The sequence below is a fragment of the Neltuma alba genome, unplaced genomic scaffold (genome assembly GCF_004799145.2).
Source record: "Neltuma alba isolate B1F8T4 unplaced genomic scaffold, ASM479914v2 tig00004040_pilon, whole genome shotgun sequence".
Taxonomy (NCBI): Eukaryota; Viridiplantae; Streptophyta; class Magnoliopsida; order Fabales; family Fabaceae; genus Neltuma; species Neltuma alba.
This window is the reverse complement of record NW_021633538.1, coordinates 155-72,243: the sequence shown is the minus strand read 5'-3', so window position 1 is coordinate 72,243 and position 72,089 is coordinate 155. Positions and strand designations below refer to the sequence as shown.

The window sequence follows — 72,089 nt, the reverse complement described above, 5'->3', positions numbered from 1 at the left end:
GTCTGTATAGATAGTCACTTTGGTGCCCACAATATAAGACCGGAATTTCTCACAAGCAAACACCACTGCAAGCAATTCTTTCTCTGTAGTAGTGTAGTTAAGTTGGGCATCATCCAAAGTTTTACTAGCATAGTAGATGGGATGGAAGACCTTTTCTACTTTTTGTCCTAGAACTGCTCCAACGGCAAAATCACTAGCATCTGCCATAATGATGAAGGGTAGCTCCCAATTAGGTGCCACTAAAATTGGTGCTGAGGTGAGCTTCTTCTTTAATTCTTCAAAAGAGTTCATACAAGTGTCATCAAACTTGAACTCCCTATCTTTCTCCAACAAATTGCACAAAGGCTTAGTGATTTTAGAGAAATCTTTAATGAAACGACGGTAGAATCCCGCGTGACCCAAGAAACTTCTAATACCCTTAACACTTGTTGGTGGAGGCAATTGCTCAATAACAGATACCTTTGCCTTGTCAACTTCTAGGCCTTGTTTGGATACTCGATGACCAAGGACAATGCCCTCTTGCACCATGAAGTGACATTTTTCCCAATTCAGAACCAAATTAGTTTCTTCACATCTTTGCAAAACAGCCGCCAAATTATCTAAGCAACAATCAAAAGAATCTCCAAAAACAGAGAAGTCATCCATGAACACTTCAATTGTTTTCTCAATCATGTCAGCAAAGATGGCCATCATGCATCTTTGGAATGTTGCTGGAGCATTGCAAAGACCAAATGGCATTCTTTTGAAAGCAAACGTGCCATATGGACAAGTAAAGGTTGTTTTCTCTTGATCTTCTGGGGCTATTACAATTTGGTTGTATCCTGAATACCCATCCAAGAAACAAAAGAATTCTTGCCCAGCAAGTTTATCCAACATCTGATCAATAAATGGCAGCGGGAAATGGTCTTTTCTGGTTGCTGTATTTAACTTTCGATAATCCATGCAAATTCTCCACCCAGTCACAGTACGAGTTGGAACTAGCTCATTTTGGGTGTTAGCCACTACAGTTATACCGCCTTTTTTAGGGACGCATTGAACTGGGCTCACCCATGAACTATCAGAAATAGGGTAGACTATGCCAGCAGAAAGCCATTTCAGGATCTCTTTCTTGACTACTTCTTTCATAACCGGGTTTAATCTCCTTTGATGCTCAATGGAAGGTTTGTGACCATCCTCTAATAAAATCTTGTGCATACAAATAGAAGGGCTGATCCCTTTGATGTCAGCTATGGACCACCCAATAGCTTTCTTGTGGTGTCTCAAGACCCTTAACAATTTCTCTTCTTGCAACGTGGACAACTGAGAAGAAACAATCACAGGTAATGTAGTAGAATTACCCAAGTAGGCATACTTGAGATGTGATGGTAAAGTCTTCAACTCCAACACCGGCGGTTCATCCACAGAAGGCTTTAGAGGAGAGCTTAAAGCACTAGTCACATCCAGAGGCTCAAAAGTCTTAGCTTTTCGATACGAAATGCTTCAATACTCATCATTTCTGCATAAGCTTCAACCTTGCCATCAATACTACTTGTTTCTCCAATCAACAATGCTTCTAATGGGTCTTTGGTCAAAGAGTTAATCAACTCCTCTTGCACTGTAGAATCAATCACATCGATACAATTACAGTGAGCAGAATCATCTGGAAACTTCAAGGCTTGATTCATGTTGAATATCACCTTCTCATCATTTACTCGCATGGTGATCTCACCCTTTTCTACGTCAATGAGGGTTCTTGCAGTAGCTAAGAATGGCCGTCCCAAAATAATGGGGATATTCCAATCTACCTCACAGTCTAACACAATGAAATCAGCTGGGAATATGAATTTGTCTACCTTCACCAAGACATCTTCTACAATCCCTTTTGGATATGAGATACTTCTGTCAGCAAAGAGCAATGTAACAGTTGTTGGCCTTGCTTCACCCAAATTTAATCGATTAAATACAGCTAGAGGCATCAAGTTAACACTTGCTCCCAAATCGCATAGGGCTTTTCCATTGAAGTGTTTGCCTATGTTACAAGGAATATAAAAGCTGCCTGGATCTCTCAATTTGGGTGGGAGTTTTCGCTGCAAGATGGCACTACAATCTTCAGTCAGAGCCACCGTTTCAAATTCACCAAATCTCTTCTTTTTGGAGAGAACATCCTTAAGAAACTTAGCATACTTAGGCATCTGCTCTAATGCTTCAGCAAACGGGATGTTGATGTGTAATTGCTTAAACATGTCCACAAATTTCTTGAACTGGACATCTTCATCTTTCTTCTTGAACCTTTGAGGAAATGGAAGCGGCGGCATCTGTGTAGCAAGAGGGGGAGTTGTCTTCCTCTTTTTATCATCAACCATTTCACCCTCTACATTCTTTCCTCGAACCACATCAGTGAGATTTTCTTCTGTTTGTTTCCTTTTCTTGGTTTCTTCCTCTTCTACTATACCACCTTCTTCTGAAAGCTCATTTGTATCAAGGTCAGTCGCCATACTGTTAGTGATGTCCTTGCCGGTCTGACTAGGCCTCTGAATGTCAGGTAATTGCTTTCCACTTCTCAAACTGATCGCTTTGCACTCTTCATTACCATCCCTTTTTGGATTGGGAATGGTATCACTTGGTAAGCTGCTTCTTGTGAGTACATTCATTTGTGAAGCCAGTTGACCCATTTGCACCTCGAGATTCTTGATGGCAGTTTCATGGAGAGAAAATGTTGCCTTATTCTCAGCCCTTGCAGATTCTTGATTTGCTAATAGTTGAGCAAACATCTTCTCAATTTTGGATTCTTCCTTTTGAGGATGCTGCTGTTGCAATTGATGTTGCTGTGGTTGACCATGAAAACCAGGAGGCCCCATTTGTTTAGCACCAGATGGTAATATTTGTGGAGGATTCAAACTTGGCCCATTTCGCCAAGAGAAATTTGGGTGATTTCTCAAATTTGGATTGTAAGTTTGAGAATAAGGGCTTCCTTGTGGTCTTCGCTGCGCATTATTCATATAATTGACTGTCTCCAAGGTGTATGGGCATTGATCAGAATGATGTTCCTCATTACAATGGTCACAAGTGTATCCCGGAGCCTGAAGTGCATGAACTCCTGCAGCATTTCCTTTCTTAATCTGCAATTCCAGATTGTCAAATCTCTTAGATATTGCTTCAAGTTGCGATGCAATATCCCTTGATGATGAAGAACTAGGCTCCTTATATCTCCCAGAACTTTGCCTTCTCTTGTTATACTGTTGCATAGTGCTAGATGCCACCTCTTCATACAGTTCATATAGCTCATTTACCTTCATCTTTCCGATTCCTCCGTTTGAAGCGGTATTCAGCATTGTCACTGTCTGATCATTCAACCCATTCCAGAAGGCTTCCATTAGAACATATTTCTTTTGCTCATGATTTGGACAATTTCTCCACATATCCTTGAATCTTTCCCAAGCCTCGTAGAATAACTCATCCGGATGCTGCTCGAAAGAAAGCAATTCACCCCTTAATGTAGCACGTTTGCCCCTTGGAATAAATCTGCCCTTGAACTTAGACAAGATCATCCCAAGTCTTAATGGAGTGTTCTGGTAAAGAATTCAACCACGTTTTCGCCTTGTGAGATAATGACATGGGGAACAATCTCAATCGCAGTGCATCTTTAGTAACCCCAGTTTGTTTGAAGTTCTCACAAACCTCTATAAACTTGGTCAAATGCTCATTCGGATCATCCTTAAAATTTCCTTCAAAAGTACCCATCATCCCCAGTAGTTGAATCATAACAGGCTTGATTTCAAAATTCCTGGCTTGAATGTCTGGTAACCGGATACTTGAGTGAAAAGTCTGCCCTTCTTTATCCAAATAGTCATCCAGGGTGTACACATCGTTTCATCTTCCTCCGCCATGTTTTCTTCTGATTCTGATTCAGGTGGTGGTGGTGGCGGCGGCGGCGGTGGAAGTAACTGAGGTTGTTGTTGAATCTCCGGTGTGTTTTCAGTTTCTCCCGACCTGGATACTTCTTCAGTAACTTCTTCCACAATAACTTCCAGTCTTCCTTGCATGCGTCAGGGGTTACCTGCACATTCAAATCAAAAACAAAAGTATCAAACTTATCAAGAGAAATGAACAAAATAAACTACTACTACTACCTATAATCACTACAAATGCTAACTGAAACTTAAGCGTAACCAATCACACAATAAGGACAATCAACCTCAAACACTCTAGCCGTTAGTCCCCGGCAACGGCGCCAAAAACTTGTTCACCAAATAACTTGACCGCAAGTGGACGGGTCGCAAGTAATATAAAAAGTATCGTTCCCTCAGAGACTAAGGCTAGATGAGTTGAAAAATCATAATTGTGTATTTGATTAGGTTAAGTGAAATAATTGTTGTAAAAGAGTTTGTGAAATGAAAGTTAAGAAAACAATGGTTTAAAGCAGTATAAAATCAAATCGACCTTGAAACAATTAAGAGACTAGGGTTATTCTTCACTAAAGTACTTCATGAAACTGGATTAATTACTTCTCAAGTAGTGCTTTACAATAAGTTCAGTTAGCCTGGGTTTATAGAATTGATTAAGCTTTCTCAAGTCAAAACCAAATGTTGCAAACACAATTAAAACACAGCAATCTCTTGCATTTGTTTGAAAAGGTTGCTCTTTAAAAACCAAAACCCATTTAGTCTATGCTAGGTCAACAGATACATCTCTGATCAATCGACAAACCATCTATTCACTCAAATAAATTTCTGGACTAGCATGTTTTTACCAAAGTTCACGAATTAGTTTAACTTTCTCAAGTTAAACTAATCAATCAATCAATCCAAATGATGGCCAGACAAAAGGAAGCATTAAGCTCAAAGTAAAAACAACTGAATATTATCATTAACACTCAAGAGATAGTAAAACCAAGTCTCAATCCATACAATAGATCAAAATAACCCTAGAAAAACGGATTTAGCTATACATATCGAGTAAAGAACTACAACTATAAGAGTATCTAGTAGTCATAGCAGAAACAAGAAGGGAAGAAGAAGAAACCCAGAAAATTCAAGATACAAGCTTTGAATCTCTTCTAGCTTCAAGCCCAAAGGTTCCAAGCCTCCAAAACTCCAAACCCTAGCAGAGCCAGCCTCCAAAATTGCTCCAAAAGTCAAACTCCCCCCAGAAAACCGAGTATCCACCTCTATATGCCCTAATTTTTTAAGTTAGCAAGTAAAACGCATAGCTGCGAGGGGTCAGGCGCCGCGGCGGATTCCTTCAGGCACTGCGGCGCCTATTACAGAATGACATTGTGGCTCAGGCGCCGCGGCGCACGTGATAATCAGCCGCGGCGGATTTCACCGAATAGGTTTCCTCCGAGATAGCTTGGGCGCCGTAGCGGATTTCACAGAGGCGCACTCCTCCCTTTCTGTTTAATCCGCCACGACGTTTTCATCCAAAGGCAGCGGCGGATGACTTCTTTTCAGCTTTTCTCCATTCTTTACTCTCCTCAGGCTTTGTTTCCTGCAAAATTGACTTATAAACCCAATAAAAGAGCATTAAATCAGCTTAATTCAATAGGAATTTTGAGAGGTTATCAATAATTACCAAACACCATGACTGTCAATATATCCATTTACCATTTCCATCCACCATTTGGAAACCTCAAACAAACCTCAACAATAAATTTCAAATCAATTTCTAGCTTAAATTATTTGATCCCCAAAGCAGCCACCAAGTTTAATTCTAATCACAATCACTAAATCTTCAAACCTTTCTGCTGTTTTCATTCAATAACTATTAGTCGATTCCTCACTTTTCTGTTAATCCTTTCTTAAAACCTTTATATAGTACCTCCAAAATACCTTTGAACCATAACTTTGAAATCTTATATCAAGCTAGTTTCAATTAAGGCATCTAACTAAAATTTAGAACTTTATACTGGAATTTCGATCAATCTCAGCTATCTTTTATAGTCAGAAAATTATTCCTAACTTCAAGTCATCAGTTCAAGCCTATCCTTTAAAATTCAAAATCATAACTTAGCAATTTAAAGAACTTTTCTTTTAAAGTTTCTAAACTCAATTTAATAACTTAGAATACCTGTTCATCATCTAAAGCTACTAAACAGTAACTATATATTTAGTATTCCTGGCATTCCATGCCTATACACACATATATTTATATCTCCAATGGTTCAAACAACCTTACACTTAATCTGGAAATATTACCAGATTTACCAGCATACTTGAACATTCACAAGTCAACCCTTAGTGATCTCCATCACCTTTAAACAATGACTCATAGTTCATAATCATGAATCATCAAAACCAAATCAACTTCCAGCTTCCATTCACTTTCCTACCTATTGCTTAATACCCCATATAATGCTTCAACTAGTCCTACTCTCAATCCGAAATTATTTTCCCACATTCATGTATTATTTAAATCATTATTCCATTGCTTTCAAACCTGATTTAACAAAGTAGAATAGTTATTTAACATAGAGAAGTCCCAAATCAGTGAGTTATCATCACTTTTACAGCCCCACATTCATTACATTAAATATATATGCTTAAATCTATGTATTTATCTTATTCATAACTCTCTAAGGAACCTTTTATCTCTTCTTAATTGTTCAATCAGTTGCCTCATTAAATCTAGAAAATTTAGCTTTACATCACCATATACACACTTACTTTAAATCTTTTACCCATTTCGGTTTGCACAAAATGGGTCCCTTTAAGATTGTAACTCTTATAACTAGTCTTAATCCATCATTTCACAACTTGAAACATAATTTAGATAGCTAACAATTAATTAATCAAAGAGAATTACTAGTTTTGACAAACATAATTCTCTTTTCTGAAATCTTCACTGTTGTACAATTTTCCAGCATCAATATCAAGACTCAGTCATCATTCTATTGCTTCTAAACATGACTTATACCTCCTTTATCTGTAATTTAATCATTTTAAGTTCTTCCCTAGCATTCACAAATATCAAACAGCCACTGCTCCTTTATTTTATAGCACACAGCTTTCTCATCAAACTCTACACTTCACAACCAAGAACAGGGAGATTAGTTTAGAAAATCACAGAACAACTCCATCTCCTAACAGCATCGTATTAACGTTTCTATAACACAAGGACGGAGATTTATTAGCTTGTTACCTAGGGATAGCGAAGCCACAACCATAAATATAAAAATCTCTATTTCGGCTATCACAAAACAGAGCCACCCTTCACTTGCAGCAACAAAAATCGACTTGCAAACTAAAAGTAATACTCCGTTATCATCAACAAGAATTACTCTTTAATCATCATCAAGTTTCAGCCTTGATTGGGAGTTTCTCTTACTAGAACTCCTCTCATCATCAACACTCCAGCCGGTCACCAATCCCAGAAAACAAAAATAGGAGGAGGTTTAGGAGGCTCACCTTGTTCAGAATCCAAGCTTGCATGGACGAAAACGGCCCCCGATTATCAGCTTCTCCTTCCCCGTTTCTCCTCTTTTCCTCACGTCTCTCTCTCTTTCTATTCTCTCAAGTTTCAGACGCAAATGAAGAAGAAAGATGGAGCTGCTGCTTTTAATCAAATAGGAGAAGCGGAAATGACCATTAGGCCCTTCATTTCTTTCCTTTCTTCCATTCCACCCTTTCTCCTATTTTTCCTAAAATATAAATATATTCAGAAATTATTGCACAGTAGTTTATATGGATTTTTCTCATCTATTAGCTTCTTTAACCTATAAAATAATTTCTCTAAAGATTTCACGTCAAAAGTGTCCTAACTATTTTCTTGAATTTTCTAGAAAATAGTCCTTAATTCTAGAAATTAATTGCTAATCCATTTTACAGATTTTATACCTCAATTACCTTCTTTGCTATCTCAAATGATTATCCTAAAATTTTCAAATTAAATATAAATCTCTAAGTATTTTTTCATAAATTTTTGATAAAATAAGTCATTTTTCTCTTAAAATTATTTAAACTAATTTTGGAGAAATAAATTTTTCAAAATATTTATAAACTCTAAAGATCAATATTCTATAATTTTTTTCAATTTTATTTAGCCATTAATAATTTTAATGAATTTTTTTTTAGTACTCATCTTGAGTTAGAAAATTCAAGGTGTTACAAGAGCGGAAGCTGCGACTTGAAGATTATGATTATCGTGGAGATAGAATAAGATCGCTGGTGGTTGTGAAGGTCGAAGGTTGAAGATGATGGTGATGAAGGTTGGAAGAGAAGTGGCAGTGGTGAATGAAGAAGTGAAGGTCGCGGGGGGCGGAATGGGAGGAAGACGAAATCGTCGGTGGTGATGAAAGAAAAGGAAAGTCGACAATGCTTGATGGGTTGTAGGAGGATGGAGGTCGTCTATTGCAGTGGAGATGAAGATGGAGGATGCGATGGGTAATGGTGAGGATGAAAGGGAACGAGGTGAAGGTTGCTGTCCCTGTCTCCAATCTATCCAAGAAGAGGAAGGAGAGAGCCCTAAACCGAATGGTGAGTTTAATCCTCTTGGTCCTCCTTTGTAAATTTTGAAATCTGTTGGTTCTTCTCTGCAATTCATTAAGTCACTCAGTTGTTCTTTTTCACTTTCAGCTTTAAGTTTAATTTTCCCACAGTGAAATTCAAGATAACGTAATATCGTATTTTTGAAAAATCAGTCAACTAAAATAAATCATAAATATGTGATATTTTTGTTCTTTTTATCTCCATTTTCATGCAATAAATTTAATTCTAATTAATCATAATTAATATATTTGAGCCCAATAAATATGATAAAATCCTCAAATAAGATATAAAAAATAATGATAAAATAAGCTTTTATCAATGTACATATATATAGTATAGAACTTATGACGAAAGAGACAAAGTCAATGCTTTATTAAAACACTTACATACAAGATAGATACATCTTATTCGAACACACAGAATCATTATTTTGGTTTACAACATAAATAAATTCCATAATTGGAAGCAACAATACACGCATTGTTGGTATTTTATTCAAACACTTGTCAGAAACACAACAAGCCACGTTTTATTTAGTCACCTTGACAAATCGTTAGAAGTCATCCTCCTCATGATCCATCAGCTCCCAAGAACCATCTAATCGTTGAACCATTCCCTTGTTCTTCTCAACCCACCATGACTCAGGAACAAGATTTTCATCTTTCAAAGCATCAGCACCCTTGTTCGCCAGTGCAACATCACGATTCACTTCCAATTCAAAATTTCCAGTGACTCCATGTGTCCCTGCAACGCCGTGCAAGCAACATTCCAAGTTATGCCAAGTAAGGATATTCCCTGGACTCTTCAAGTACGGTGATTGCTGAGTATTCATTATCAGTTCTTCACCCACATCCAGATAGGGCAAAGTTGGATAATTTGGAACAATATCAAGAATATTCTTAATTCTTAAAGCTCTCAGATCTTCCAAGCCAGTGAAAATCCTATTGAAGTTCAGTTCTCCAACTCGAGGGCATGCATATAGAAAGGCTGTGACAGGACATGCTTTTTCTGGTGTGTCTGTCGGCTTGTTATAGCCATTTTGAGCTATGTCCACTGCATTTAGGGTTGCGAGTGCACCTCCTAAACTGTGTCCAACTACAGTTATGCTGATTTCTTCATCCTTGTATAGATCTACAAGCCTTCTTATCTCACTTAAGACCTGCACATAAAGCATTCAAAAAAAAAAATAGCATTCATTAATCACCATCTCAATCTCAAGATGTCCAGCTACAGTTATGCTGAATTTGAATTAATTTTACTAAATTTTGGTAAACTTCATCCATTTCACTAAAGCTATCTTTATTGTTGGACCTAAGTCTGAAATTTAATCAATTGACAAAGTAATTTGAACTAAGGCTAACATTAAAGTTCACAATTCAAAACATAAACTAAATATCACCAATAAGCGCTTGGTTTGGCTTAAGTACAATGGCCTGCGTTCGAGCCTCTATGCATATAAAATGTTATAGTTGAAAATATGAGTTGGGTTTGCAGGCTCAACTCACAAAAAATGGCAGGTTTGAGTAGGTGAGATGAAACACCGCTTTTATGCAGGCCTTTTTTAGCCCATATACTCGTGGAGGTCAACCCCCCAACCTATAGGCTAATCCATATTTTTTTAAAATTTTATTAATTATTATAATTATATTATTATATGCCACATTGCCATCTCTCATGAAAAATTAGAGAAAAGCACCTAGATCATTTATTTGGTGCTTTCAACAGAATATTTGAAGGAGAAACAAGGATTTTGTTACATTTCTTTGAATATTGTATGAGAAAAAAATATGAAAAATTAGTTTTTTTTTTTTTTTTTGAAAAGGTATAGGTAGGCCAACCCATGTGTAAGTGGCCTCGGGTTGGCTGAGAGGGTTAATCCGCGTTACTAGCCCTGCAAAATATACTTTAATGACAACTACTCTTATTTGGGGATTTAACCCTCAGATTAGTTAGAATCTAATATGGCTCTCTATCACGAGTAGTTAACGATCAAAAACGAGGGAAAACAAATACCTGGTCTCTTGCACTTCTTGTGTTGAATGGAGAATCAGGATTAGCTGAAGTGTACATAGAGTACCAACCCTGATGCACTTTAGGATCCATTAACCCAGAACCACCAAAAATTATAGGAGCAGGAACCAACAGAAACTGGAAATCGTTAATCCATTCCAATGTTTTTATTGTTCCTCTCCAAGCAATCACAATATCTCTCCTTCCTAACACAGCTTTGCCTTCATCTGTGGCCACAGCAACATACCCAATCCAGTTTGATTCCCTGCTCCAAGCTTCCGGTGACAATGATTGTATTATAAAAGCTTCAGGAACGGCGATTTGTGATGTTGCATACAGATATTTAGTCACACTATACTTGAAGGGATTCCCATTCTCCAAACCTACCCTTGTGAACAAGTTCCGCTTGGCGTACTTGCTTGCTCCTGCAAACTTGGAAGCTTTTTCTGAGATGAAAGTATCATAAGTGGCTTGTGTTCTTTCTCCATAGTGGATTATGTACCTTCGGAGATCAATGTCGAGAGGGTTTAGAAGATCCTCCCAATGATCTTGTCCACTTAGGATTCTCCATCTTTGGGCAATGCTCATCTTTGTGTGTTTCTTTATTTGTGTTTCTGTGTGGATACTTATCATCCACCACTTGCAATCTTGCCTTTTATAGATAGCTAATACTTCATTTGACGGATTATTTTTGAATTATCTGACTTTCGCCTCTTTGAATTTTTCAATCCTTTACTTCAATATCTTTTGGGTGCGAATCTTATAAATGATAATATAGTTTATCATTTTGAGATGAACTATTAGTTTCGTAACCAATAATAATGCGGTTTGCACCACACATGATGCATATTTTTGAAATGGTACAGATTGTCACTCTTAGTAGATCTTGACGGCAAATTGAGCTTTTATTAGCAAACGCCGACACTTCAATAATTTATATTAAAGAAATTTTGGTAACAATTAGAAAATGTAAATATCGGGCTACAGGTATGCATTCATCATCAGTATTAAAGCAATTGCTCATAACTAGCAATTAAAGTTAATAGCTATCTTGATGCAAAATGAACAATAATTTGGAGGAACATTCTAGTGATATACTACCTCCAGTTCTTAATATAAAACCTTGTTTGACTTTTATTTTGGTCTTAAATATATGATTCCAATCCACTGTGTCTCTCATATTTATTTTAGAAAAGATAATACATATTTATTATAAATAACTAGCTTAACTTATTTTCTTAACCTACTCAAATTAGTCAACCGACTCTTATATTTAGGACTGGAGGTAGTATTCTATATTTAATTTACTTTATATTATCTGTTTAATAAGACATGTATTTGGATATTTCCCTTCAACTTCACAAAATTGGATTATATTATTTATTTGACAGACACGAATAGTTGAAGGGAATTCTTCGAAGAAAAAATGGATTATGGGAGTGTGTGACTTGAACTATTGATTGGGCTGCGCGGATATATGACTTTATCTTATCCGCCACATTTGAATTCACAATGAAATGTGTCTTTGTTCCAACCACCGCGCAAGTCCCCTACAGAGGATAGGCTGGTTCGCTTGAAGAGAATCTTTTCTATGATCAGACTCCATCATGTCCTGCATGAACAGGCTCCGTAAGATCCAGTAAAATAAGTGATGTGGTATAATACGGATTATGTCTTATATTTCACATATTCGATCAAACGGGTGATTTTCTCACCTACTACGGATCCCATACTACCCCCCATAAACTGAAAATCCATAACCCCAATTGCTACGGGAATACCATTTAGTTGACCTGTGCCTGTTTGAACAGCATCAGTTAATCCTGTCTTTCTTTGATAAGAATAAATACGATCTTTATAAGGTTCCTCTTCTGAATGAAATTCAATGGGATCCCCCGAAACCATGTCTTCATCCATCGGATTCCAAGTACCTCGATCAATCAAAAGTTTGATTCTATCTGAACTGCTCATTTGCAAATGATATCCACAGTGTTCACAAATATTCATTTTTGATTTCAAAACTTTCTTATAATTTAATCCATATGTACCCATAGGTGCTATATTGGATTTGAATCAGATTTCGGATCAATCTATATTGATTGACTGCCTCCATTATGTTGTTGCTAGCAAATACCACTATTTTTGGTTTTGGATCTTCAAAATCATTCCCGCAAGAGGTCCGGACCCATTTTTTTTCTGATCCTTCGATAAAAAGATTCATTCTCTTCTTTAACCAGAAAGAATTCAGTTCAGATGTAGGATACCTATCCAGAAGTTTTCGCAACTCAATCATGTATGATGGAATCATCAAAGATTTGACCTTTTCGAACTCTGTCTGTAACTCACTATAGGCTCGAGAAACAAAGAGAAGATGTGTACGAATAAAAACTTTGATATTTTATCACTAAAGAAGAGTCTACTTGTGATGAAGAACAATCAAATATTGTTAATCTTGATTATGGTCATGATGATGAAGATAATAATGATGCTAATGTTGTTAGATAATAATGATGCTAATGTTGTTAGATAATAATGATGCTAATGTTGTTAATGTTTAGCTGCTTGCATTTTATATTTCTATTTTTCCTGTTTTATTTAGTTTTGGTTTTTTTTTTTCTGAGTTTGGATAATAGTTTAGTAGTGTTTGTTTTTTTTTTTTATACATCATTAGTGTATGTTACTAATATTATAATTTGAATAAAAAAATTTAAATTTTTTATTTTTTATTTCAAAATCATTGAAAAGAATTTAAATTTAAAAACTAAATAAAAGGTCTAGCCCTTTTAAGCCTCGAACCTGCATGTCTAAGGGCTGAGCTTTAATAATTTGATGATTTTAAGGTATGTAGGCTTTAAAAGGCCAACTCTTTTAGGCCCTAGCCCTTCAAGGGCTAACACTTTAGGGCCGGATTGGCCCTTATTGACGGCGCTATCTAAAACTATAAAGAGATGGTCGAATCTGAATAATCCTATGAATTTGAAGTGGTTGAAAATTTGAATGAGTTTACAAAATTTTAATAAACTCCATCCAACTACGTCCCAAGCTATCTTCATTGAAACTAAATCTATGTGAAATTCAACCAATTGACAAAATATTTTAAATTGAGACTAACACTAAGATTCACAATTCAGAAAAAAAACAAATTAAATACTCAATCCGATCCTAAATATAAGAGCTAGTAGGATATTTTTCTTCGACCCTAAACGTAAGATATCAATTTACTTTATCTTCCAAATTTATAATTTTTTTTCCTAAACTCTCCGAATTAGTTGCACATATTAAGAGGGCTTTCCATCAAATAAGTAGTTTCCAGTGCAAATAATTAAAAAGAATGCTTCAAGGAAATCAACAAATTTTTTTCACAAATTGCTGATTTAACTAATTTTTTTAATCTCCACAAATCATTTATATAACTCAATATCACAAATAGGCATTGGTCCAAGCAGATTCAGCTACTCTCATGTTGCGTTTTGACTTTCAGATTAGTTAGAGTATAACATGGATTACGATGATGAGTAGTTCTCTAAACAAAAGAAAAAGAAAGAAAACAAATACCTGATCTCTTGCACTAGTCGTGTTGAATGGAGAATCAGGATTGTCTGAAGTGTACATAGAGTACCAACCCTGATGTACTTTAGGATCCATTAACCCAGAACCGCCAAAAATTATAGAAGCAGGAACCAACAGAAACTGGAAATCATTAATCCACTCCAACGTTTTTATTGTTCCTCTCCAAGCAATTACAATATCCCTCCTTCCTAACACAGCTTTGCCTTCATCCGTGGCCACAGCAACATACCCTATCCAGTTTGATTCCCTGCTCCAAGCTTCCGGTGACAATGATCGTATTATAAAAGCTTCAGGAACAGCGATTTGTGCTGTTGCATACAAATACTTGGTCACACTATACTTGAAGGGATTCCCATTCTCCAAACCCACCCTTGTGAACAAGTTCCTCTTGGCGTATTTGCTTGCTCCTGCAAACTTGGAAGCTTTTTCTGAGATGAAAGTATCATAAGTGGCTTGTGTTCTTTCTCCATAGTGGATTATGTACCTTCGCAGATCAATATCAAGAGGGTTTAGAAGACCCTCCCAATGATCTTGTCCACTTAGTATTCTCCATCTTTGGGAAATGCTCATCTTTGTGATTCTGTGTGAATACTTGTCATCTACCGCTTGCAATCTTGCTTTTTATAGATAGGTATTTACTCACCTGAAGAATTATTTTTGAATTGTCTGACTTTCGCCTCTTTTGAATTCTTCAACCCTTTACTTCAATATCTTTTGGGTGCTGGTCGCATATAAAGCGGTGTTCATTGTTTAGTTATTATCATTTTGAGATAAATGAATAGGTTCCGTAAGCAATAATTAAACATGATGCATATTTTTGAAATGTTACAAATTGCCACTCTTAACTAGTAGATCTTGACAGCAAATTAAGCATTTATTAACAAACGCCAACACTTCAATAATTTACAGTAAAGAAATTTTGGTGACAAACAGGTATATATTCACCAATATTAATAGCTGTCTTGATGTAAACTGAACAATAATTTGGAGGAATATTCTAGTGATATATTCTATATTCAATTTAGTTTATATTATCTATTCAAACGAAGCAGATTTCTCTCTACCGGAACCAGTTTCAGTGCTCATTGCAATAGCGAGCATCATGATGCTCATCAAATCTCAACCATTCAAATTTAATATAGATGGTCGAGATTTAATATTTAATGTTTTTGTTATTCAAAAAAATATTTTTTTAATATGTAAATAATCGAAAAATAAATGTAATCTCTTAACTGTAAGTTTTTTAAAACATAAATTTTTTATTTAAAAGTTATTAGTTGAAAAGTTTAAATCTAGACTATTAAAACCGATGTTGAATGGTTTATATTTCACTCTAATGATAAGCATCACAGTGCACATCACTGTGATGGGTACTGAAACTAGTTTTGATCTCTACCAAATATGATCATCATATCCCATAGAATTATCCGACAAAGAATTATAAATTAAGAATTCTAAGATGTTTTCAGGGATGTTGCATCCAGAAATTTAATTGGGTGACTAAAGTTTTATTGCGAGAAAGAAATAAATCCACGGTGTAAACGGACAAAACTAAAGGGCAAATATTACAATGTTTAACGTTAATTTTCCTAAACTTCTTCAAGCGTTGTGTTTTTTAGACTCGTAATGAACAAATATAGTTGACTAAAAGATATAAACATAGAAAAAAAAACATGTTAGCAGTGACTTCACAAAATTTGAAGAAAACTAGACTTCAGGAAATCTTTTTAGGGATGGCGTGACGTGACCAGAAATGTTTAATTATTATTATTAATAGTGCATTACTTTTAAATTCTTTCTGTGGTAGCACAGTATCATTATACATTTTTTCCCATGTTTGTCCTTTTGGCAGAGGACACCTGGTAAAATAAAATTTTTGGGCCAGATTATAAAATACATAGGATCTAACCAATATTTTTCCCAATTGTTTCTGGCTCGGGAGTATTTTACAAATTATTGCCACCTAAGGCTGACAAGGACCAGCCACCCAAGGATCTAATTACTATGTGTGGATTCAAAGCAAAGGAGGGGTATTTTATTGCAAATTACGAATTTTAATAATTTTTTTAATATTTATAAATTAGTTACTTAACACTTTTATTGCGAACCTGACTTGGTCTAATCCTAATTTATTTTCCTATGGCATTGATGAAGAAATACATTCCCCATATGCATTGTTGGTTCATTTTACTGGAAAGGGATGGAACCTCCCCAGAGAAGATACATATTGGACGTGGGAAGGAAAAGACTTAGATGAATTTTAATCATCAAATCATGCTTCTGCTTAAATCAACATTCTTGAATCTTAATCATTAAAAACATTTTCTTTTTTACTTTTCGCTTTTGTTTTCAATCCCAGAGTTAGAATTTATTAATTTGTCCCAACTAGGAAATGGAGTCATTAATACATATAGAAATTAACCTGGTTGTCGAAAAACTTGAAGCATCACAAAAAGGAGTAAATCAAACAATGGCAGGCAAGGGGAAAACTCAAACAATAATGGAACATTTCATTCCATCTAACCCCTTAGCAGCCAAACATATCCCTAACGATAGTGGAAATTGGATAATATATTAAATGAATCCCTTCTTTTCGGTTGGCAAAAAAAAAAAAAAATCAACCCCTTCTTTTGTCCCTGAATATAAGTCCCAATAGACCAATACAGGTTTCCAAGTGTAATTAACGTATATGCTTCCAAAAATACCCATGATAAAGAATCTAAACTACCTATATCACCCTTAATATTTAGAAATATACTCTTTCTCATGACATTTAAATATTTAAGAATGGAACGAAAAAAATTAATTTTACATATTATCGCATGTGGGAGGGGTGGGGTAAGAGTATTTTATACTACCTCATGTACTTAATATAAAAGCTAGTTTGAGATTCAATTGGGTTCTAAATATAAAACCCTAATCTATTTTGTCTCATATTTATTCAATTTTTTTCAAAGTAGCTCTTGTAACATGCTAAATGTTTTATTAAATGGTAGTTTTAATTAATACACATGATTAGCAAGTGTATTTTAAGAAAAACAATACCTATTTATTACAAAGGGTTAATATAAATTTTGGTCCCTCAAATTTGGGCCCAATTTGGTATTGGTCCCTGAAATTTAAAACGTGTGGTATTGGTTCCTCAAATTATGTCCGTTTCAAACCATTGGTTCATGGCATCTCGGCACCGTTAAATCCTGCTGACATGGCATTAACACCGTTAACCGATGAGTTGGACATTTAGGTGGCATATGACCTGGACATGAACTGATGAGTTGGACATATAGGTGGTATATGACCTGGACATGAACCGGAAAAAAAAATGACAAGTCAAGATTCAGAATCAATGTCTAGGTATGAAAGGCTCTTAAACTATTTGAAACCCTAACTTAAACCATGTGCGCTTCAAACCCTAGCCATGGAAATTAGTTTATTCATGTTGCTTGATGATTCTATATTGTTGTTTCATGAGTTGCTTTGTTACTACTAAATTTTGCAACAGTTGGATTATTATTGGGTGTAGAGAGAGAGGGAGTGAGAGATGTCATCGTCGACGAACCCACCATCGTGTGCGGCCTGCAAGAAGCAGAGGAGGAAATGCATGCCGGGATGCGTGTTTGCGCCATATTTTCTGGCAGAAAACCCTCGGAAGTTTGCTTGCATACACAAGATTTTTGGGGCGAGCAATGTGGCCAAGATTCTGAACGATGTTAACATGGCGTAGCATGAAGACGCTGTCAGATCCTTAGCGTATGAAGCCAAGCCTCGTCTCTGAGACCTGGTGTACGGCTACTTCGGCATTATCTTCGTCCTCCAGCACCGCCTGAATCAGCTGGGTAGTGAACTCATGGATGCCAAAAAAGAACTCACCACCTACATTGACTAGCAGGCCTTGTTTCCCAACCAGGTAATGGGATTCAATCAGCAAGAACTTTTGACTTTCAACTTTGCCGGAGGCAGCGGCCATGATAGATACCCACCGGGCCAAACCCATGTCTTTCATCGTCAGGTCGAAGCACATCATCAGCGTGAGGTGCAATCTCAGCAATGGATGTTGTCACAAAAAAGTATGGGTCCATATACCCGTGCATTACATGGAATCTGACAATTTTTTTAAGAACAGAAATAATTTGTTGATTCTGAATCTTGACTTGTCATTTTTTTTTCCGATTCATGTCTAGGTCATATGTGACCTATATGTCCAACTCATTGGTTAACAGTGTTAATGTCATGTTAGCAGAATTTAACGGTGCCAAGATGCTAGGGACCAACGGTCTGAAACGGACATAATTTGAGGGACCAATACCACACATTTTAAATTTCAGGGACTAATACCAAATCGGGCCCAAATTTGAGGAATCAGAATTTGTATTAACCCTATTACAAATAACTAACCTAACTAATTTTCTTAATCTACTAGCTCTTATATTAAGGACATGAGGTGATATATTAGTTAATTTTTAATCAAATTAAGGACTTTAACATTGAACAACAATGATATAGAACGAATTATTGCCATCATCCAAATCCAAATATCATACAAAAAATGCTGAATCCCGGAACTATAGAATTTTCTTTTTTATGTTCCTTTAATAGTTTGACGGAGCATTTATTGATGCACTTTTTCTTTATTTTTTTATCAATTTTAAAATGAACCAAGAATAAATTTGAGTATATTAATTGTATTTCTTATATGCGTGGTGAGATCTTTAAAGACTTGTATTTTAACCGAGAGGGATCAAACTGGACTATAGATTTTACGAAAAATTAGGAAAAACTCTCTTATTGAAAAATTTATAGGTAAGAACGACCTAATAAATTTTTATACAAAAAAACTATATTAGCACCCACAAATTTTATTCACACATAGTACCGCTACTTTGATTTAGGTCCGCTCGTTAATAAAATTTTTAATGGGGATTTTTTTCCCAAATTTTACTGAGCAATTATAAATGTTGGGAAAATATTCAATAACATATCCATTATATTATATATATTTTGACAGACTTTTAGTTGCTTATAATACAAGATCATATTATATTTACAAAATTTTCTATTGTATTGTGTTTGATATCCCATCGTTTTCTCAGGTGTGTGTGTGTCCTATCGTTTTCCATGAAATATTTTCTTTTTAAGGCCGGTTCTAGATACAAGCATCTTATGCATGTGCTGTGATATGTAACCTTAATTAATTCATAATTGTCCTACTCATCATATCCCTATTAAAGCCGTGTAAGGTTCATTCAAGGATTTTTTTTTTCTTTTATGGGTGAGTACATTTATGGATTTTTTTGTAATGCAAGTCGGGCACGATGATAATGTCAATATTATAAATATTTCAAATTTAATTTTCGCAACTTTAGTGCTGCAGGAAATGAAGTAAGGACGTATACTACTTTATTTATTTAATTTGAAGTTTTCTATTATAGCTCTACTATATATAGCAAGCAATCATCTCTTTATATATCTAGTTCAACACTTGATTAAATCTTTTTTATAGATTTCATTTCACAGAGCAAGTTGATAATTGAATTTCAGTATATCATTATTGTATAAATAAACGACAAAAGCTGGTTTTGAGTAAATTCTGTTGAGATCAAACTCCTAGCCAATGAATTATTTATTTTGATGATAACAAATTATCGCACAATTATTTCGAGTAACATGGTAGTTGACTTGGTGATTGGGTATTGAAGGAAATTAAAAAAAAAATCTCTTAACTATTAAGGAAATTGTTTATGCAAGAAATCTTGAGTGAAACGTGGATTAGAAATATTCAACGAATAATTGACACAGATAAGAAAAAGAAAAATTGGACATTGAGATCTCAAAATAGGAAACAAGTGAAATGCCTGAGAATAGAAAAGGAAAAGGAATGCGAAAGCTTTTCTGGAAAATAGAGAAGGATCCCTCTCCAAATAATCAAATTGAAGAATACAAAAAGTATCAAGAATCAAGCTGATCAAAACGCGGAAAGATCATCTTCCAAAGAGCTTAGTTAATTGTCCGTTAAAAAGAAAATTAAATCACTCGTGTCACATGTTAAGAAAAACACATATGAGCTATTACACTTATATCCTCATTATGAACAGTGTGATTGGACATTGGATTTCTCAAACTTGCGTAAATTTGGCACGAACAGAAACTGATGCAGTATAGATATTTTACTCCAAATCACAGAATCATCTTGGGATCCGATCGATATAAATGGATTATTACACAATTAGCAAGAAACATTAGATCACATGCGTTTTTGATCTTCTAATTGAACACACAGAATCATAACAACTTTTTGATTTCTTTAACCTTGATGAATCAAAAGGCATCCTGACAAACTCATTTATTTTTATATATTTTGATATTTTTATGGGTTTTTGTCAACTTAATTAGTTCTTTTTACATTATTTGATTATTAATTGATTTAATATATTTTGTTTTGAATTATCGTTTTATAGGGGCAAAATTATCATATTTTGGTTTAATTGTGATTAATTGATTTTAAGGATAATTAATGCTACCTTATTTTTAAATTTTGATTGTAGGTTTTTGGGAGAATTAAAAAAGGACCAAAGGTAGTAAAACGGTGCATTTTACTACCTGCCCTAGACACATGTTCATTCACCATCATCGTCTTCTTCTTGACAGAATGAAGGACCGGAGGAAGGCGTGAGCGAATAGAGGGAGAGAGAGTGGGGAACCAAAGGGCGATAGCATGAGAGACCAAAGGAGTGCGACGAGAGCCTTCAATCGTTCTTTATTCTCCATACTCCTCACTCTCGGCCAATTTCATCATCTCCCATGAATCCAAATATTTGAATCCACCACCATCGCCATTTCTTCCATCACTGTTAAAATCCATTCACCATCATCACCTCTCTATTCTTTCCCACTAACCACCGTCACCAGTATCGTTTCTTCATCATTGTCATCATCTTCTCTGTCGTTCTTCATGGCTGGACGTGGAAGGTTGCTGGTAGCAGCATTTTTCATGGCTGTCCATTAGTAAATCCTCATGGTCCTCTGATTTAAGAGCAAGAGCAAGAGCTTGGGTCTTCATAGGAGAGTTTTGGCTACTATAATTTCCTGCCCAATAGTTGTTTAACAATTCCTAGGTCTTAGGATAATTTTTCTAATTAATGGGAAATTTATATTGCTTAATCTGATTATGTTTGGAGATTATTGTGACTGGATTTATTTAGTATTTGATAGTTTCAATTTCAATTACTATTTAGAATCTTGGATTATATTGTCTCTTGCTAGTTTTAATTCTGTGATTTTGGATTTAAGAGTTATAATTAAGCATTGGTTTTTAGCATCCTTAATTCCATTTTACTATTCTGGTTGTAGTGAGTAAGTTGGGATTTTGAAAAATATTTTGTAGCAATTCGAGATGGCTCAGTTGTTGGATTAAAGGCCTAATTATAATTCTTAATTCATTGTTTTAACTTCCATATATGTTGAAGTGAGGATTGCCTGCACTGGTAAATTGGAGAATTGATTATATTCATCGTCTACTTGTGTGTTTTATTTCAAGTCATTTACCATCATTTGCTTTAAAATCATTTTCATGCAAAAACATAAAAAACAAGTCTTTTAATTTCAATTTAATTCTTGGCATTTAGTTAGCAATTCATCAAATCAAAATCCTTTTTGTAGTTTAGGTTGTTTGTATTTATTTGCTAGGATTTAATTTTATTTTCAACTCCTCAAAGAAAAACGACCCTGATCATGCATTATATTGTATTAATTTGGTTAATTTTGGAGTAACCCTAAGGCGACAAATTAATGGCATTATTTCACATCCTCCTCATGATTCTTGAGCTCCCATGAACCATCTTCTTGCTGAACCATTCCCATGTTCTTCTGAACCCACCACGATGCAGGAACATGATTTTCATTTTTCAAAGAATCAAAATGCTTGTTGGCCAGGACAATATCACGATTCACCACCAATTTAAACTCTCCATCAAGTCCCTTTTTTTCAGCAACGCCATGCAAGTGACACTGCAAGTTATGCTAAGTGGTATTGATTGTTCCTGGACTCTTCAAATACAGATATTTCTGTGTATTCATCTTCAGTTATTCACCAACTTCTAAATAGGGCAAAAGGGGATAGTAGGTCATTAAATCAAGATACAAATTGTGAATCAGAAAGTCTATTTTTTGGATTTTGAATCAAAACATATCATGAATTGTAAGATTCATGAATAATTATTAATGATGACATATGAGTAATTTCATATAAGAGAACATTAAAAGTTTATAGATACACCTCCCAAAAAAAAATCAAAAAAGCCAATACATATCAAATTTCAATGACAAATAGTCTCCAAAATCAGTTAAGGCATAAAAAATTAGGGTTTTGATTGATTTGATAAGCTGAAAGTGATAAATGCATTAGGGAGTATTTATACATCAGATTACTCCCTAAAAATGACCAAAATAAAATCAGAAAAAATAAAAATAAAAAGTTTTTTAATGTGTGAGGTCATGTAGTTAAATCCAGTGCAACTTAACACTTCCTAAAGCGCATGGTTCTGGTGTGAATCGCATGACTTAGGCCACACAAAAGTACAATAAGAGATTCGAATGTCCCATTATCTATTTTGTCTTTGAATCGTACGATTCAAATTGCAAATCGTGAGATTCTAACTACACTAAGGGATACTTTGAAACAATATCATGAATATTCTCAACCCTTAAGGCTCTCAGATCTTTCAAATTCAGTGACAACCTTCTTGAAGATGAGTTCTCCAGCTCGAGGGCACCTAACAAAAGGCTGTAATAGGACATGATCTTTCCGCTGCGTTTGTTGGCTTGTTATGGCCATTTTGAGCTACGTCCACTGCACGTAAAGTTGCAAGTGCACCTCCTAAACTGTGGCCTATTATAGTTACGCTGATTTCTCCATCTTTGTATAAATCTACAAGCCTTCTTATCTTACTTAGGACCTGCACGTAGAACATTAATTGCTATATCATCAAGATGTTTACTTTGGGTCTCGTAGGCTCAGACTCGGAACCTCTCCATTCCCTTACTGTCCATTTCCCCTCCACTTTCCTAATATGGACCGTTCATCAAATCCAATGGCTTATTTTGGCAGCACACTACAAACTCCCTCTCCTCTCTCCCACCACCACTCCTATTTCACTTCAGCTTCTCCCCCTTCCATTTCATTTTGCAACAGAGATCCTGTTAAGTGAAAAGTTAGAAATGTTTCATGTTTTTAAAACACACTTCAAAACTCCCCCTCCCCTCGTTCAATCTCCCCTTCTTTTCCAACTCAGCTTCACCCCTGTTGCATAATGAGATCTGAATGAGGCGAAGCTTAATTGAAAATGAATGCTGAAATCTAATGCAAATATGAAGATCCTAATTTTTTAATTTACTAAGACCTCTATTGGCTGTTGCAGAATGAAATAGAAGGGGGCGAAGCTGAATTGAAATAGAAAGAGAGAGAGAGAGAGAGAGAGAAAGAGTTTGTAGTGTGTTGTGAAAACATGAGCCACTCAATTTGATGAACGGTCAAGATTAGGGAGTGGAGGGGAAATGGACAGTAAGGAAATGGAGAGGTTTCGAATCCCCATAGGCTCTCAGATAGATATCAGATCTCTACACACGAAGGGATTTTAATTCCTTCATAAGCTATTTTATTAGATATTTTATTGATATTATTTTATTTGTTATAGTGAAATATTTAAGTTGTTATGTCAGATATTCCAATATTTAGTTATAATAATTTAAATATTAAAATATCCTGAGTGTGATCTATTAGTTCGTTTGATTGAGTCTAGGTTTACAGTTTTGCTCGCTTTTAATTATTTGTTAAATTAATTAATAACCTGGTGGTAATAAGTGATGACAAATTGGGTGAGCATATGGCATATTTAGAAAACCTATTTCCCTTATGCTCTTTCTTCTGTAGTCATTACCATGCCTACACACTGGTCAGAATATTCCTTGTGTCTCTCTAATTTCAGTTGTGTATCATGAACCTTGTTGATTAATTGCTTTGCTTCAAGTTATCTAAGCAATGGCAAGAGGTATTTTAGTCATCCACTGTTAATATGATATTGTAGGATTTCTATGTGCTTACGTGTAGCTTTAATTAATAATATAAAGTATGCCCCACAAGTTTTCCATTACTATGATCACATTTTTTATTTTCTTTTCTCTATTGTATCTTCTCTATTCTATGCAATAATTGTGTCACCAACTTTAGAAGACTTATGCAACAGTTAGGGCCTAACATGACTTATAATGATGGTAAAAGGTAGGGAAATCATCATCGAAGAAAATAAATGTAGAAAGAGCATTGAAGGAAAAACTGAATTCATCTTCATTGATAAAGACGCTACAGTGCTACATATTTATACAAGTGTCCCATGATACAAGCAGTGAAAAAGTTAAAAAGATAACAGGACAGGTAGCCCTAGAATAGATGAATCTGGAAGAATTATGAATGATTGGGTTTTGAGACTGTGTTATTGGGCTTATTGTATTTGGGCTGAGTTTGTGCTTCAACAGCCCCCCTCAAGCTGAACTATGCAGGAACAACAGTGAGGCTTGAATGCAAGAACTTGAATCTAGGCCCATCAAGAGGTTTGGTGAACAAATCCGCCAACGGATACTGGGAAGATAAAACTGTAATTGTCAGTAATTCGGAGGCCACACGTTCCTGAACAAAGTGATAATCCAGGTCGACATGCTTGGTTCTTGAATGTAAAATAGGATTAGTAGCCAAATAGGTTGCACCAATATTATCACAACACAAAACAGGTGGTTTGGATAGATAAATGCCTAATTTACCAAGAAGAGACTGAAGCCAAATAAGATCACAAGTGGCAATAGCAAGAGATTTATATTCAGCCTCTGTAGAAGATCTAGCAACAGTTAGCTATTTTCTTGAGCTCTATGATATAAGATTTGGTCCAAAAAAGACACAATGACCACCAGTGGATCTTCTATCATCAATACATCCACCCCAATCAGCATCAGAGTAAGCAGTTAAATCATCAGAAAAAGTAACCAAGGATGAAGTGAGACTTTTTCTAATGACCATGCCATAATCTAATGTATTTTTGAGATAGCGCAGAATACGCTTGACTGCAATCCAATGAGTGTCCAAAGGATTATGAAGAAACTGACATACGTTGTTCACAGCAAAGGAAATATCTAGTCTAGTAAAGGATAAGTATTGCAAGCTACCAACAACAGAACAGTACAGATAACCATCTTCAAAGGACTGACCAACAATAGCAGATAATTTTTCTTTGGTACTCATAGGAGTTTCAGCTAGCTTACAGTTTATCATATTGCACCTTTTTAACAAATCAACAATGTATTTCCGTTGTGAAAGAAAAAGGCCATTAGTAGTAAATGTTGCTTTAACACCAAGGAAATAACTCAGACAGCCAAGGTCCTTAACAAGAAAATACGTGCCAAGAGTCGAAATAAGATTGTTGACCTTTATGCTGCTAGAGCCCATAATTAGAATATCATCCACATAAATTAAAACATGAAGAACAGAGGAAACAGAGATCTTAGAAAAAAGAGATGTATCGGCTTTGGAAGAGACAAAGCCAAGGGAAGTCAAAGAGGAGCTAAGCTTCGAAAACCAAGCCCTAGGAGCTTGTTTGAGACCATAAATAGATCGATGCAACTTGCAGACATGATTTGGATACTGGAAATTTTTAAACCCCGGAGGTTGGACCATATACACTTCCTCTTCAAGATGTCCATGAAGAAAGGCATTTTTAATATCAATTTGTTTAATAGTCCAGCCAGAAGAAACAGCCAGAGAGAGTAACAATTGAATAGTGGCAGGTTTAATGACTGGAGAGAACGTGTCATGAAAATCAATACCTGGTGCTTGATGAAATCCCTTGGCCACTAGACGAGCTTTATAGCAATCGATAGAGCCATCAGTTTTGTACTTGGTCCGAAATACCCATTTGCAGCTGATAATATTGGGAGAGGGAGATGGAAGAGGAACTAAAGTCCACGTCTGATTTTGTAGAAGGGCAACGAGTTCCACCTCCATTGCTTGACGCCATTGCGAATATTTGAGAGCAACAGAAACAGAGGTCGGCACTTCGGGAATCCCGTCAACAGTAGTTTGCAGCACTCTAGGTAGAGGCCAATGAATAGTACCATCATGATATGTCTTCAGCTTGAGGGAACCGGTTTGAGCTCTTGTGACCATTCGATGGCAATGATCAGGCACTGTTGGAGATGAAAGAGAGGGAGCAGAGGTGATAGACATGGGGGACAATTCGGGCAGAGGAGAAAGAGGTGATAGGGACGAAGATGTGTCAGAGGAGGACGAAGCAGGCAAAGAAGGTAGAAAGGAAGGTCTATCGAGTTGGGAAGTGGGTAGGGAATCCGAAGAAGATGGGTTTGGAGCTAAGGGTTGGGGCGGTGAAGGAGTAACAATAACTGGGCCTGGAAAATTGGGCTGAGAGTGGCGAAGGGAGGGTAAGGAAATTATTTGAGCTGAGGAAGAAGGAATGTTGGGCTTGGGTTCAGTAAAGTGGGTAATGGCAGGAAAAATACTCTCATCAAACACAACATCTCTAGAGATGAAGACACGGCTACTTTTGAGTTCAAAGTAGAGATAACCAAGATATTCTATAGCATAACCAATAAAAATACAAAGAGTCAATCGAGCATCTAGCTTATTGCGAGCATATGGTCGAAGGTTGGGCCAACAAGCACATCCAAAAATTTTGAGAAAGGAATAATCAGGATTATAATTAAAAAGAAGCTGAAAAGGAGATTTGTAATTAAGAGAGACAGATGGGAGACGATTAATAAGATATACAACAGAGGAGAAAGCATAAGTCCAGAATTTTGGAGGTAAAGAAGCGTGTTGGAGTAAAGCTAAACCAGATTCAACAATATGCCTATGTTTTCTTTCAACAGAACCATTTTGTTCATGAGAGTAGGGACATGAAATGCGATGAATAATACCCGATGATTGAAGATATTTATGAAGGCTTTGAAATTCACAACCACCATCAATTTGCAAAAATTTTATGGTGGTATTAAATAAATTTTGAACTTACTTTTGAAAGGTAATAAAGGCGTGAAGCACATCTGATTTAAGTTTAAGAGGATAAAACCAAGTGAATTTAGTGAAATCATCAACAAAGGAAATATAATATCGATAGCCAGAAATGGATAAAACTGGGGCAGGGCCCCATACATCACTAAAAACAAGAAACAAGGGATGGGGAGAACGATGGTGAGTGGGGGGATGGGGCAATACATGACTTTTTGATTTGTTACAAGCAGAACAAGAACTGGAAGAATTGGAAAATTTTGGTAGACCATATTTAGATAAGACATGGTGAACTGTGCGATAAGCTGGATGTCCCAATCGAGTATGCCACTGATCAACTGTTGCTTTGACTCCAAAAGAGGCTGTAGGAGATGAGATGCGAGAAGGGTAGAGTTAATATTTAGCTGGGCCTTGCAGAAGAATTTGCTTGGTTTTGAGATCCTTCATGACAAAATGAGTAGAGTAAAATTCAAAGAAAATAGAATTATCATGACAAAAACGAGAGACAAAGAGTAATTTTTTGGAAATAAAGGGAACATGTAATAAATCAGATAAGAGAAAATCTCCATTAGGTGTATAAAAAGTGCCTGATCCATAATGAGCAATAGGTAAGGGAGAGCCATCACTGATATGAACTTGCTCATTTCCTCTGTATGGTGCTGCGTTCAGGTTGAGTTGAGAAAAATCAGAGGTCATGTGATTTGTTGCTCCTGTATCAAAGTACCAGGTATTCTCAGGAATGTTCAAAACAGCTGAGTGGTGAGCTTCAATAAGTGATCGTGGTGGAGGGGCCTGATAAGAGAGATTGCACCTATTTGCACAAGTAAGTGCGGTATGACCAAGTTTCTGGCATACTTGGCAAATTGAGTCATTGGTTTGATTGGAACTTGGATGAGGTATGAAATTGGCATAGTTATAGTTTCTGCCTCCAAATCGTCCTCCCCCTCTATAAGAATTGAATCGTCCTCGACCTCTAGTAAAATGGCCCCCTCATCCTCGACCACGATAAAACTAGGAGCCACCACCTCTGTGAAATTGATTTTATGTTACGGTCATATTAGCAGATAAATCAGGGGTGGCAGGGGAGGTGTATTCTGTAATTCTGGCCTTATGAATTAATAGATAACTGAGGACATCTTTAGGAGTTAAGCTAGCAATCTGAGTGGTGAGGAGGCAACTATAGATTCAAAATCAGATCCAAGACCGTTCAATAGGCAATTGACAAATTTAGCATCAGAAACAGGATCACCAGCACTGTTCAAAGCATCAGAAATCAATATTACCTTTTTAAAATAATCAGAAATTGATTCTGATCCCTTTTTTAAAGATGTGAGCTGATTATGCAGATGTAGGAGTCTTGCTTGAGATTTTTGTGCAAAGAGTCGTTCAAGAGCAAGGCACATTGTTTTGGCTATCTTGTTTCTAATAACTTGACCAATCATAGATTCAGACAAGGAAGAAATTAAAACAGAAAGTGCTAGCTGATCTTGGTGAAACCACTTAGAATATTCAGGATTTGGAGCTCCATCAGAAAGCTTAGCTGAAGGTTGAGGATAGGTACCATCAATAAGAGAAAATAATTGCTGCCCATGAAGATATGGAATCATCTGGGCTCACCATATAGTGTAGTTTTCATTTGTTAGTTTTATGGAAATAAAATGAGCAGGGGATGAAGGTAAAGAAGGAGATAAAGAAGATACAGAACCAGCTGAATTAGTGCTAATGGTTAAAAACTACGCAGAACCAGAAGAGATTTTTTGTGCTATATGTGGTGATGAATTTTTGCCCGCTCTGATACCATAATGATGGTAAAAGGCAGGGAAATCATCATCGAAGAAAATAAATGCAGAAAGAGCATTAAAGGAAAAACTGAATTCATCTTCATTGATAAAGACGCTACAATGCTACATATTTATACAAGTGTACCATGATACAAGCAGTGAAAAAGTTAAAAAGATAATAGGACACGTAGCCCTAGAATAGATGAATCTGGAAGAATTATGAATGATTGGGTTTTGAGGTTGTGTTATTGGGCTTATTGTATTTGGGCTAAGTTTGTGCTTCAACAACTTAAACAAGTTAAATTAGTCAACATCCAATATGACTCAGAAATACCTCGTTTCTTGCACTCATAGGATTGAATTGAGATTGAGGATGATTTTTTTTTTTTGGGTGAGATTGAGGATGATTTGAAGCATGCATAGAATACCAACCTTGATGCACTTTAGCATCTCCCAAACCCTTACCACCAAACACTATAGAAGATCTTCCTAATGGTCTTTTCAGCTTAGGAGTCTCCATCTTCAAGCAATGCCGTTTGCTTTGTAGATATAGTTGTCTCTCCATGTGCAAAATTTTTATTTTTAATTTGGTCAAGGATTTTTCTTTCTAGGCTTAGAGCACAAAGGGTTTCCGTCTCTTCCAATAAGTGTGCTTCTCATGATTTGAACTTGTGTTCTCCTCCTCATAGAAGTGAGGCTGCTTATCACTTCAACCAACAGCTTGTTGATCTCTATTTGCATAATTAATTTTCAGTTGTCTGACTTTTGCCTCTTTGAATTCATCAACCCTTTAGGTTGATTTCTTTTGGGTGTTAATCTGATCGACGATAATATAAAACTAGTGTTTATTGTTTAGTTCTTATCATCATTTTGAGGTAAATTATAGTTTTCATAAGAAATAATTAAAATTAATGGTTTCCACGCATGCTGCATGCCATTTTTGAAATGTTCCAATTATCAGTCTTAAATTTTGACAGCAAATTAAACATTTATAAACACGTTATTGAAGAAATCTAATAAAATTAGAGAAGTTGTAAAAGAAGACTCCCGATAATTAATATTAAAGCAATGATCATTATTAACAGTTTTTTTAATTGGTGATTATAATATACTCCCTCCACTTCTAAACATAAGAGCTACTTAAGAGATTTGCTTTGGTACAAAGCATATTTCTTACAAATAATTAATTTGTCATATTTTATCAATATTCTATTTTTAACAATATATAATACATTATCTTTTGCGTCTGAATCTGATCAATGATAATATAAAACTAGTGTTTAATGTTTAGCACTTGTCATTTTGAGATAAACTATAGGTTTCGTAAGCAATAATGGTTTCCTCATATGCTACGTCCCGTATGTGAGAAATGTTCCAAGTTCTCAGTCTTAAAATCTTGAGACCAAATTGGACATTTATTAAGAGTTAATTCTAACACAATTCTAGATATATATTAAAGTAATTCTGATGACAATTAGAAATTGTAAAAGTTGGCTCCTGGCAATATTAAAGCAATAATGGTCATAATAAACAATTGAAGTTGATAATACTGCCTCTAGTCCTTAACATATATATATATATATATATATATAAGAACTTAATCTGCTTTTTCTCCCCTCTTTTCTTGAAATATCCCTATTGATTGATGGTAAGGGGTTCCTACCAAGAAATAATTCCAATCTTACAATGGACATTATTAAAGATGACAGTTTACTTAGGGAGAGCAACACACATTGTTGACAAATAATCAACTTAACTAATTTTTTTAGTATCTCCAAACTAGTTATCTAGCTCTTATATTAAAAACAAGAGATAATATAATATTTTATTAACAAACTCTATATATCTTCAACAGCAAGTTATTTGCTCAGACGATGCAGATCAATACGCTCTTTTTGATGGCTCTGAACTATAAAATTGCTTCAAAAGACCCTAACCTTTGGGAAGTCTGATGATCATATCCTATATATTGTATGAGACAAAATTATAAACCTATTGGCCCTGCAGAATTGGAGCAACGAGAAGCATACCACCCAAAGCATGCTAATAAGAAAGGATTGTTCTCATAAGATTTTATTATAAATATGGCGAAGCAAAAGACATCCCATATTCAACTAAGTTGAGCAAATTAAAATTAAAAGGACGACTCGTTTTCTAAAATCTAGTTCAAGATGTTAAAAGATGTAAGAATTTAGAATTGAAATTAATTAACGACTTTTTTTGGGTTCAAATAAGCTTCATATTATTTATTCCCCTTTGTACGTACGTCGAGAATACTTAAGCAAGCCCCCGTTTATACTCAATATATCAAGGGTAGTAATTACCTGCAAGTACTATGTCAAGTGTCAAAATAAATAAGACTACTTACTCCGTGGGTGTAAGTCTACATGTGAGCTCATGTGGCTTTTTTTTCAATTTAGAATATTTTATGGAAAAAAAAACTCTGCTACGCACTCTCATATTCTCTCCCATTTTCCAATAAACCTCTCTCAAACTTTCTCTCCATTTTATTTTGGCACGTCTCTCTCATTAATCCTTCATCAGATTTGCTTTCTCTCTCTTCATACTTCCTTTCGCGTATGTTTTTCTAGAATTAACTACTACCTCCGGTACTTAATATAAAATCTCATTTGATTTTTATTTTAATCCTAAATATAAAACCCCAATCTACTTTGTCTCTTATATTTATCTATTTTTTTTCCAAGATAGTCCTTCTAATCATAATAGTTCTAGCCAATAAACTTAATTAGTAAGGATATTTTAGGAAAGACAACACCTATTTATTACAAATAACTAACTTAACTTATTTCCTTAATCTACTCAAATTAGTCAACTAGCTCTTATATTTAGAACCGGAGGTAGTATTTTACTTCTTTTTTTCACCTTGTCCTCTCTCGTTATCACCATATTTAACTCTGAAGGTCTATCACTGCATTTCTTACTGCTCCATTAATTAGTCTCGAGATTGTGAGAGCTATTGACTCCTTCTAGTTTGTGCCTCACTGCATTTCTCTTGATCTTTGCATCTGGTTTCTGCCTTCTGTCATGCTTATGAAACGTCGTAGAGCATCAGGGAATTTTGTTCATATTCCATCCTTCAATGAACTAGTTATAAGAAGCAACAAATTTAAAATGGCGCCGGGGAGCTTTAAAAATTTTGAGGAAACTCTACATGTGGGTGGGTTTTTAGTTCAAACCCATTATATATGCTTGAGGACTTTGGTCTGCTGTAATCTTGCAATTTATGTTTCTAGAAAAACGAAAAAGAATGGCGGAAGGAAGAATGAGGAGAGAGAAAGAATGAATTTGGAAAAGGATGATGAGAAAGAAGAGGGAAAGATTCACAAGTTAAACTAACCAAATTTATAACTGAGACAAATTAAATCATCAAAAATTTTGTTATTGATAAAAAATTGCATATATTTATTAGATAGATTTGATGGTCTGGTAGCACAAAAAATTCTTTTGAAAGTGAGAACTAAGTCATTGATTTATAATCTCACCTGTAATAACACCGGTGCGTCATGACCGTAAGATCAAATGGAGGGTGAAGATTAGAGAAGAGAATGGTAAGAGGACCGCAAGGGAGAGGAGAGGTTCCACGTCGGTGAACCGGTATATCCTTGCTGGTTACGTTCACTAGAAGACAAACCCATTCTTTCCATTCTGAAGCCACCTTTTAATATATAATTAATGCACGCAAAAGTCAAATGAATACAGAAGGATGCATCGTGGAACCAATAAGCTCAAATAAACATGTAAGCCACATTATATATGGAACTTGTCCATTAATGAAAGACAAAACGAAAAGATGCATTAATATCAATATAATGCCGTATTAAATGAACTCACATGCGATATGGATAGAGTATTTTATTCCAACATAAAGAACCATTCTGGGTTCCAATATAAATGGATTCTAAAATTTAAAAATAAAGAAAAATCACATGCATTGTCGATAATTTATTGGAACAATATCAGAATTATAAAACTTTCAAATACGAAACCACGCTTTCTTGTTTGATTTCTTTAACCTTTGACGAATCAGAAGGCATCCTTCTCATGATCCATCAACTCCCACGAACCATCTTCTTGCTGAACCATTCCCTTGTTCTTCTCAGTCCACCATGAAACAGGAACAAGATTTTCATCTTTCAAAGAATTATCGCTTTTGTTCGCAAGTGCAATATCACGATTCACCTCTAACTTAAACTCTTTATTAAGTCCCTGTGTTCCTGCAACGCCATGCAAGTAACACTCCAAGTTATGCCAAGTACTGATAGTTCCTGGACTCTTCAAGTACGGAGATTTCTGATTATTCATCTTCAGTTCTTCACCAACTTCTAAGTAAGGAAAAACCGGATACTTCGGAACAATATCAAGAATGTTCTCAACCCTTAAGACTCTCAGATCTTTCAACTCAGTGAAAGCCTTCTTGAAGATGAGTTCTCCAACTCGAGGGCATGCATATAGAAAGGCTGTGACTGGACATGATCTTTCTGGTGCATTTGTTGGCTTGTTATAGCCATTTCGAGTTATGTCCACTGCGTTTAGGGTTGCGAGTGCCCCTCCTAAACTGTGTCCAACTACAGTTATGCTGATTTCTTCATCTCTGTATAAATCTACAAGCCTTCTTATCTCACTAAGGACCTGCTCATAAAGAATTCATTAGCATCATCAAGATGTTTTCTCTGGGCCTCGTAATCTGTAAGATTTGTTATTTTGGATCTCCATATGAAGGGATTTCCATATTAGTATGATCACATGTTTCATTTTGTGCGATATTCGTGTGAATTGTGAATAACTAACTTCAACTTTTGTCCCTTGTGACGGTGTGAATAATATATGCATATAAGGAAAGTAAGAAGTAACACGGAATATTATGAACAGTTTTGAGAAATCATAAATCCTTATAAAGATCAATTGTAACTTTTTAAACTGCAAAATTTAAAATTACGGAGATGGCCGAATCTAAATCCTATGAATTGGAAGGGGTTGAATTTGTGTGTATTTTATTGAATTTGCTTTTCCCCTAACATAAGTTCAATGGATCTGAACTGGAAATTGAATCAGCTGACAGACAATGAGACTAACATTAATCAAGTTTCACAATTCAAAAGAAAACAAACACCATAAACTCGGTGCTGCTCCTAATGAAGGGGATTAGATTCCTCTTAAGCATAATAATTCAGGTTTGAGTAGCTTGTGTGAATGCAAAAATAGAAAACGCTTTTGAAGAACTATCTTTCGTTGCAACCAGATTATTAGTCAGAATCTAATGTAATTCACTAAGTAGTTTGCTACAAAAACAGAAGAAATAAAGAAGAAAACAAATACCTGGTCTCTTGCACTGGTCGGATTGAATTGAGATTTCGGATGAGTTGAAGTGTACATAGAATACCAACCTTGATGAACTTTAGGATCTCCCAAACCCTTACCACCAAACACTATAGGAGCAGGAACCAACAGAAACTGGAAATCATTAATCCACTCCAACGTTTTTATTGTTCCTCTCCAAGCAATCACAATATCTCTCCTTCCTAACACTGCTTTGCCTTCATCTGTGGCCACAGCAACGTACCCTATCCAGTTTGATTCCTTGCACCAACAATCATCTGGCAATGGCTTTACCACAAAAGCTTCAGGAACAGCGATTTGTGATGTCGCATATAGATACTTCGTTACATTATACTTGAAGGGATTCCCATTCTCCAAACCAACCCTTGCAAACAAGTTCTTCTTTGCGTACTTGCTTGCTCCTGCAAACTTGGAAGCTTTTTCTGAGATAAAAGTATCGTACGTGGCTTGTGTCATTTGTCCATAGTGAATAAGGTAACTTCGTAGATCGATGTCGAGAGGGTTTAGAAGACCCTCCCAATGGTTTTTCCCACTTAGGAGTCTCCATCTTCCAGCGATATTATTCATCTTTTGTGTGTTTCTGTGTGAATAATTATCCACCTCTTCAAATCTTGCTTTTATAGATAGTTATTTCTTCGTCATCTGAAGAATTAGTTTTTCGTTGTCTCACTTTTGCATCTTTGAATTCATCAACCATTTTCAATTTCTTTTGGGTGTGGTTCTTACCAATGATAATATAAAACTAGTGTTTGTTGTCTAGTTCTTATCGTTTTGTGATAAATTATATAGGTTTCGTGAACAATAATAATACTTCCCGCACATGATATATATCGGTTGTGGAATGTTCTTGACAGCAAATTGAACATTTATTTTAACACATTATTAATGCTAATTAACACTTCATATGACTATATATATTTAAGCAATTCTTATGACAACCAGACATTTTAAAAGTTGACTACTGGTAATATTTTTAAAGCAATGATCACAATTAACAATTTAAGTTAATTAATTGCTTTAATTTCCTTGTCATTTGGTTAAAAAAATTTCTGTCCTTGTCTTGATACAAAGGAACAATATAATTGGAAAGAAGATTAACATATTCTTCGAGAGTATATTATCTGTTTAGACGAAGCATATCTCTTTTTCTTTTTTTTTCAGTGGATCTCGATCTGTACTATAATTTTTTTGGGAAAAAAAAAAAGATATTAGTCAGCAAAGTCTGATCATCGTATCCCATATTTTACATGTCTGAAGGGACGTTTGCCGAGACCGAAACCGTGGTTCTTCTCAGGAAACAGAAACAACATAATATATATTGGTTATGACAACTATACTCCAAACAAGTTATTAATACATAAATATAAATTAGGAAATTGGAAGAGTATATAAGATGTAACCTCGGGGATGTCTGTATTGAAAAGGATGTTTTATTAGCCAATGAGAAATTTATCCAGAGTGTTTGGACATAAAAGGGGAAAATAATGCAAGGGTGACGTACGGTGACAAAGGAAGCAATATAATGTTTACCTAAAGCTGAACTATTTGTGTTTGTTGAAACTCATAATAAACAATTTGAGTATATTAAAAAAATTTGTTAAGTTAGTTATTTGTAATAAATAGATGTTATCTCTCCTAAAATACCTTTACTAATCATGTGCATTAACTAAAACTATCATTTGATAAAATCTTTGATATGTGCAACTATTACAAGGATTATTTTTTAAAAAAATAAATAATAAATATGAAAAATAAAGTAGATTTAGGTGTTATATTTATGGCCAAATTGAAAGTTTAAAAAAAGTAAAATAAATAATAATAAAAAAGTAAACATTTTAGTAGTAAAGGCTTTAGGAAATTTCAAGAATTGATATTTCGGGGAATCTTTTAACATGATGCATGTTAACGGAAACAGACAACTTATTACAATAATAATACTTTAGTATTTTGAAAATATCTTTTTGTACCATTGCTATACACGTCTTTAATTTGTACATTAAAAACTCTATTACTATATATATCTCTAACACAATAACGATCGAATCCATCACTTTTAAAACTATACGAGCCAAAATGCCAGTCGACAAAAGAATCGTTAGAAGTTATCCACATCAAACTCATGTATTGGTTAGATACAATTTGAATTACAGAATATTCTTATTCATAAATGTTTCAAATACGCTCTTTCTTTTCTTTTTCTTTTTTTCCCCCCCTTTTCAAGGCCATTTGGCTGGCCTAGGGGACATGGACATCCATAAAAAAGGATCTAATTGCTTTGTTTAACAAACGATGAGTAGCACGTTGAGCGTTGACGCGTAAGACTGACTAGGACTACTCACCAAACTTTTGTCTATCGTTTTATGCATCTTAATTTTTTCTTTTTCAATGAGAATAATTTGAATTTAATTTTCCCTGATCTTGAACAAATGCCTTCCCCGTTTATGTGTTTTAGTATTTTATTTTATTTTATTTTGAATAATATCTGAATTATATTAGAATCTTTTAGATATTTCAATTACCATATTTGAATAATAAAATTCCCTGAGTATATGGTCAATTTGACTAAGTCTAGGTTAGGGTCTTATTCTGTTATTTATTTAACTAAGGGTTACATGGTGTTTTTTCTCTCAATATTCTCTCAAGAACAATGGGAATCCTAAATTATCAAATAGTGGAATATCTTACATAAAATATTAGAAAGGGTGCTATGTTATACCCGGTTAAACATCCATTGTTTTGAGTGTTAGCTGACCAGGAGAACAGACTCCAAAATTACACATAAGTATCGTATAACAAAGTGAATGCCAATTAAGTCTTAAAAATTATAGATAAATGCTAAAAGTTGTTGGGTGATTATCAACGATATTACGCTATAAGAAATAACATTATTAGTCCCTACATTTTTAATTTTTGAGACTTAATTGATACTACCTTCGCTTCTTAATATGAGAGCTAGTTTGACTCTTAATTTAGTCTTAAATATAAGATCCCAATACATTTTGTCTCTATCATTTATCAATTTTGTCCTCAAGTAATTCTTCTAATAATTGCATATGTTAAGGAATTACTATCAAACACATGATTAATAATGGTATTTAAGGAAAAGCAACATCTATTTACTGTAAATAACAAACCTAACTTCCTTAATCTCCTCAAAGTAGTCAATTAGGTCTTATATTAAATACTAGAGATAGTGTTAATTTTTCTAGAGTACTTATTTGTAATTTATTAGGGCTTTGTCCATAATTTTTTTCATCAATTAATTAACAGTCAAAATATTATTTAGGAAGGGGCAATATTGCTCCCTTTTTAATATTTCAAAAGCAAAAGTGCACCTTGAAGTTAACTGCCCTTAATTTGTCGCTTTGGGATTACTCCAAAAATTAACCGCATTAATGCAATATAGTGCACAATTCGGGTCGTATTTACTTTGAGGAGCCGAAAATGAAATTAAATCCTAGTAAATAAATGCAAGTAAACTATAAAAAAAGAGATTTTTTGATTTTGAAAAACTGTTAATTAAATACTACGAATCAAATTGAAATTAAAATACTTTTTTTTTTGCTATAAAAGTGATTAAAATGAATGAAGGTTAAAGAAATGAAAATGAGACACACAAGTAACACTGATAATAATCAATCCTCTAATTCAACAACGCAGGCAATCATCACTCTAAAAGATGTGGGAGTTAAAAACAATGAATTAAGAATTATAATTAAGCTTTTAATCCAACAACCGAGCCACCTCGAGTTGTCACAAAATATTTTCCTAAAATCCCAACTTACTAATTGCAACCAGAATAATAAAATGGGATTAAGGATGCTAAAAACCAATGCTTAATTAGAATTCTTAAATCCAAAATAACAGAATTAAAGCTAACAAAAGACAATATGCTCCAAAATTCCAAGCCACCTTAGAAAATCACAATATATTAACTCCAAAATCAATACAAATGTCATAACCACAACACTATAATTGAAATTAAAGTTATAAACAGCCCAATGTCAAATGCTAAATAATAATTCAGTCACAATAATCTCCAAATATAATCAGATTAAGCAATACAATTATCCCAACAATCAGAAAACCTATCCTAAGACCTAGAAATTGTTAAACAATTATTGAGTAGAGATTAAAGCAACTAAAACTCCCCTTGATGATCCCCGCTCCTGCCATTGTTGTTGAAGGTGGAAGATTATGAAATTAGCCACGGACAGCCATGAGAAATACTGTGATTAATGTTCTGTTACAAGGTTCCATGGGAAGAAGGACGGAACGCGAGCTGGGCGGCAAGGAGAAGATGATCGCCGTCGCTGGTCTCCTCTGATTCAGTGAAGAAGACGTTGATGCAGTAGTGAAGAAGGAGAAGATGACGTCGTCGACCTCTGCCTCTCTGCCTCTCTTCCTCTCGTCCACGCTGGTCCTTGTGTTGCTGTGTTTGTCTCCGTCGCATGCCCCAACTCTGTTCTTCCTAGAGACCCCGCGCCGTCTGTGCTCGTCCAGCGTCTCTCCTCTATTTCGTCCCAGCTCGTGTTCAGCTTCCGGGTCGGCTCGCTCTCAAGCTCGCTCGGCGTGTTCGTGCTTCAGTCTCCCGCGCCTTGCTCTGTTTTCAGCTCGTGTCTTCCGCCTCCAAGCTCGCTCGCTTTCTCCCCGGATGAAGAAGATGAATATTAGGTTGGGGCAAAATGCAACATTTTGCCCCCACCTTATTATTATTTTTTTTTTTTTTAATTTAATTTTTTTTCCTTTTTTTCTTTTTTTATTTTTTATTTTTGAATCTTCCAAGAACCTGTAAGCAAAATTCAAGGATAAGGTAGCATTAATTGTCCTCAAAAATCAATTAGTCACAATTAAACCAAAATATGACAATTTTGCCCCTATAAAATAATAATTCAAATAAAACATATTAAATCCATTAACAATCAATTAAGGCAAAAAGACTAATTAAGTTGACAAAACCCATATAAAAGATATCAAAATATATAAAAATAATTGAGTTTGTCAACTCCCCCACACTTAGCCTTTTGCACTCCTGGGCAAAACATCATTAAAGAAGAATCCAATAGAGAGACTCAATGCAAGCAAACATAAAATCGACTAAGCATGAATGTGCAATTAACTCAAGCAACCTTTATTCCTAATCAATCAACAATCATAGAATACTTCAGTGCAAAGAAATTAACACAAGAAACATAGCAAGATAAAAGAAGAGAAACATAATAGAGCTCACATAGGGTACAAGTGTTTCACTCATCTCTCAAATGGGAAAAATTTCACTCAATCCACCTAGATTAGCACCTACCATAAGCTTGTAGAGATTCTAATATCTCCACCACTAGCATACCTTAGATTCATGATCAAGGGGACTTGAAGGGTTGTAATGTCGAAAAGCAAGGCCAAATGAATGAAATGGACTAACAAGTGAAATGCATGAGTAATAAAGTATCAACTCAAAGTGAGCTAAAGTACAATCATGAAACAACACCAATGTGCAGATTTTAACCTTTTGAGACAAAAATCCTTGCTCTTCAAACCACCATGGAATGCCTTATTTCAAATTTATTCTTTTATTGCAACTTATTTTCTTTTTTTTTTATAACTTTCTTTCTTTGGCTTTTCTAAACATTTTCTTCTCTTTCTTCCTTTTTCTTTTCTTTCTTTTTTTTTTGGCATCCAAACCCAAGAAGGCAAAGATATAGACATTAATGATGTACTTTTCAAAATGAAAACCAAATGTAACTCATGCAAAACACTTGCTAAAAAAAATGAATGGAATGAAAGTGAAGGCTCAAAGGGGTGAACAAAGGTTAAATGAAGTGGTTTGTGTTTGGGTAAAGGTTTAGAAATGAATGCCCCTATCATCTTCACAAACCTAGGTATTAATGCAGCTTTGAAAAAGAATCTAAACAAGTTCTAGAGGTTAACCAAAACTAGGTGAAAATCACACAAGATGAGAAATATATGGCTCAAAAATCCTTCCATCAAGGCTTTCTCCAAGATGTTTTCTCTTAAGGATCAAGCTATGAAACAAGTTAATAACACTGCACCAAAGGTATTCTACTATGCTAATCAACTAAGAACAGAAATCACTCAATCAAATGCAATCAAACTCAGCCGTGCAATATTCACAAGCATTGTGCAAAAGGATTTTAAAAGAGATGCCCAAGGATTACAAAAGTCAAGTCAGCAACAGAGAAAACAGCAACTCGCCCATACAGCAGTGCAAAACACTGAGGCGAATGAAAACAGGAGGACATAGAAACTAGCAGCAAAATTCCCAAGCAAGAATCACTCTCAAATCATGCGATGCAATTCAGAAATCAACCAATAAGGCAAAGAAGAGAGCAATTATAGCAGCAATACTTAGGAAACAGGAGCAAATCCAAAGGCAAAATTTTTTTTTTTCCAAAACAGCTAAACTCAACAACAATCCCTCCCCCACACTTGATCAATACATTGTCCTCAATGTAAGAAAAACAACATTATCTAACCTAAACTCTAGAAAAATAACATTATCTTAACCTAACTCTCGAGTGAAGTGGAAGTTGTGAAGTCTGATTTGAAATCAAAGCACAACACATCACTATCACAAGGAAGAGAGAGGGAGAGGTAGGATAAGATAATGTGAAATGAAAATAGACAAGTATAACCAAGTGATCAGAAGAGATGGCAGAATCAAGAGGAAACAAGACAACAACTACTAAACAAAATAAACAGCTACAACTACAACTACTGGAAAAGTTCCCTCCCCCACACTTACTCCTAACTATCTCAGCAAACAGATATCACCAGCAATACAACAGAAAGTAAAAGAGTAGGGTGGAAGGGAACAACCGGGTGATCAGGGGTCTTTGATCCTCATGGTAGTGCTTCAGCAGATGGCCGTTGACTTGTGAAGTTATACCGGTCTCCTCATCTACGAGCTCTACCGTGCCAAAGGGATATACTTTAGTAACTCTAAACGGACCTTCCCACTTGGTGACAAACTTCCCGGGCATCAGCTTCAACCGGGCTTTAAACTTTAGAACCTTGTCACCTTCATAAAACTGCTTCCTCAGAATCTGTTTGTCATGAATCATTTTCAGCTTGTCTTTGTAGATTCTGGCATTGTCATAGGATTCAAGTCTCATTTCTTCAAGTTCTTGGAGTTGCATCTTCCGATTGACTAGTGAAGATTCGAGATCTGCATCACATGCCTTGATTGCCCAATAAGATTTGTGCTCGATCTCCATAGGTAGATGGCAAGCCTTGCCATAGAGCAACCGGAAGGGGGACATGCCTATAGGGGTCTTGTAGGCAGTCCTGTAAGCCCAAAGAGCTTCCTCAAGCCTTTCACTCCAGTCCTTACGGGATGGTTTCACGATCTTCTCAAGTATTCGTTTCACTTCCCGGTTAGAGACTTCAGCTAACCCATTCGTCTGAGGGTGATAAGGAGTGGCCAGCTTGTGATTGACTCCATGTTTAGCCAATAGAGACTTGATGGTCCTGTTGCAGAAGTGTGTTCCTTGGTCACTGATGATTGCTCTTGGAATGCCATACCTGCAAAAGATATGAGAACGTAAAACTTGGCAACAGTAGAAGCATCATCTTTCCTAGTTGGCACTGCCTCTACCCATCGAGACACATAATCTACTGCAAGTAATATGTATGAAAACCAAAAGACGAAGGGAAGGGACCCATAAAATCCATGCCCCACACATCAAAGATTTCACAAAAATGCATAGGTCTTAGAGGCATCTCATGCTTCCTACCCAAACTCCCAAACCTCTGACACTTATCACAAGACTTGCAGAAAGAATAAGCATCCTTAAATAGAGAAGGCCAATAAAAACCACACTCTAAAACCCTCCTAGCAGTCCTATTAGCACTAAAATGCCCCCCCACAAGATAAAGAATGTGCAAAGGTAAGGATAGAGTGGATCTCATTATTTGGAACACAGCGTCTGATGATCTGGTCACTGCATTGCTTCCACAGGATTGGAGCATCCCAGATATAGTATCTTGCCTCCCTCTTCAGCTTATCAATCTAAATTTAGACATAGAAGGAGGTATAAGGTCAGTGACAAGATAATTAACTATATTAGAGTACCAAGGCTCATGAACAGCCAAGGCAAAAAGTGCAGAATCAGGAAATGAGTCAATAACAAGATCAGAAGAGTCAACTCCCTGTGTGCCTTCAGGTAACCGACTAAGGTGGTCAGCTACATGATTCTCCGCTCCAGCTCGATCTCTAATCTCGATATCAAACTCCTGTAGCAGCAAAGCCCATCTCAGCAGTCTAGGTTTAGACTGAGGCTTCTTAAATAGGTATCGAACCGCTGCATGATCTGTAAGACAACCACTCGAGAGTTTATAAGATACTGTCTAAACTTATCCAAAGCAAAAATAATAGCAAATAGTTCCTTCTCCGTAGTGGTATAATTCACTTGAGCGGAATCAAGCGTCTTGGAGGCATATGCGATGACTCTAGACTGTTTCTCCTCTTCTGTCCAAGCATGGCACCTACTGCAAAGTTAGAAGCATCACAAGACAACTCAAAATGTAAATTCCAGTTAGGTGCAGTGAGAATAGGAGGTGAAACAAGCATAGATTTCAAAGTGTCAAAAGCATGTCTACACTTATCATCAAATTTAAATTCAGTATCCTTTTTCAATAAGGTAGAAAGAGGCAGAGCAACTTTACTAAAATCCTTAATAAAGCGCCGATAGAAACCTGCATGCCCTAAGAAAGACCTCAAATCCTTTAAACAAGTAGGATAAGGAAGGGATGAAATAACTTCAATTTTGGCCCTATCAACCTCAATCCCCTTTTGAGAGATGAGGTGACCTAAGACTATCCCTCTATCAACCATGAAATGACACTTTTCAAAGTTTAAAACCAATTTCTTATCAATACACCTCTCAAGAGCCTGCTCTAGGCTATTCAAGCACTCATCAAAACTCTCACCATAAACAGTGAAGTCATCCATAAAAACTTCCATGTTTTGCTCTAGAAGATCACTAAATATCGCCATCATGCACCTTTGAAAGGTGCCTGGAGCGTTACACAACCCAAATGGCATCCTTCGATAAGCAAAGGTACCAAAAGGGCATGTGAAGGTAGTCTTGTCCTGATCTTCAGGAGCGATAGGCACCTGAAAATAGCCAGAAAAACCGTCAAGAAAACAATAGTGAGACTTTCCTGAAATTCTTTCCAACATCTGATCTATAAAAGGTAATGGAAAGTGGTCCTTTCTCGTAGCATCATTCAACTTCCTATAGTCTATACACACTCTCCAAGCATTTTGAACCCTAGTTGGAATCAGTTCATCATTTTCATTTCTCACTACTGTGATACTGCTCTTCTTTGGTACTACTTGTACCGGACTTACCCACTCACTGTCTGATATGGGATAGATGATCCCAGCACTCAACAACTTTGAGACTTCCTTCTTAACCACATCCAAATGAGAGGATTCAATCTCCTCTGTGGTTGCCTAACTGGCTTGGACCCTTCATTCAAAAGGATCCTGTGTGTGCAAACTGAGGGATTAATCCCTGGAATATCCCCTAAAGACCATCCTATAGCCCCTTTATGACTCTTCAACACAGAAATCAATCTTTCTTCTTCAGAACTACTCAAAGAACTGGAAATAATAACAGGCAATTTAGAATCAGCAGCAAGAAAGACATATTTCAAATTAGGGGGAGGGGTTTCAGTTCTAAATCAGGAGGTTGCACAACAGAAGGAACTAATTCTTTTATGTCAAGTGCATTCAATGCAAGTGGCATGTCCATATGGCTTAGGGAAGGAGATATAAGCTCATCATGATGTGTATGTCCTCCACTTCCCAACTCAGTGCCATTCTTGGATGACCTACAAAAAAAGAGGATCGGTATCAATTTATCAACAGAAACATCAAGTAAATCACAAGAAAGAGTGGGATTAGAAGTGACTAAGTCAGTAGCAAGCTTGTTGCTAGCCTCTTCTAATGTTCCAGCACCACTCAAAGGAGAAGCTACCGGTGTAGCTTGTGTAACAGCTCCTTTATCATCAGTACCTGCAGAATCAACAAACTCGCCTTTCTCAAGGCTATCATCAAGTGTAATGTTCAAGGCAGAATCACAGTTAAGACAAGATGATGCATCAAAATCATGAGAGATGGAAAGGAGGTGATCAACTTCTAAACAGTTAACACACACCACGTCACCATAACATGAGCAAAAAGAAGAAGAATGAGGGGTAGATAAACAAGTAAATGCATCATCATGCTCAACAATCTCACCATACCAGTCATGTTCATGCATCTCAGATTCATGCAAATCATCAACATCATTAACAGCACAATCAATCAAATTAACACCCAAGTAAGAGCAATCTGCATAACCTTGACTCATAGCATCAGAAATGTTGAAGGTAATCTGTTGGTCCCCAAAGCCCATGGTAATGACCCGTCTTTCACATTAATTATGGTTTGGGCTGTTCTAAGAAAAGGTCTTCCTAGAATCAAAGTGCTATCGGCTTTAATCTCATCAGTCATATCTAGCACATAAAAGTCAGCTGGGAACACAAGACCCTTCACTTGCACAAGAACGTCCTCAAGAAAGCCCTTAGGATGTCTCACAGTCCTATCAGCTAGACCTAGCACAACACTGGTGTCTTTCAAGGCATGAATACCCAAACTCTCATAGATAGAGGTAGGCATAACATTTATGGCTGCACCTAAGTCTAGTAAGGCATGTGAAATGTTTGTTTTGCCTATGGTACAGGGAATAGTGTAGGAACCCGGGTCTTTACACTTAATAGGTAGCTGTGGTTTGAAAATAGCACTAACACTAGACCCCAGTTGGATTCTCTCACTATGCCTATACTTCCTCTTGTTTGTACATAGATCTTTCAGAAACTTAGCACACTTAGGCATCTTCTTAATCAAATCAAGTAATGGCACATTAACCTCAAGTTTGCTAAACATTTCAAAAAGCTCATCATTATCTTTCTTTTCAACAACTTTCTTACTCATGAGATATGAATGAGGAAAAGGCAAGTCAGAAATGTTTACCTCATCACCTTTGGAAGATGATCCTTTCTCTATTGGCTCTTTGGATTGAATGGAGGTCTCTTGAGTAGCCTTGGGAATGTCTTGAGTGGTTTTAGAAGGAGGAGACTCAACTTCTATCTCTTCATCAACCGGTTCTTCACCCTCTTCATCATCTTTGAATTGCACTGTCTTAGCACCAATTTCCTTACCGCTTCTCAATGTAATTGCATTCAAAGATTTAGGATTTATCACCGTGTTGGAAGGCATTGAACCACTAGCCTTAGCTTGCTGTTCACTCACACCATTTGACAACTTAGTGACATAAGAAGTCAAATTAGAGGTTCTAGTTTCCCATTGCTCCATCCTATTCTCTAGGGCTGCAAATCTAGCTTCAGATTTAGCTTCAGACTTAGATATGTGCTCAGTCATTGCCTCAATGCCCTTGAGTATTCGAGAGAACCGCTCATCATCCTTAGACTGTGATTGCTGTGGGGTAGACATGGCTCTAGAAGATTCTCCTTGTAACCCTCCATAGTAAGATTGCCCTTGAGGAACCATATTCCCTTGAAACCCCTCTTGAACCTGCCTATTGTCACCTCCTCCCCATCGAAAATTTGGATGAGCTTTCCATCCTTCATTATATGTGTTTGAGTATGGGTTCCATTGCTTGGATTGATTGGCCCTTCCTTGATACATGGCAGAAACTTCCTCATATCTATGAGGGCAAGCAGCAGAGATGTGCATAACAGAGTTACAATGCTCACAACTAGGTGCAGTCATCTCCATGGAATTAGGATTCCGAGTGTCAGTAGGGGGAGTGTGAGATGCAAGCTTATTCAACTGTGTAGTCAAAGCAGCAATTTGAGAAGTGAATGTGTCCAATTGAGGAATGTGGACTGAAGAAGGATTAGCATGCACTGCATTGATATTTTTAGACTCCCTGATGCTATACTGTTGATGGTTCAATGCCATTTTCTTGATAAGTTCCCATGCCTCCTCAGCAGTTAAATCAATGAGAGAACCCCAGAAGCAGCATCCAACATCCCCTTATCTTGGGTCTTAAGTCCATCATAAAAGTATTGGACTAACTGCTCATCTGGAATCTGATGGTGTGGACATCTAGAAAGCAAGTCCTGAAAACGGTTCCAGTAGTCATAAAGTGACTCATCATAATCTTGCTTTGCAGAGTAGATCTCTTTTCTCAATGTAGAAGTCCGGGAAGCAGGGAAATACTTCTCCAAGAATGCTTTTCTGAGGTTGTTCCAGTTATGGTAGGCATCTGCCATATGCTAGGCAAGCTCATGTACCATTCTCGCGCTTTGCCCTCCAGAGACAAGTGGAATACCTTCCAAAGAACCTCATCCAGATTAGCCCCAACCGGCTTCATGCTAGCACATACCATAGAGAGAGATTTCAGATGATTGTACGGGTCCTCACCTGTCAAACCATAAATTTAGGCAAATAATTAAGCAGTGGACCTTTAATCTCAAAATTAACATCAACATTAGGGCATGCAACATTAAAAGGATCATAATTTGCATCAGAAGTAGTGGCTTCCCTAATGGTTCTTCTTCTAGGGTTATCTCCATTATTCTCTCCTACTCTATCATGCTCCCCATTATGTCCATTGCCCCCTCTGTTATTACCACCATTGTTGTTACCATTAGGATTATTAACTGTTTCCATTATGTCACCTAAGTCAACCACCAAATCTAGATCAGTTAAATTGTCTAGTTCAACCTCACTAGCCCTTTCTACCCTTTGGTCTTGTCTAACTTCCCTTAAAGAACTTTGAAGCTCAAGATTGGAAGGAACTAGGGTTTTAGACCTACCCTTTCTTGGCATAAACAATCAATCAACCAGAAGCAATTAAGCAAAAGAAAACAGATGAATGCAATGCAATGCAAGTGTATGTGTATGAGAATGAAAAATGCAATGAATGAAAAATCAAGATATTTAGTTGTGTTTTTGAGAAATTTTCTATGCAAAGGAAAGAAATGCTATGAAAAATCAAAAGAAACAAATGCAAACTACTAAAGAAAATGCAAAAACTAACAAAAAAAAACTAAAAAGGCTCAACAAATGAACCCCAATCAAGGCTACTTGACACTTAATTACTAGGGAACCAATTTCTTGGCTCCCGGCAACGGCGCCACTTGAAGTTAACTGCCCTTAATTGTCGCTTTGGGGTTACTCCAAAATTAACCGAATTAATGCAATATAGTGCACAATTCGGGTCGTATTCACTTTGAAGAGCCAAAAACGAAATTAAATCCTAGTAAATAAATGCAAGTAAACTATAAAAAGAGATTTTTTATTTGAAAAACTGTTAATTAAATACTACGAATCAAATTGAAATTAAAATACTTTTTTTTTGCTATAAAAGTGATTAAAATGAATGAAGGTTAAAGAAATGAAAATGAGACACACAATAACACTGATAATAATCAATCCTCCAATTCAACAACGCAGGCAATCATCACTCTAAAAGATGTGGGAGTTAAAAACAATGAATTAAGAATTATAATTAAGCTTTTAATCCAACAACCGAGCCACCTCGAGTTGCCACAAAATATTTTCCTAAAATCCCAACTTACTAACTGCAATCAGAATAATAAAATGGGATTAAGGATGCTAAAAACCAATGCTTAATTAGAATTCTTAAATCCAAAATAACAGAATTAAAGCTAACAAGAGACAATATGATCCAAAATTCCAAGCCACCTTAGAAAATCACAATATATTAACTCCAAAATCAATACAAATGTCATAACCACAACACTATAATTGAAATTAAAGTTATAAACAGCCCAATGTCAAATGCTAAACAATAATTCAGTCACAATAATCTCCAAATATAATCAGATCAAGCAATACAATTATCCCAACAATCAGAAAACCTATCCTAAGACCTAGAAATTGTTAAACAATTATTGAGTAAGAGATTAAAGCAACTAAAACTCCCATTTGATGATCCCCGCTCCTGCCATTGTTGTTGAAGTGGAAGATTATGAAATTAGCCACGGACAGCCATGAGAAATACTGTGATTAATGTTCTGTTACAAGGTTCCATGGGAAGAAGGACGGAACGCGAGCTGGGCGGCAAGGAGAAGATGATCGCCGTCGCTGGTCTCCTCTGATTCAGTGAAGAAGACGTTGATGCAGTAGTGAAGAAGGAGAAGATGACGTCGTCGACCTTTGCCTCTCTGCCTCTCTTCCTCTCGTCCACGCTGGTCCTTGTGTTGCTGTGTTTGTCTCCGTCGCACGCCCAGCTTGTTTTTCCTAGAGACCCTGCGCCATCTGTGCTCGTCCAGCGTCTCTCCTCTGTTTCGTCCTAGCTCGTGTTCAGCTTCCGGGTCGGCTCGCTCTCAAGCTCGCTCGGCGTGTTCGTGCTTCGGTCTCCCGCGCCTTGCTCTGTTTTCAGCTCGTGTCTTCCGCCTCCAAGCTCGCTCGCTTTCTCCCCGGATGAAGAAGATGAATATTAGGTTGGGGCAAAATGCAACGTTTTGCCCCCACCTTATTATTATTATTTTTTCTTTTCTTTTTTTCTTTTTTATTTTTGAATCTTCCAAGAATCTGCAAGCAAAATTCAATGATAAAGTAGCATTAATTGTCCTCAAAAATCAATTAGTCACAATTAAACCAAAATATGACAATTTTGCCCCTATAAAAAATAATTCAAAATAAAATATATTAAATCCATTAACAATCAATTGAGGCCAAAAAGACTAATTAAGTTGACAAAACCCATATAAAAGATATCAAAATATATAAAAATAATTGAGTTTGTCACACCTCTTGATAGTTTATGATACTAAGCACCCTATGTTATCAAAGCAAGTGATTTTTAACTATACGTAGTGAGATTCAATAATATGTATTCATTTCGACTTATTTTTATCTGCTTATATTGTTACATGATCATATCATACTTACAAAATTTCTCTTGTATTGTGATGCTTCACGTCCTATCATTTTTCATGAAATATTTTCAATTTTAGAATCATACAAACATTTTTTTAAAAAAAACAAGTGGCAGACATATGTTGATCATTGATGGTGGGGAATTTCGTTTTAAAAGACAAGTCGTATATTTTTAAAGGTTTTCTTTTTTTGCCAACATATATTTTTGGGAAAATCACAATAAAAAGACCTTAAAAATAGAAAAGTTGCAAATAGAGACCCATTATATGATAAAAATTGATAAGCAGATAACAAAAATTTTTGGGAACACTGAACAGGTCTTTGTATGTAATTTTTCAATTTTTGAAATCTGTTTTTGCAATTTTTCCTATATTTTTAAAGAAACAAATGGCTTCCAAAAAAGTTCGTGACGCAATAAAACCCAAACCCATATTAGAAGCACAACTTCAGCCCACAAAGCTCACATATTGGGCTGCTTGATTATCTTAAAATTGATAATCCTGCAAATTAGATGCAAATTCACTTTATATATTCACTGCGAGCACTAAAATTCCTAAAAAATTCACTGTGTGAGGGGATTAGTTATTGTTACTGATGGTGGATAATCTGGCTCAATTAAAAAAAAAAAAATACTTCATATATTATGGAGCGCCAGTTTCACAACAGAGCCGATTAGCTAACAAACAAGAAAGAACGAGTGCGATGGTAAGTCTCTTTCATTTCTGTCATGAACCATCCCAGAAAAAGTGGTCCAACAAGCCTTTAATCACTATGTCCAATATGGATCTCTTTTTCGATCACGCGTGCTTTCTTCTATTTTTCTTATTATTATTTTTTTTCATTATTTTCCAAAAATAATCCGAAAAAGAGAATGAAAGTCTAGAGAGGCTTACTTTTAAAATCTAAAGTTCGGCCATGATCACAAGTATATATCTATCTCTCTAACTTTAAAAAAATGAAAACATTATTATAAGTCTCAAGAGAATAATATAATCAGCCAAAAATTCCTGACAAATGAGTAGCATTGTGACATGAAAGGTATTTGTTTCAAGAAATTTATTTAAAAAAATAAATAAAAAGAGAAATAAGGGGCATCGAAAGGGCTGGCCAAGCTGAGCTCATATTCTTCAACCTTGGCCACACATAGCTTCCCAATAACACACTACTAGTAGTATTAATGTAAATTATTGTACATGAATTGCGCAACAATGGACAGTACAGTTCAACATCATTCTGTGACTAATTGACCATTAGCCTACAATTTTACAACATATCAAATCAATTCACCCATTTCTAGTATATCCACCCTCCAATCAATGAGAGAAAAGAAAAAACTTAAGAATAAGTTCAATCTAATTTTCAAGTATATCTTGTACCAACAAGTTCTTCAACTAAATTGTAACACGTGGAGAGATTTTTCTTTTTTTCCTTGTAAGGAATCCCCATTGCATTACCCCCCAACATCCACATGTTACAATTTCATTAAAACAATTTGACAGTAAATTCATATAGTGAAAGCTTTGCTTAAAATTTTGTCAAGGTGATGGGAGACCTAATTTCCCTCTCATAATGGAATAAGGATGATCCATGAAGAGAGAATAAGGAAGAAAATAATAAGACCTATCTTGTATCCTTCTCTATCTTTCTCCGAAGGCATTGGTACGTGATCGGTAGTTCACATAGTGAGGGCAGCGTAGAGGAGTTGGTTCCATGTGTCGGGAAGGCCCGGCAAGCACCAGTGGCTACAATCATTGCCGGAGTGGTCGGTGCCGTAGACGGAAGGATGAGCATCCTTCCGGAGCTGGGAGAGAAGAGTGATGTCAAGAAGAGAAACAGGAGTCCTCATGTTCTTCAACACACTATTCACTATTGTAGCTGCTGGCGGCAGACCTGCTGGATATGATGACCCTGCTAATGGCTCTAGTTGTCCACTACAACTCTTCTTTGGTTCATTCCACTCCTTCCCTCTATTTTTTTTTCAAATCACAATTAGCAAGAACAATTGTCTTAGTTGACCCCTAATGATTGGAAGATTAAAATAGGGAAATGGTAAGAGGATAAACTTACTGATAATGGGTAGGAGAAATGCCTTGGAAGAAGACTTTAGTTTTGGTGGGATCAACATTAAGATCGACCCATTTGGCCCATGTGGTCAATCCCCTTAAGTATGCCTGAAAACGATCCATGTTCTTCACCAGCTTTGGACCATCTCTTATGTAATCCCATCTGTTCAATACAATACAATCAATCCCGGCTCTTAGATTTCTCACAAATTGACACCAAGATCAGTAAATCACCATTAATCACCCACAAGTCTCATTAACTATTGCTTGTATATACTGGGGTCTTGCTGTATTTTTTTTAAACTAAATATGGATTGGGAAAACTAAAACATATTTAAATGCAGCTTGTTTTAATAAATGAACAGGAATTAAAAATAATGTTCGAACTGGTACACCATATGCTCATGTTGTGTATGCTCATGTTAAACACTATTCTCATAACACAAGGCTGGTATGTTTTGTTTTTAATTTCACAAAATTCCTTTTGTCAAAAATCGGTTTAGTAAAAATTAGTTGTGATGAATTTTATGTTTAAAGTTTTTCTTGAAATAGAAAATTTAATAAATTGAAAATTATTTGAAAGAATTTCACACCAGCTTTTATTATTGAAAATTAATTGAAAGTTGTTCAAACTTCAAAAAACTATTTTTTGGTTAATTTTTATATGTAAAAAATATATATAATAACAATAAAAACTTTAAATACAATTATCAAAACTAGTGAAATTGACAGCCAAATTAAGACTTTTAACAACAACAACAATAAAAAAGGGAAAGGAAATTAGGGAGGAAAGAGAGAATACCCTTGGGATTTTCCAGTGTGGACCCACCAATGCCAAGAGTTGAAGATCAACACATCCATGCCCTTCCACGCGTTACCGGCCTCGATGGAATCCAGCGTCAGAACTCTCCCCACTTTTTCTTTCACTATGTCCACTAGATAAGGCGTGCGATACAGGTGTATCGTTACACCGTACTCCTGCACACACATAATCACAATCGTCCCCACTTAAAATAAATGCTAACTCAAAAGCAGAGAAAAGCACCAGACATAAGACAACTGAACGATGAACATTTAATTATGGGTCACGAGAGCTGTACTGTACAACTCACCAAAAATAAAATATAAATTTTTCATTAAAAAAAATAAAGAGCAAAGATTATAGTTCAATGAAATGTTCACGTGGGAAGAAGTAAAAATAATAATATGCAGACATGCTTATGTTCTGCCAATCTCAATGTCACTTTTGGGTATAAATGAAGCATATATAATTAAATATGCTTGTTCATCATGATTTTGTGCATTGGATTTATTCTCAAATCCATTTTAGTTTCTGTACCTCACATTCTTCATAGCTGCATTAAATTAAAATTCCCAATTGAAATATCTTCTTAATATTTTAATTAAATGAAATTTTTAATCTCTACTTTCTTATAATATCATCTAGATCTTAATATTTTAATTAAATGAAAACCTTATCATCTAGACTTTACTTAGGTCCTTTTTTTTTTCTTTTTCTCAGTCACCTGAAATTATAAAAATCTGATTAAAAATAAGGTGAAATTATAATATTGGATGTGGGAACTTGCTGTCCTTTTATTTAACTTAATTTTGAGGTTTGTTGCCATAGCCTCAGTGCTTTTAAAAAAAAAAAATTTATTGCCCAATTTGTTAAAGGGACCCAATTCCTACTTAAACTGGAGGATCTATGTGTACTTCGGCTTCTTAAGATTTATCTCAACATCCAAACTTTAACTTGCTTTTTCCATCTCCTTGAAGGTCCCCATTGAAAAGAATATGTCCAATTTTATATTTTTATTATGTGAAAAACAGAATAGTAAAATAAAAAACAAGTCTATACTATTGAGATTAAATTTAAATAATTTTAATACTGCTTAAAAATAAGAGTGGAGACAACTTCCATCAATATTAAAAGCACAAACACAAATTTCAAGATAATAGGACCAAAAACCGCATTCTTTGTCTGAACAGGCGGGAATCTTGGTTCCTATTATTTTATACTCCCTCCGTTCCTTATTATAAAAGACAAATAATCGAAGTATGTTGATAAAAAAAACAGTTAAAATTAGTTAAGAACAATTAATGTGTAAAAAGTATAATTTTTTTTCAAAAATGCCCTCATTAACAAGAAAAGAGAGCATGAGAGAGAACAATTCAATTATTAAAAGAAAGAGAAGTGAGAGGGAGAGAGAGTGTGAGTTGGAGATAATAAATATGAGTAAAATAGTAAATCAACACAAAAAAAGTAGAGACAACTTGTAAGTGTCTCTTATATATAAGAACATGCTATAAGCATCAAATGTCTCTTATAATAAGAAACGGAAGGAGTATTATCTTTTACTAAAATATAATAATAAAATATATGACTTAAATCCCCAGAACATTGGGGCTACAAACTAAAGCAAAATAAAAAATTTGTCTTTTTTTTCTAATTTCATGAGGAATGTAATGAATGATAATCATAATCAAAGCGCTCTGCTCTATAACATGTAGAAGTTTTATTATCTCCAACATTAATCATTATATCAATGAATAATTATATAAAATTTATACTAACAAAACATATATGAAACCTTAATTTCTACAATATTACTACTAAAAGAGTTTCACCACAACCTTTAAATGTCATTATTAATTATTAATATTAATTCATCCATTTTGAGGGTATGTGGGGGGGGCCTAAACTTGTGTGTTCTAGGGGTTTGAAGTGACATATAAGGTTTTAATTAAAATTAAAATAGAAGGATTACAAAAAAGTTAGTGGACCAAGTTGACGGGGTGATAGTGATTAAATAAAAAAGTGGGAAGTAATCATTGAAGAGAGGCTTCCGCCTGTAATTAATCACAGGTTGGCATCTTCTGCTTACAGCCTGTTCTTTGACGGCAACCAAATCACTTTGCCTTCTTTTATCTATTTTTTTAATTATCTTAATTTATTTAAATCCCACCATTATCATGCTCAAATCATTTTTAAAAAAAATTCTACCTCCGGTCATAATATAAGATCTAATTTGCTAAATCTTATAGTTAGGATCAAGGTAGTATAAAATAGAATTTAGAGTAAACTTCATATATTTACATATAACTTGAGATAAATTATATTGTTTATGACTAATGAAATATTTTCCTAAAACTTCTATGAATATATGGAATATTAATGATGATATTATTATGAAAAGATTGAGGAAAAGCCTCACGTTGAAATTTTATTAGTATGAAGACCTAAATCAAAACACTAATAATATTCTAGTGCTCATATTTAGTACTGATAGTGTCTTGAATAATATTATTTTCAGTATGAGAATGTTTATCTCTAGAGAATGCTTATGTCTAGAAAAATGTACGAATACTTTGTGTGCAAAATTTGTAAAGTAATGATGAGAAATTTCTTTTTTCAATTTTTCCTGTTTTTGTTGTTGTTATTGTTAAGATGTAAGTTTGAAGCAATCATATTTGCTTTTTTAGACGTGGACATTGATGAACAATGATGCTACTTCACATTCATGAAACCCCACCTTTCTGGATTTCTCTATAAATAATAATACAAATCAAGCCCTTAGCTAAACATATAAGCCATATGTTCATGGCTTATAAAATACTCCTTCTGTCCAGGACCTAATTGTTGAGTTGGCTTTGATCTTAAATATAAGACTTATTTTTTATATTTATCAATTTTCTTTCAATTACTCTTATGGATACCCCCTTAACTATAATTAAATAGAAGAGGAAGAAGGGGTATTAAGAAAGATGATTATGGTATTCTAAGAAAGACGTGTCACATTTCTTATAATTAACTAACTTATCTAATTTTCTTAATCTAATCAAATTTATTAAATAGATTTTATATTAAGGACCGGAGGAATATTCATTTTGGTCCAATTTCATCATCCTATATTACCTTATATGATGAGACTGTTACATTACAAGTGTTTTTTGGTATGCCCAAAGGGTTTTAATTTTGAATATTACATATCTACATTTCAACTTCTTTCTTTTCCTTCTTAATTAATGCGAGATTAACCACTAATTGCCTAGCAAGAAGAATCTTTTTCTACTAAATCAACTATTGGAAAGTAACATTACCATTATTCTTTATGCTTTACTTTCTCTTCAACAACTTCCTATGTTTGCTTTTCCCTCCAAATCCAACTCAAACCCGTTTTTTATTAAATTAGCTATATTTTAAATTTTTACTATTCATATATATATGTACACACACTAGAAGGGAGAATAATATAGAAGAATTTGACGGTTTACTCATTTATTTTAAGACTAAAAGAAGTCTAAGTAAGTTTCTACCAAACCATAGTAAAAATATGAAAAACAAATAATTATTTTGATCATAAAATAACAAAAAATGAGAGACTAAATTGAGAAACCTAATGATAGTAGCACCTATGAATGGAACAAAAGTCAAAAACAAAGAAACAAGGAGACGAATTAGGTTGCTCTTTATTCTTTTATGTGTAAATATATATATTCAGAGAAAAACAAAATACTACCTCTTGTCCAAATTAAAAGATTTCGTTTCTAGATTATAAACTGAACTCTTACGATCAGGACGGGAAATAATACCATGTGATTTTTTTTTTTAAGTAATAAATGAACATTTATTTGCCCCATTCACTGAAGACAGAGAAGGAGGAGAAGAAGAAACAAAGAGGGGGGGAAAAGAAAGAAAGAAAGAAAGAAAAGCGAGGTAAGAGAGAGAAAAAGCAAAACCTGGAATATCGCAGTGGAGAGTGATTGTTTCCTGAGAAAATCTGTCTTCGAATTGGGCACCGCCGCGTGAATCATACACGCCAACGATTCCCACATATTCAAACTCAGTGAATCTCCCACAAACATTACCTTCTTCCCTCTCCATCTGTTCAACAAATCCTTCCCATCGAACCTGTAATCTCATCCATATCAGTCTCACACATCACAGAACAGAGCCAAAACTCTCTCTCTCTGTGTTTTGTTCAGAAGAAGAAGAAGAAGAAGTTTAGTTACCTGGGTAAGGAACAAGAATCAGGTTTCCAGGAGTATCTGAGATACTGCTTATCAGGTCTTCTAGCACAGTTAAATTCAGCATCAATGAAGGGACAGCTTGAAGCTCCATAGAGAGGATAAGAAGGGTCAATGACCCAATTTCCTAAGAAAATATTACAGCCACTTGTTTGTTTTCTTGCTCTCAATTCACTCACATTATGAAACCTAACCGCAACAACTTGTTGCAGATAAAACAGAGAGGCCACCGCCAGAAACAGAGCAAGCTCAGGTCTGAAACAGAGACGACCCATTTTGGAATTTCGAACGTAAACACTTGTTTGGGTCTGTACTTTGTAGGGTCCTATATAAAGAGAAAGGATTCAGTGAAAATGGAAGAGAGTCGGCCACGTTAAAAATATTCTTTTTTTTTTGGTACTGTGATTTTACTTAATATAAAAAAGATGATGCAGATGAGAGAGGGGTTGAGGGGAGGGGGGGTAGAAGAACAGAACAGTACTTGGTGGGATCACGTGGTGGTGGGTACTACTAACAGGGAGGGGACATACATGGGTTTTTGATATTTTCAAGAGAAAAGAAATATATTTCTGACATGATGATCTTGGATGATCTTGGAGGGATTGTTTCGTGCTGTGGTTGGAAACTTGGAATCTGTGGGCATATTGTGTTTTTTGGAGAAGAAAAGAAATGGGACAGATAAGACTGGAGTAATTTAATCATAATTAAAAATAATATTTTTATATAATTATGAGAAGAGAAATATCTAGGTGAAAAAGCATTAATTTCCAAGTAAATGGAGTATTTATGTCTAAATTATAAATAATCAAACAAATTAGAATGACTAAAATATAAAACTTGAAATTTGAAAAAGGGTTCTGCGTTCTGTTCTGTCGGCCTCCCTGCGTGTCACGGGACTACATTCATCTGTACATTAGTTTTTCACATGCTTGCATTTTGTCCCTACAATTTGATATTTCAATTACTTTCTAATATTTTAGTTTACACGTGGGGTATCTGTGGAGCGACTATGTTTTTTTTCCCCACATCTATCATGATCTTTCTTCTTCTTCTTCTTTTTTACAAAAATATAAATTTTTTTGGCAGTCAAAAACATCAAAAATTTACTCTTGCACGTTTTCCTAAATATAAGATACTAGTTAATGTTATTTGTAAAATGGAGAATGTCATTAAGCTTAAAATCTCTAAATTTCAAATCTTTAGTAAATTTTGATATTATTACACTTACAAATGATAAGATATTTTCTTAGGAATTCTTTATTTGCGATTTGGTAATTTTTAAACTTCTTTTTATAGGATTTTTTTTTATAAAATCTTGCTAATGAATGAATAAAAAGACTTAATTCACATTGAAATAAAGTTGGAAAAAAGTAATCAACATTAACTAAGGACAAAAGTGAAAAAGCTGAAAAAGAATTAGACATAAATTAGTTAAAATATTTGTATTAGGACAAAACTTTAGTCAAGTTGATTTTATGTATTAGGTCAAGTTTAGATGTGAATTTACTAGTGCATGTATGTGCATTTTAATAGCTAATAATAATAAAATAATTAAGTGCTCAAATTTCACAAGAGAATTTAGAAGTACACATGCGTGTTTTAGCAACTAATCCTAACAAAATAACAAATATTTGTATAAAAATTTACAAATCCTAATTCGCACTATAAGAGCTAGCAAAAAAATTTACAAGTGTAGATATACATAACAATAGCAAAATAACAAGTGCGATAAGAGAAATTGAGCTAATGAATATAATTAACTTGATATAAGTTTTATTCTTTTATTAATATGTATAAATTAGGTAATTTTAATCTTATAAAAAAATTAAAGGAGTTATATGTATTTATTATGATAAGGTTGTTGGCAAAAAAAATTATGGTATGGTAATTAAAGAATGTAATTTTCTGGGGAGATTATCAGACATGTACGTAATAGCATGTGATGCTTTGATGATGAAATCAGCTAAACAAACCAATCAACCTAATCAAGTTTTAATGAATAACGGTTCTGAAAGACCACTCAACAATAGTGTATTAGGTCAAACTAATAAAATGATGACATGCGTAGAATTGAAAATTTAGGTATCCCATAATGGTCAGTATTTCTTAATTGTTTGTACAATAATTATGCTTTTATACTTTGAAATTGAGTCAATAAAATCATTGGCTAGTTCAAGATTGGTTGATTGGATTGTAATATGATTAAATCAAATGTACTTTTTATTTTTATATAAAACAAATTAATATACTTTTTTATTTGTTGTTATTGTTTCTGAATGATTCTTAATTAGTTTTTATCAATTCTCATCCTTTACAATATAGAAGTCATTTGTTTTATTGACTACTCTGAATTATTTATCAATTATCCTTTTAAAGAAATTTTTTTGAAAAATGGCTAAATTATACAAAATTTATGAACTTTATGTCATATATAAATGATCTCCCTAGCCTTTTAACATTTGCAATAAACATTCCTGAATTTTCACCTTTAAATAGATAACTCTCATGCTATATTAGTTTTGTTCATTATTTGTAAATGACTTAAAGTTTAAGGGGTTCCTTTGTATGTAACTCAAAATTGGATGGAGTAGTTATATATGCGTGTGTATGCATATGTATACAAAAATAAAGTTTTATGGGGTATATAATTAATCAGTTTGAGATTATATGCATAAATGCAAAAGTTCAGAGATTTATAATAAAATTTCAAAGATTATGAAAGTAATAATTTACCCGTTCAAAAAAAAATCTGTATAATTTAGTGAAAAAAAATTGTCTTAGTTGATCCTAATTTGATTATGGTATTTATTTTGTGTATTTTTTTTTCCTGGAAACATCACGTGTCAATTTCTTCCCCATAAATGTTAATATCATGGTCTGAGTAGTTAATGAGAAAATGAAGACAGGGTACTTAATTCCTTCCCAAATTTTGGTACAACCCAATAATCGTCGACATTAAAATTAAAATCACCAGTAAAAGAGAAGTCAAATTTTATGTTCCGTGGCGTATTGTCTCACTTAATATAAATTATGAAGTGTGAACAAAACTGAAAAAAAGAATATAGACTCCATAAAAAGTTAAATCAGATTGGTGGGGTTAAAGCCAAAAGGACAAAGAAGGTTGGTGATGATATATTGTCAGTTTCCAGTATCATCAATTATCATTATCCACTTGTTCTTCTCATCGGCACCGCCGTGAGCCACCAGTGGACAAGGCGGTTGGGTGTCGGTGACCAGACGGGGAGACTTGGGAGCAAAGTGACAAACCAGGCTGTTCCACTAAGCCCCAAAAGCTGGAACTTTCTTTTATCAGTTTATTATTGTATGATCGCTCATTAGTCATTATTCGACGCAGAAACCCACTTATGGCTACCGTAAAGGAGCAACCTCTGATCGGTCTCCACGGGGCCCTCCCTCCCATTGCTTTCTTCAACTTGTCCTTGTTTCCACCACTCTTTAGTTATGTGGCGTAAAACTAACGGAAAAAAAAGAGAGTTAAACCATTTAACCAACAAAAATAAATTTCCTTAGGATATCCTCTCTCGTTCTATTATTATAAAATCTAATTTTTTAAATAGGTTTGTCCCTCTTTTATAAGATTCTCTTTGAGTTTTTCTAAGCATTTAATGCAGTATTGTCTATTGTACTTCTAATTTAATATATTTAATACATTCTCTTTCTTCATTTATCTCACTATTACTCTCTCACATTTATCTATTTATATATTGGGGTATATTTGAAAAAACAAATTATATTTGCTACATATTAATTGCTTTTAACTAATTTTAACTATTTTCTTAAATTACGCAATTTAATTAAAAGGATCTTATAATAAGGAACGGAGTAGTACTACTTTTAGTTCTAAATATAAATCTTATACTTAGAATGGAAGGTAGTACTTATATTTAACGGTTAAAGTGTAATTTTGATCATAATTTTATTTCTCAAATGCAATTTTACCCCTAATTTTTTATGGTATAATTTTGTTCCTGATCTTATTTTTTAGATACAATTTTGACTTGATCTGTTTTTGTGATTTTGTTCTTGATCCTTGGTATAATTTTGATTCTGAGAGGCAAAATTGCATCCAAAAAAATTAGGGTCAAAGTTGCTCCAGTGAAAAAATCAGAGGTAAAATTGCACAGAATTAAGATAATAGTCAAAATCATATCTTTACCCTATATGTAACCATTCCCTAATTTTTGTGACTGTGCTTCAATTTTAAAATCTCATTTTAAGCTTTTTTTGGTGTTTTGATGATATTTTCTTCTTTTTCAATCACTTGTCTTATCATTTATTGTAATTGCATTTAATTTTAAAATTTTAGAATGTTCTACTATTAATTTTTAGGGTTAGGTTAAGATCAATAAATAATGCCTTAGCACATTTTGCTTTGTATATCTTTAATGATATTGAATAAGAATTGCATGGCAGCCTCTGAATTTATCTCCTCATTGAATCCCACGAGCTCTTTTTCTCCTCTTTCCCCCTCTCCTCCCTTTCCCCTTCCTTGTTGTACATCAAAGAGCCACATCTATTTGAGCTTTGATATTATATACTTACTTTTTTTTTCCGAACATAAGAACTAAACAATTGATTTATAAAAATTAAAAAATTATATAAATTAATTATTTGTAATAAATATTTATTGCTTTATCTAAAATATCTCTTTAAGTATCTGCATTACAAATGATGCTCATAAATGAAAATCCCATAGGTACAATAAATAAAATTATTTAAAAAAATTATAAATTTGTGAGATAAAATGAATTACAATTTTATATCTAATATCAACGCAAATATTTCAACTCACTTTTACGTTTAGGACCGAAAAAAGTAGTTATTATAGGAGACTTCTCCGATGATTAAAACAAGCTTCATGTTTAATTTAGAGGGAAAACTTGGTATTTCACAAGTTATGATGATGATAACATGAATGTGATGGACGTTGTTTCCCTTGTAATTAGTTAAAGATCAATTATTCCAATTAACCCTTTGGATTAGGTAAATTAGTTAGGTTATAAAATAACTATGAAAACAATCATTTGTTTATGAATGATCTAATTATGTAAAAATATTGAGTAACCACGACAAAGTATACATATATATGTCCATGGCACAGGAGCTCGTTGCAGGTGAAGAATTAATGGCAGTAATTTTCAATTATCTTAGTATTTATGACAGCTAACTGATTGTCACCGTCCTGGACAAAAACATGAAAACCTAATGATACTTTACATAAAATATATTTTAAACGTCACTAGTCATAATTAAACTTCTTTTTGTCAAACTTCTATGCAGACATGAAATACTTATAGCACATATAATACTGAATATACTACTTCATATATTTGCAACTAATGTGTGATGTTTTCATTTAACATGGTATTTCCCCTGATTTTGAATATAGAAATCAGATAATTAATTAAAAAACTTAATAAAATAAGTTAAATTAATTATTTATTAAAAAAATGTATATGTTGTTTTTGTAAAAAAAAAAATTCATTCTAATTATTTGCATGGAAAACTCAATCTAATTTTAAAAAAAATCATAAATTTAAAAAACAAAGTAGATTAAAGTTTTATATTTATGATCAAAGTAAATCCTCCAAATGGCTAGTTCCTACATTTGAGATCAGGGTAAGCATATGCATACATTTATAGCGTCAAGCTATAATATTTAAAATGATATAGTTTGATCGAATTCTTTGTCGCAAACTTTTAAAAACATGAATTTATATCATATTCATGGTCATGAAATGATGATAATCATGATGTAGTGGCGAGGATGATATCATAGACAGAGTTTGTAGTTAATATTATTTATTTATTTAGCCTTAGTTTTGTTAAGATGTATACTAGAATTTTGGTCCTACCGAGATATATATAGTAGCGTTTCATCTCTTTTGTGTGTTTCGTCTCTATAAACTCATTAATAATTAACCAAAGCTTGCTGACCTCTCTATCATTTTATTTATAGAACAAGAACTACACAAAATTAATTATTTTAATTTTCTCCCCGTTGACCAGTTCTATGATTATAATAATTTTATTTCCCCGTAATAATATTCAGCGTATAATTTGATCTTTATCAATCGGCTTTCTTACAAACAAATATCACTCTCATGCATTGAAGATACATTAAATAAAATGTCGAATATTAAATTGACCATCAAACCATTTCTTCTCTCATAGAGGCCACTTGAACGTTCCATATGACCAGTGGGACACAGTACTGAAGCAGCTGGAATGATAATAACAATGGAGGAACCACTTGAAAAGCTTCATATATGGAATTGCAATATTCTTGTTTGTGGCAACGACCTTATCTTTTCGTTGCTCTTTCTCCATCTCAATCATTACAATATATAAATATATATGTTATATTACCTTTTTTTTGGGGGGTTAGATTAAGAGTATCTTTACGAAAGGTATGGGGTAAATATCTTTCAACTAAATTTACTTAATACAGAGATTGAAAATCAAATCTTTAACCACAAGCCTAAAAAAAGGAGAACAACCTATACATTCCACTTGCAATCCAACGTAACCTTGAGTTTGTAATATATTATACTAGCTCCGCTCTTAATTACAAGAGCTTGTTTGTGGAGCAAATTACATCACAAACAAGTTCTTATAATTAAGACTGGGGATATTACTTTGTTTTATTCTAAATGTATGAGGTAGTTATTGAGAAATTTAATTTGATTATAAATATAAGATTTCAATCTAATTTATCTTTTATTTTATAATTTTTTTAAAATTATTTCTATTAATTGCGCACATGTAAAAGAAGGCTTTATCAGTTTATCAATATGAGTAGCTTGCGGTCCTCACTTGGCACTCACAATAGTGATGACTGATAAGTATCATCATTGCAATGAAATATGAACTATCCAGAATATGAAATGGATAATTCATATTTAAAATCTTTAATTTACCCTTTTTTTAATAATATATTTATTTTTCAGAGAAGAAGTTTTAGTCATAAAATTATTTTTATTTTAAATTTTATGTCTACTAAAATAAAAAAAGTAAAAAATTAAATTAAATATGGACTATTCAACATTAATTTAGATTATCCTAATTAAAATAAGAGGGGATGTACTTTAGAATAGTTTGAAATACAAATGATTGTGGGGGTATTTTTGAAAAATAAATACATAATTTTTGCATATAACTAATTTAATTAATTGATTTTTTTAATATAGAGTATTTAAATTAGCTAAGGATGTAACTTTTAGATTCAGAATTTGAAGAACTCTTAAATTATTCTCTCACACACATATACATATGTATGACGGTGAGTGTATATATATGTAGCATCACAAAGTCATTTTCATTATGAATTCCCCACTTTTAATTATATTTATTTTGATTTTGATTGGGAGATAGGCCAGGCGCACATGCACCGCTCCACAACTTGCTAGGGTTTTCATTTTCAGTATTTAATAAGTAGAAGATGTAAATAGATTAGCTCAGTGGATGGAATTCAGATTTAAATACTTTTTATTAAGTTTTATTAACCTTTCGATGAAAAAATGTTCTGATTAAATTAATAATTCCACTCACCCCTTTGATGTGTAATTAAAAATTTAATTTAATTAAAATATATTACCCCTACCGATCATAATTACCAAGTGTTTTCGAGAAAACCTTCTTCCTCCATAATATCAGATATATAATAATAATTATTTTTTTTTAAGTTTTACTTCTCAAAATTCTAACGAATGATCTCATATAAGTTATCCTAGGTAAAGAAGTGAGGCTTTTATAATGTTTACATTTTTTTAATCAATGTAACCAAAAGCTCTTAATATTGGGAGGTACTTACTGTAATTTAGGGTCATCCAGAGGAAGTAATTAGTAAATGAGAGTGGGTAAGATAGAGAAAGAATATATATATATATATATATATATATATATAGGCCCATTTTGTAGAAAATTAGAAGAGGAGCAAATCAAGAATCAGTCAAATTGGCCTACATTAATAAAACTGGTGGGTGAACCAGTCACACATTTTTTATTTTCTAAAATGTAATTCATTTTTAAACCATGATATATATATATATATATATATATATATTTGCACCTAATAAGCATTAGAAAATAAATAATATTGGACAAATGGAGCAAGAAACAAGTGTGTATTCCAAAATTATAATTATAAATTATAAAATAAGTAAATATATTAGCGATGATAACTATGCAGTATTAATGGATTTTTTTTACTGTATATTACTTTTCTTTGAATTCAACAATTATTTTTATGATTTTGAATAATATTTCCTTTTTTTCCCCCAATGAACTAAAATAGTAATGAAAAATATTGGACAAAACAAGAACTGGGCTGGAGAACTGCCATATGTGAGCCCAATTTTTTGGTAAGCCCAATCCATTTTTTTACGTCTTATTTACACAGAGAAGACAACGGGCCTTCACATCAGGAAAAACAAAATGGAGTGGGCCTACATCCTGAAAGAAAAAGACTTGGGCCTGATTGGTTTATCAACCATAATTATTTTTCACAACCTCTAAACAAAGACACAATTTTTTTTTTAATTCTCTTTTCTATATTTTGACTCCGTTGAATATGCTTATCCTTATTTTATATCGAATTTGAATGTTCATATTTAATTTCATTTTAATATTATATTTTTAATTTAAGCTAGTAAAAATAATCCTTTGTCGATTCCTAATATATTATAGATACTGCATTTAAAAAAAAAAAAGAATTGAAAACGAGTAGGGATTTCTCACATTTAGTATAAAAATCAAATATGAGAGATAAAATTCACAACGTAATTTGAGCTATTTAACTGGCCCTTGAGAGATTTCGGATGGTTTGAGGGGAATTCGAAGCCATTTTTCTCACATGAGATTAGAATTGTCCTTAGAACTTTTGACCATTTGCACCAAATTGTTAAGAACAGCTAACGCAAAACATTTAAATTCAAAGAAAAACAATTCACATCAAATATCTGACTAGAGAATGTTAGACTAAGTGGTGTATGGATATATGCCTCCTATATTTATAATTAGGAACTATTCATTAAAGTCAGGCAAAACCAACGATTTGAAACTATAGATATCAAAATAAAAATTTGATCAAATTATAAAGACTAACAATGATATTAATCCTTTAAATAATTTGAAATTTGAAATTTATTTTGAAAGATTTTTTGAAAAAATAAATATCTGATTAGTGATTAATATCAAACTTATTGATAGAAAAAAAGCCCTGGACGAACAAATATTGTATTTTGTTATACTATTTGTTGCTTGTTATGTTGCTTGATTATTATTCTTAACAAATTCGACGATATCATCGATAATCTTCTCAAAATTATCATCTGCTGATTTTTACTTTAAATAGAAAAACTTATCCCTCTTCATCAGTTCCAATATTCTATATGCCTCCGCCAGAATTAAAACGGTACGCCAAAAACCCTCATTTCTTCTTTATCGATCAGTCTTTTCTGCTTTATACACCGCATACGATTGTGACGTTTCTAGTTAGTTGTTCCTTGATCGAGTAGTTCTTTTATGTAGTTATTAATTATTAGTTAAAGATGTTTATGAATATCATGTGAGTTTTGAATTGAAGTACAAATTTTTAAGAACCAAAGTTGTATTTTGTTCGAATCTAGATGACTGTTCTCTGAACTTAGAAAGCTATATCTTTCTTCCTTTAACTGGCAGAATGAAAATGGAGGAAAAACCCTGGTCTGATCTTCATAGCGATCTTACCTCAATGATCTCAGATCAATTAGGGTTAATTGATCTTCTCAGTTTCCGTGGTGTCTGCAACTACTGGAGATCTTCTTGTTCAAATTCTTCGGCGGAAATCGAATCCTCAGTACCCAAACCATGGTTCCTGCTGTACGGTGAATCTGCTCGGTGTTCTCTATTAACCAACGACGATAGAATCTTTCGGATTGAGATTCAAGAAATGGCCGAAGCAAAATGTCTGGCATCTTTCGTAGGATGGTTCCTTTTGTACTGCAAGAATAGGAAATCACTCTCCTTCTTCTGCCCATTTTCTAGGGCCAAAATAGAAATCCCACAATGTCCATTAATCTCAGAACAATCAGAATCTGCAGAATCAGACATTTTTGCAGCATTTTCATCTTATCCTACAGATCCAGATTGTGTTGTCGCGGTCGTCAAACGTAAGAATTATGCAAAACTGAAGCTTTGTTTGCTTCGTCGTGGTGAATCAGAATGGAGCTTTCATAGGCATTTATGGCCAGACTTTGGTAAGATTAAAAGTATTGCTCTTCATGAAAGAGCTTTTCACTTCTTGGATGAATTTAACAAGTTAGTGGCCTTTGAATATGATACAATGAAATGGATGAACTATGAAATTAAACCCAGAAGCCCTAAGGGTAGTAAGAGTACTGGTAACAAAACATTGGACTATTGGGTAGATAAGAGTTGGATTCATAAAGAACCTTTCTCTTCCAATTCTGATAAGATGAAGAAACTTCTTGGAATAGAGGATCCTTGTTGTTCTATATCAGTATGTGGGACTATGGTTCTTAAAGGTGGTGTTAATGATCGTGTGATTTCACACGAGTTTCTTGATGATTATGACGAAGATCATGATGATGATGATGAATCGAAGCCACGCAGGGAATTGAAAGGTGTATGGTTTCAACCAAGATTTCATCAAATATCACAAGATCAAAGATGGTGATTAATTATTTAGTTTTGATTTGGATTTTGCAGTTAATAAATCTAGATCCATCTCCATGTACCATTTGACCATTTTTGAATTGGCTTAGTCATTCATGTTTTGATTATTCAATATTTGAACTTAATGGGGACTTCTTTCTGGTTTCATCTGGTACACAATTTGGAGATTTCTCTCTCTCTCTCTGTTTTTTTTTTAACTCAAATAGATGGCCTCTGATTTATATTTATTTCTTTTGTTAGACGTCTGATCTGATGTTTTGTCTTGAAGAATATATAGGATTTGCAAGAGGATGAAAATTTCAAAGAGTGCATTTATGGCATTTTTATGCACCTTAAATATGAGGAAAGGAAAAAGGTTAAAGGAAATATTTTTATTATGTTCGGTCAGTAACAAAGTAATGTCTTTTCTCGAAAAGAGAACTTCAATATTTATAAGGGAGATTTTTTGTGTAGATATAAGATTTTCTTCGAGTAAAGAATAGTAAAAATAAAAAGAAAGGTTGACCTTACCTAACATATATGTGAGATCCACAAATATCTATCTCTTTCCAACAAGAATCATAACAATTTTCCATCTCTAACAAATTAAATTTGTTTTGCTAAAACCTAAATGTTGAGTCCACTACACTTCCAAATGCCACTTCTTGCCATCACATCCATCGTTGGGAAGTTCTAAGCATAAAGTTTTGCATATTAAGTGGGAGATTTTCTACTTGGAGAGAATTTAGCTCAGTTCCTGTTTTTCGTTCCTATTTATATTTGACGCCAAACAGGTCATTTACTGTAAAGATGAAATATGTTGGAGTAATATGAAATTATAATTGGTATTGAAAATTATACATATATTACTTCATGTCTTGGATATAAGAATTAATTAGATAGATGTTGGTTTAACTCCATATTTATTATTGTTTTTTTTTTATAAAGAATTATCCTTATTATTAGAGCTGTCAAAACGGGCCAAACCCATCAGGCCAGTCCTTTTAAATGGAAGACCAGGCTTGTATTTTAGGTGGTTTAAAAAGAAATTGGACTTAAAAAGACTAGCCCTATAGGGCTCAAAAATAAAAAGGCCAACCTTTTAGGGCCAAAGGCTAGCCCTTTTAAACCCGCCTATTTTTTATTATTATTATCAATATATTTATAAAGTTAGAGATTAGTGTTTTATGAATAAATTTAAATTAGAAAAATACTTAGAAGAATCAATATTCAAGCTAGATAATTGAAAAGAATTAAATGTCTTGGACTTGTGGAAGAACAATTAAAATCAATTTTTAATTCTTTCAAAAATGGTAGCTGATATTCTTAACATTTTCATCACCATAATAGCTAGTAGATCTTCATTTACCATCGGTTTACATATCTTAACAAAGTGTAAAACTTTTCTTATTCGAACAAATATTCAGGCTCTTATTTGTACTTATAACTACTGCATAGTTTTATTTTAGATAAGGTAAATGAAGACAAAAATCTTAATATTTTTATCACTAAAGAAGAGCTCACTTGTAGTAAAAAACAATCAAATATTGTTGATCTTGATGATACTGATGAAAATGAAGATAAAGATAATAATGATGTTGATATTATTAATCTTTAACTGCTAGGTTTTTATCTTTTTGTTTTTTGTGTTTTGTTAGATTTTATTTTTTTTATTTTGGACAATAGTTTATTGGCATTTAATTTTTTTTTCTATACACCACTAATTTATTTTACTTATATTTATAATTTGAATAAAAAAATCTTAGAAGTTTTGTTGTTTTATTTTTTATTTTAAAATAATTAAAAAGAATTTAAATTTTAAAAAATAACATAAAAGGACCAGCCTTTTTAAGCCTGGAACCCGCATGTCTAAGGACCAGGCTTTAATAATTAGATAATTTTAAGGTATGTGGGCTTTAAAGGGCTGGTCTTTTTAGGCCCTGGCCCTTCAAGGGCCTAACCCTTTAGAACCAGACTGATCCTTATTGACAGCTCTACTTATTGATTGCACATGTTAATAGAATTTATATCAAATGATAGTTTCAATACAAATAATTTAAGGCATTTTGTTAAACCCTTTAAAAATGTAATTTGTTACACTTTACTCTACCATAAAAAAAAATTACATACATATCTTTAAAGTTTAATTTAGATGAGGTAGTCTTTAAAATTCATAAGGTTACGATGAGTTTTGAAATTTTAAAAATGCTTTATTTACCAATAAGGTTTTTGTATTAATAATGAGACTCAAGCCCACATTTTTATAAATTATGAGTCGCATTGTGGACCAACTTTTATTACTCATGTATCTTTTAAAAAAAATTACCAAGATTAGCTTTTTCTTGGACCTTATGAATAACTTCATGAGTTCTAGCTTGCCAGACATGCTAGAAAATAAAGAAAACGTTACGAAACAATTAAAAATTTCGATTAATGAATTAAATTAGTATAAATATAAAGGGATTTTTTTTTCAAAAAAAAAAGGGGTTATAGCCAATGAAAATTATTCCAGGGCACAAGTTGCAAAATGCTCGGCTCGAACCATGCATCTCAAAGTTGAAAGTCTTAGAACCGCACCATCTGACCCCGACGTGATGAAGAGGAAGGGGGCTTCCAAAATTTATTATGTTTTGTTCAAACGAAAAGGCCATTTTCAGGATAAGATGTTGGGATAACAAACGGAGGAGAGAAACAAGAACAGAGGCAAAACAAGATAATGGCTTCCTCGACAATGGCGTTAAAGCTGTCCCCTTCGGTAACCTGTGGAGGCATGAGAGCTCGAAGTACTTCAGCTTCCCTCACATTCCTTACTGGTTCTTCGAGACCCAGGTCGCTTTCCTTGAATGTTTCCCACAACTCCTCAGCCGCTCGCTCTTCGCTGCTTCACTCCTCCTTCCTCTGCTCTTCTTCCTCTCTCTCTTTCCCCTCTTCTGTTTCCGGTACTTATGCATAAACTCGATTCTTTTCCGCCGAATGTAGTTTTTTTCCAAATCTTACTGTGACTAGTGCTGAAATTTGTCTGCATAGTTTGGTTTAATTGAAATGAAATTTCAAATTTTTGTAGCAGTTTCGTAGTGGGCTTGCTGTGTTAACAGGCGGAAATTAAAATTTTGAACTGAACAGAGGCTAACACGTGAGAACCACAAGGAAATTTGGGGGTTTTTCCTTTTATTTTTCGTAGCAACCACTTTTGAGATGGCTTGTGAGTGATAATAGAGGTGGTTAGACTAAACGAGGAGAACAGAGCTGATTTAAACTCTCTCTGAACACTTACTTTATAATTACAATGCTAAGTGAATAATTCCTGTTCTATCTCTTTAAGGTAGATGTCAATGAGGAACAGGAGAATGTGTTGTTCTCAATAGTGAATATTATGCAGAAACGTCATTGATGTTCTGGCTTTCTGCTTTCATCATGCTTAATCAGCTAATTAGTCATTACTCTTTTGGAAGTATATAATAAAAGACTTTTTCAGATTTGGCTACAGTTCTCTCAGGTAACTGACAAATATCAGTGAGGAGGAGGTGACTGAGTTGTTATGTATGCCATTCGGAACTTCGTTTGATTTTCTTATTTTTGGGACCTTTTGGCATTCTTAATTGTTTATACTTTCAGGAAATATGCAAGAAAAATCTTTCTTCAGATTTAGGTTGACTGTCTCTAAGCTGATTTTCAATTTTCAGGTTTATCCCTGTGTCTGGATTTAAAACCTAATGTTGGTATTAGAAGGGGAAAATGGTGGCAGACTAGTTGTAAGGGCAGGCAAAGCTGCTCTTTGTATGACCAAGAGGAACAGGTCAAGAAAATCACTGGCACGGACTCATGGTTTTCGCAGACGGATGAGAACCACAAGTGGAAGAGCAATACTTAAGCGCCGACGTGCCAAGGGGCGGAAGGTCCTTTGCCCAAAGTCGAATCCAAACAGTGGCAAACGTGCTTAGTTTTTCCTATTTCATTAGGTAAAAGCTTTACTTCCTATGAATTTATTTAAGTTCCTAGTTTCCCCCTTGAACTATTGGTTTCTGTAATCTCTATATTTGAAAAATTTATTCTTTCTTATGATCAACTGATCTTGTTAATTCCATGTTAGTTGTTGCAAAGATGTTGCTATCCATCGCCCTTATTGAAATGAAGTCAGTCACTTTTGGCAGTTAGTTATGCATGTAGGATGTTCCCCATTTTTGCTATATTCGCCTTGTAACCATTGGTTTCTACAACTTGTTTTTCATTTCTGCCTGTTCTAATTGTTTACATTTTCACATGCATTTCATCTTTACTAACTCGTTTCAAACTCATCTTGTCTATTGCAAAGGGTCCGTTTCATGTTAAAACCAACGCATCACTTGTGAAAGTGTCAGCACGTTCCTTTACATTAGAGGGTACCACAGACTAAGGTTTGAGACTCAACAATGACCTTTCCTTCCCTCCCCATTTTAGTGGAGCGATCTTAATGGCGCTAATGGTTAAGCCATTTGATATTTCATTCATGTTTGTCTGCTTCATTTATAGTGATTAGAGGTACAACTGTGCCTCAAGATTCATTATTTTATTGAATTCTGATTAATCTTCAAAGTTTACACTGGGTAAGTGGTATGATATTTGTTTTTACTTAATTGTAAGGACGTATCAGAAAGCAGTAGGGAAGTTTTCTGATTTGGCTTAGTTTTGTGATATCTACTATCTACTGTGCCTGTGGGGATTACCAGAGGCAGCGAACAATAATGTTCTGAAAACCAAATCGGTGGTTGAATTGGTGTGACATTGGTTCAAAGTTTGTTTGTCTAACCTTAGTTGAACTGTGGTCAAATCAATCATAGTGGAATTAATACATTTTATTCTGTGTAAACAATATCATATTAAAAATAAAACTGTATTAAGGTCGTTAATAGAGAATTTGGCTGTCTATAAGCAGATTGGATCGCAAGTGGGTTTTAGACAAAAGTAAGATGATTCATTATGAAAAGACAGCTCAGAAAGAAATTAAGAAAACAGCTTATGCATATTTTGGTCTTGAACTGTGATCTCTCTCTTCAAGCCTAGAATTAGATTGGGTCCTACTCAGGCTAATGTCTAGATTATTCAAGTTGAGTTTCAGACCAGTCTATTATCCTACAAATAGAACTCCTATAGGTA

At 34.3% G+C, this 72,089-nt stretch overlaps 5 protein-coding genes across 6 annotated transcripts; 2 read left to right on the top strand and 3 right to left on the bottom strand.

Annotated features, from left to right (window-relative positions):
* Positions 1-8,855: 8,855 nt before the first annotated feature.
* On the bottom strand, positions 8,856-21,625 carry LOC114743500 (phospholipase A1-IIgamma-like). 2 transcript variants are annotated; one of them, XM_028931710.1, is made up of 3 exons: positions 21,620-21,625; positions 14,028-14,641; positions 9,001-9,621 (listed from the first exon to the last, which is right to left on the bottom strand). In XM_028931710.1, the coding sequence occupies exons 2-3, from the start codon at positions 14,610-14,612 to the stop codon at positions 9,016-9,018; spliced, it is 1,191 nt and encodes a 396-aa protein (XP_028787543.1). In that variant the 5' UTR covers positions 14,613-14,641; positions 21,620-21,625; the 3' UTR covers positions 9,001-9,015. The 2 variants fall into 2 exon arrangements, with proteins under 2 accessions (XP_028787545.1, XP_028787543.1); XM_028931712.1 differs by lacking the exons at positions 14,028-14,641; positions 21,620-21,625 and adding an exon at positions 10,476-11,083 and having other exon boundaries at positions 8,856-9,621.
* Positions 21,626-32,746: 11,121 nt separating this feature from the next.
* Positions 32,747-34,813, bottom strand: LOC114743516 (phospholipase A1-IIgamma-like). The gene is made up of 2 exons (XM_028931723.1): positions 34,224-34,813; positions 32,747-33,536 (listed from the first exon to the last, which is right to left on the bottom strand). Exons 1-2 carry the CDS (start codon positions 34,809-34,811, stop codon positions 32,931-32,933), a joined length of 1,194 nt encoding a protein of 397 aa, XP_028787556.1. The 5' UTR covers positions 34,812-34,813; the 3' UTR covers positions 32,747-32,930.
* A 15,593-nt stretch (positions 34,814-50,406) lies between these two features.
* On the bottom strand, positions 50,407-56,645 carry LOC114743515 (protein trichome birefringence-like 38). The gene is made up of 5 exons (XM_028931722.1): positions 56,265-56,645; positions 55,992-56,163; positions 52,051-52,226; positions 51,253-51,411; positions 50,407-51,152 (listed from the first exon to the last, which is right to left on the bottom strand). Exons 1-5 carry the CDS (start codon positions 56,552-56,554, stop codon positions 50,861-50,863), a joined length of 1,089 nt encoding a protein of 362 aa, XP_028787555.1. The 5' UTR covers positions 56,555-56,645; the 3' UTR covers positions 50,407-50,860.
* Positions 56,646-65,988: 9,343 nt separating this feature from the next.
* On the top strand, positions 65,989-66,978 carry LOC114743498 (F-box protein At3g56470-like). Its single transcript, XM_028931708.1, has one exon. It carries the CDS (start codon positions 65,989-65,991, stop codon positions 66,976-66,978), a length of 990 nt encoding a protein of 329 aa, XP_028787541.1.
* Positions 66,979-69,696: 2,718 nt separating this feature from the next.
* LOC114743518 (50S ribosomal protein L34, chloroplastic-like) lies at positions 69,697-71,184 on the top strand. Its single transcript, XM_028931724.1, is given in 3 exon segments — positions 69,697-69,895; positions 70,640-70,680; positions 70,682-71,184. Coding segments are annotated over 3 exon segments (426 nt in total). The 5' UTR covers positions 69,697-69,726; the 3' UTR covers positions 70,898-71,184.
* Positions 71,185-72,089: the final 905 nt, after the last annotated feature.

Excerpts from the sequence above, each read along its gene's own strand:
- LOC114743500 (XM_028931710.1), bottom strand. The coding sequence starts at position 14,612 with ATGAGCATTTCCCAAAGATGGAGAATACTAAGTGGACAAGATCATTGG. Across the intron at positions 9,622-14,027 it reads CGACTAGTGCAAGAGATCAG|GTCTTAAGTGAGATAAGAAG; the intron begins GTATTTGTTTTC and ends CTTTATGTGCAG.
- LOC114743515 (XM_028931722.1), bottom strand. The coding sequence starts at position 56,554 with ATGGGTCGTCTCTGTTTCAGACCTGAGCTTGCTCTGTTTCTGGCGGTG. Across the intron at positions 52,227-55,991 it reads TCTCCACTGCGATATTCCAG|GAGTACGGTGTAACGATACA; the intron begins GTTTTGCTTTTT and ends ATGTGTGTGCAG. Across the intron at positions 51,153-51,252 it reads ATTTCTCCTACCCATTATCA|AGGGAAGGAGTGGAATGAAC; the intron begins GTAAGTTTATCC and ends AAAAAAAAATAG.
- LOC114743516 (XM_028931723.1), bottom strand. The coding sequence starts at position 34,811 with ATGAATAATATCGCTGGAAGATGGAGACTCCTAAGTGGGAAAAACCAT. Across the intron at positions 33,537-34,223 it reads CGACCAGTGCAAGAGACCAG|GTCCTTAGTGAGATAAGAAG; the intron begins GTATTTGTTTTC and ends CTTTATGAGCAG.
- LOC114743498 (XM_028931708.1), top strand. The coding sequence starts at position 65,989 with ATGGAGGAAAAACCCTGGTCTGATCTTCATAGCGATCTTACCTCAATG.